At 43.9% G+C, this 72,089-nt stretch overlaps 1 protein-coding gene across 1 annotated transcript; it reads right to left on the reverse strand.

Annotated features, from left to right (window-relative positions):
- Nucleotides 1-5,722: 5,722 nt before the first annotated feature.
- On the reverse strand, nucleotides 5,723-48,223 carry LOC135559958 (zinc finger protein 436-like). The gene is made up of 2 exons (XM_065000859.1): nucleotides 47,585-48,223; nucleotides 5,723-6,549 (listed from the first exon to the last, which is right to left on the reverse strand). The coding sequence occupies exons 1-2, from the start codon at nucleotides 47,973-47,975 to the stop codon at nucleotides 5,987-5,989; spliced, it is 954 nt and encodes a 317-aa protein (XP_064856931.1). The 5' UTR covers nucleotides 47,976-48,223; the 3' UTR covers nucleotides 5,723-5,986.
- Nucleotides 48,224-72,089: the final 23,866 nt, after the last annotated feature.

Here is a 72,089-nt window from a genome sequence, read left to right on the forward strand (position 1 = left end):
CTACTACCAGACCCTACTACAGGTTGTAACACAACCTGTCCAGTAGATGGAGACGTAGTAACACAACCTGTCCAGTAGATGGAGACGTAGTAACACAACCTGTCCAGTAGATGGAGACGTAGTAACACAACCTGTCCAGTAGATGGTAACGTAGTAACACAACCTGTCCAGTAGATGGAGACGTAGTAACACAACCTGTCCAGTAGATGGAGACGTAGTAACACAACCTGTCCAGTAGATGGAGACGTAGTAACACAACCTGTCCAGTAGATGGAGACGTAGTAACACAACCTGTCCAGTAGATGGAGACGTAGTAACACAACCTGTCCAGTAGATGGAGACGTAGTAACACAACCTGTCCAGTAGATGGAGAAGTGGAGGCCAAAGCTCTGAAAATACAGACTCAGTGATCATGATATTGTGGATATAATACTCCTCTATGTCCCTCTATGTCCCTGATCAACACCCAGGTATTAATACTCCTCTACTACCTCTATGTCCCTGAACAACACCCAGGTATTAATACTCCTCTACTACCTCTATGTCCCTGAACAACACCCATTTATTAATACTCCTCTACTACCTCTATGTCCGTGATCACACCCAGGCATTAATACTCCTCTACTACCTCTATGTCCCTGAACAACACCCAGGCATTAATACTCCTCTAGTACCTCTATGTCCCTTATCAACACCCAGGTATTAATACTCCTCTACTACCTCTATGTCCCTGATCAACACCCAGGTATTAATACTCCTCTACTACCTCTATGTCCCTGAACAACAACCAGGCATTAATACTGCTCTACTACCTCTATGTCCCTGATCACACCCAGGTATTAATACTCCTCTACTACCTCTATGTCCCTGAACAACACCCAGGTATTAATACTCCTCTACTACCTCTATGTCCCTGAACAACACCCAGGTATTAATACTCCTCTAGTACCTCTATGTCCCTGAACAACAACCAGGTATTAATACTCCTCTAGTACCTCTGTCCCTGAACAACACCCAGGCATTAATATTCCTCTACTACCTCTATGTCCCTGAACAACACCCAGGTATTAATACTCCTCTAGTACCTCTATGTCCCTGAACAACACCCAGGCATTAATACTCCTCTAGTACCTCTATGTCCCTGAACAACACCCAGGTATTAATACTCCTCTAGTACCTCTATGTCCCTGAACAACACCCAGGTATTAATACTCCTCTACTACCTCTATGTCCGTGATCACACCCAGGCATTAATACTCCTCTACTACCTCTATGTCCCTGAACAACACCCAGGTATTAATACTCCTCTACTACCTCTATGTCCCTGATCAACACCCAGGTATTAATACTCCTCTACTACCTCTATGTCCCTGAACAACAACCAGGCATTAATACTGCTCTACTACCTCTATGTCCCTGATCACACCCAGGTATTAATACTCCTCTACTACCTCTATGTCCCTGAACAACACCCAGGTATTAATACTCCTCTACTACCTATATGTCCCTGATCAACACCCAGGTATTAATACTTCTCTACTACCTCTATGTCCCTGAACAACACCCAGGTATTAATACTCCTCTACTACCTCTATGTCCCTGAACAACACCCAGGTATTAATACTCCTCTACTACCTCTATGTCCCTGAACAACACCCAGGCATTAATACTCCTCTACTACCTCTATGTCCCTGATCACACCCAGGTATTAATACTCCTCTAGTACCTCTATGTCCCTGATCAACACCCAGGTATTAATACTCCTCTACTACCTATATGTCCCTGAACAACACCCAGGTATTAATACTCCTCTATGTCCCTGATCAACACCCAGGCATTAATGCTCCACCACTACCTCTATGTCCCTGAACAACACCCAGGCATTAATGCTCCACCACTACCTCTTTGTCGTGTCTAGATGTGAACAGACTATTCCCTTTAAAGGCTCTATAGGATACAGATGTAAACAATGGAACTAATGCATCACATCCAAATATCACTTGATTATCTGTAGTGCTGGAGGAATGACACAGCCAGATGAACACACACAGAGAAAACACACAGAGACAGAGTTTGAGAGTGTGTTCATTCAGACTGACATACTCTACATTTTAAACAGACATTCTAAATATTAAATTCATGGTTTTAAAATAATTTAGTTAATGTGGCATAAAAAAAACACATAGAAGTCAAATGTCGGAGCAGTGTGTGTGCTGAACTTTAGGTCAATGTGATTTGAAATCTCTTTCCACCTGGGGTACAGTGATAAGGCTTCTTGTCTGCGTGTTCTCTCATGGTCTTTCCCTAACTGGGTAAATATCTTTCCACACTGGGAGCAGTGAGAACATTTGATCAGGTTTGGATTCTTTCATGTTCTCTCAGTCACCTTTACCAGGTAAATATCTTTCCACACAAAGAGCATTGATGAGGCTTCTCTCCAGAATTTAGTTTCTTATGTATTTTCATGCTCCCAACCAGGATAAATCTCTTTCCACATTGAAAGCATTGCTAAGGCTTCTCTCCTGTGTGTGTCCTCTCATGTCTTTTCAGATTCCCTAACTCTGAAAAACTCTTTCTGCACAGAGAGCAGTGGAAAGGCCTCTCTCCTGTGTGTGTCCTCTCATGTCTTTTCAGATGTCTTACCTGGGTAAAAACACTTTCACACTGGGAGCAGTGGTAGGGCTTCTCTCCGGTGTGCAGTCCCCTGTGTTTTTCCAGGCTACCTAACTCTGTAAAACTCTTTCCACAATGGAAGCATTGATGAGGCTTATCTCCTGTGTGTGTCCTCTCGTGTCTTTTCAGGTCACCTAACCAGGTAAAACTCTTTCCACATTGAGAACATTGGTAAATCTTCTCTCTCCGTGTGTATTCTTTCATGCTCCTTTAGGTTCCATAACCACCTAAAACTCTTTCCACACTGGGTGCAGTGGCAAGCCTTCTCCCCTGTGTGCATTCTCTTATGCGTTTTCAGGTTCCATAACCGGGTAAAATTCTTTCCACACTGGGAGCAGTAGAACGGTTTCTCTCCTGTGTGAATTTTTTTGTGCTCATTCAGGCTCCCTAAACGGGTAAAATTCTTGCCACACTGTGAGCAGTGGAAAGGTTTCTCTCCTGTGTGTGTTCTCTCATGTTCTTTCTTGTGTTCTAAACGGGTGAAATTCTTTCCACATTGGGAGCATTGAAAAGCTTTCTCTTCTGTGTGTGTTCTCTCATGTTCTTTCTGGTGTTCTAATCGAGTAAAAGTCTTCCCACACTGGGAGCAGCGATGAGGCTTATCTCCTATGTGTGTTTTTTCATGTCTTTTCAGGTGCCCTAACCGTTTAAAACTCTGTTCGCACAGGGAGCAATGGTAAGGCTTCTCCTCTGTGTGCAATTTATTATGTTCTTTCAGGTTCACTAACTGGCTAAATCGCTTTCCACAGTGGGAGCAGTGATGAGGCTTCTCTCCTGTGTGTGTTTTTTCATGTCGTTTCAGGCTGTCTAACCGGGTGAAACTATTTCCACACAGAGAGCAGTGGAGTCGCCTTGCTGGTTTGGACGTCTCTGGCTCTGGTTCCTCTGAGTCGGGTCTCTCTCCTGCCAAAGACAGATTATTTAGTTTAACAGTGAGATCAGGGTCTGTTCAATAGAAATGAAACAGAAGCAAGTGGTGTGAAACAGGGAGGGTTTTTGTCTTCTGTTTGCAACACCTTTTGCTACAGTGTGGACTAATGAATATGACCCCGAATGAAACTTCCACATGATAAGAGGCAGATTCCACCCCAAGATAATATTTTTGTTATCTCATATTCTCTTTCTGAGACAATCCGGATGAAAGTGGCCATTTTAGGCCCTTTTCAGACCTCTACATGCCTCCTGTCAGACCCCATGACCTCTGTACCCTACATGATACAGACATCATCTAGTCATTACACTGTCAGACCCCATGACCTCTGAACCCTACATGATACAGACATCATCTAGTCGTTATTTAGTCATAATTTGTTCCTAAAAAGACGTATTTGGGTGTTTTTGGAGCCGTTGTCCATGTTAGTTCAGAACCCCCCTACTGCACAACAAGGAGGAGGAAATGAATGGATGGTAGAGGAGGGCATTTGAAATTATTTCCCTATAGGACTAATATCCAGATTTTTTTCACATGGAGCCTCACTTTAAAGCTGCAGTGTGAAGAAGCTAGCGAGGCTAAATGAGGCTATTTTGCTGCCTTACCTGTCCATGTCTACAACAACTCCATTCAGATTAAACAGCAGCCTACTGGTTGGTAATTGTAGCCAACCCTTTAATTGGCTGACAAGAAGAAGCTACACGTATGAAAAGTGTGTCGGCTACATATATTTTACAGAGTCATGTGTCGGCTGTATATTTTACAGGGTCATGAAACTGTCGTGGTCTATCCTTATATCCTTGCATGGAGAAATGTCACAGAGGATTTAAGGTTATTTCATGTAAAGAATATTCAACTAACTGTGTCCATCCCTAATCAATTAATCAATGGTTGGGGTAATTAAACAATGGTTGTGGTAATTAATCAATGGTTGGGGTAATTAATCAATGTAAGGTTATTTCATGTAAAGAATATTAAAATAACTGTGTCCATCCCTAATCAACCAATCAATGGTTGGGGTAATTAATCAATGGTTGGGGTAATTAATCAATGGTTGGGGTAATTAATCAATGGCTGTAATTAATCAATGGGTAAAGAATTAATCATCCCTAATCAACTAATCAATGGTTGGGGTAATTAATCAATGGGGTAATTAATCAATGGTTGGGGTAATTAATCAATGGTTGGGGTAATTAATCAATGGTTGGTTTAATCAATGGTTGGTAATTAATCAATGGTTGGGGTAATTAATCAAGAACAAGTGTCTGGACCCTTCTATAACATGGCATTTACATCAAAAATATACATTTTGTTGTATATTTAAAAAAATGTAAAAGGCACATTTCTCCTTTAATATGGATGTGACCATTTGAAAGCACAATCTCTGGGACACCAATCACACAGTTTAATTAAACGCTGAACACTGTTCTCTCGTACTGAACGCACCCCTGAATAACATATTCAAGTGTAAAACGTCAGTAGAATGACTCTTATTAAAAATCATACATTAGTTGAACAACTGCAGAGTTGGTGCTCCTGTTTTTAAGATAGTACTCACTAGTGTTAATCAGATCTCCAGTCTCCTCTTCGTCTTTCACTCCAAAAGGACCTTTCCTCTTCTTTCACTATGAAATCCTCATCTTCTTCTTTCAATGTGACAGCCTCCTCTTCCTCTCTAAAAGGTTCTTCTTTCACTATAACAGCCTCCCCTTCCTCTCTAAAAGGTTCTTATTTCACTATAACAGCCTCCTCTTCCTCCCTTTTTTCATTATGAATGATTCTTTCTCCTCCTCTACCACTGTGACAGCCTCTGTGATTCTGTGATATTGTGGCATCGGGATCAGAATGATCCGATCAGATTATTTTCTGGAGGGAAAAAGCAGTAGAACCTCTGCTGTCCTTTCTTATGGATCAGCTCTGTGTATCCCCCCACCCCACTGTAGCTAGTAGTCAGGTGTTAATACTCCTCCACCACGTGCAGATGAAACACACAGAGAGACAGAGTTTGAGAGAGTATTCATTCAAACTGAAGGTTTATTCTACATATAAAACAGACACAATATTCAATTCATGTGTATAAAAAAAAGTTTCTATGTTTTATTACATTCTGTATTATTGAGTTAATGTGGCATATATAAAAACTAATTTAATATATAGAATACAAATGTCAGAGCAGTGTGTGTGCTCTTGTGAACTTCAGGTCCATGTGATTTGATATCGCTCTACACCCTGGGAGCAGCGGTAAGGCTTTTTGTCTGTGTGTTCCCTCATGGTCTTTCCCTAACTGGGTAAATCTCTCTCACCTGGAGTACAGTGGTAAGGCTTTCTTGTCTGCGTGTTCCTTCATGCCCGGGTGAATCTCTTTCCACAGTGGGAGCATTGCTAAGGCTTCTCTCCTGTGTGTGTCTTCTTATGTCTTTTCAGATCACCTAACCAGGTAAAACTCTTTCCACATTGAGAACATTTGTATATCTTCTCTCCAGTGTGTATTCTTTCATGCTCCTTTAGGTTCCACAACCGGGCAAAATTCTTTCCACACTGGGAGCAGTGGAAAGGTTTCTCTCCGGTGTGAATTTTCTTATGTTCATTCAGGCTTGCTAACCAGGTAAAATTCTTTCCACACAGGGAACAGTGGAAAGGTTTCTCTCCTGTGTGAATTCTCTTATGCTCATTCAGGCTCCCTAACCGGGTAAAATTATTTCCGCACTGGGAGCAGTGGAAAGGTTTCTCTCCTGTGTGTGTTCTCTCATGTTTTTTCTGGTGTTCTAATCGGGTAAAACTCTTCCCACAATGGGAGCAGTGATGAGGCTTATCTCCTATGTGTGTTCTCTCGTGTCTTTTCAGATTCATTAACTGGCTAAAACTCTTTCCACATAGGGAGCAGTGGTGTGGTCTTGCTGGTTTGGACGTCTCTGGCTCTGGTTCCTCTGTGTCTGGCCTCTCTCCTGTCAAAAACAGATTATTTAGTATAACAAAGAGATCAGGGTCATGTTCAATAGAAATTAAACTGAAGCAAACGGACCGAAACTGGGGGGGACAAAATGGGAAGGGTTGGTGTCTTCTGTTGCAAAACCTTCTGCAACTGTGTGGACTAACGAATATGACCCTGAATGAAACTTCCACACCAGCTAAATACATGATTTACCAATCATTTCTATTGGGCATTAACCTCATAGTCCGACCCAACCCGGATCCGGTATCGTGACTACAGCCTCAAGCTCATTACCATAACGCAACGTTAACAACACTGTCATCAGAGTGTTGATGGCTAGCTTAGCATTTAGCGTAGCATTTAGCACGCAACATATTCACAAAAACCAGCAAAGGAATCAAATAAAATAATTTACCTTTGAAGAACTTCAGATGTTTCAATGAGGAGACTCTCAGTTACATAGCAGATGTCCAGATTTTCCTGAAAGATTTTTTGTGTAGGACAAATCGCTCCGTTTTGTAACTACACATTTGGCTACCGAAACTAACCGAAAATTCAGTTACCAAAACGTCAAACTGTTTTCCGAATTAACTCCATAATATCGACCGAAACATGGCCAACGTTGTTTGAATCAATCCTCAAGGTGTTTTGTCAAATATCTCTTCATTGATATGCCGTTCGTGGAAGCATGGTTTTTCTCAAAAGCCCCATGGAAAAATACCAGCAGCCGAGTTTTGCGCACCAATTTCAACGCAGGACACCGTGCCGACACTTGGCAAATGTAGTCTCTTATGGTCAATCTTCCAATGATATGCCTGCAAATACGTCACAATGCTCCAGACCCCTTGGGGAAACGATAGAAAGGGTAGGCTCATTCCTGTCGCATTCACAGCCATATAAGGAGATAATGCAAAACGTAGCCTCAGAAATCCTGTTCATTTCCTGGGTGCAGAAACATCTTGGTTTTGCCTGAAGCTTTTGTTCTAGGGCACTCACAGTGAAAATCTTTGCAGTTCTGGAAACGTCAGAGTGTTTTCTTTCCAAAGCTATCAATTCCATGCATAGTCGAGCATCTTTTCGTGACAAAATATTGCGCTTAACGGGCACGTCTTTTTATCCAAAAATGAAATACTGCCCCTAGAGTCTTAAGAGGTTAAATAATAACCACCGTCTTTTTTCTAGGCAATAGTATAAGATTGAGATAAGATAAGATCATTTTACCTATATTATTTAATAAAGTACAATTATGATTTATTTTTAAACATTTGTCTAGGATGATGGGAGGTCCTCCATCTTCACCCTGGTGTGTTATTCCTCTTCCCATGTGCATCCTTTCAGTGTGTTTCATTGGTCTGTAATCTGGTCTGTAATCTGGTCTGTAATCTGGTCTGTTGCATGTGCATCCTAAGTGTGTTTCATTGGTCTGTAATCTGGTCTGTTGCATGTGCATCCTTTAAGTGTGTTTCATTGGTCTGTAATCTGGTCTGTAATCTGGTCTGTTGCATGTGCATCCTTTCAGTGTGTTTCATTGGTCTGTAATCTGGTCTGTAATGGACATCCTTTCAGTGTGTTTCATTGGTCTGTAATCTGGTCTGTTGCTTGGACATCCTTTCAGTGTGTTTCATTGGTCTGTAATCTGGTCTGTTGCATGGACAGGTTTTGTTGACTTTTGGTTAATATGTGATGTTCAAGCTATTTACAAAAGGGTCCAGTTTCAGGCAAATTGACACTTGTTTTTTTCATTGTCGTGGATGTTGTTGGTGATGTTGGTCCAGTCCAGGAGGTATTCGAGGTGGTGGATGTTGTTGGTCCAGTCCAGGAGGTAATGGAGGTGATGGATGTTGTTGGTCCAGTCCAGGAGGTATTGGAGGTGATGGATGTTGTTGGTCCAGTCCAGGAGGTATTGGTTGTTGTTGGTGTTGTTGGTCCAGTCCAGGAGGTATTGGTTGTTGTTGGTCCAGTCCAGGAGGTATTGGTTGTTGTTGGTCCAGTCCAGGAGGTATTGGGGTGATGGATGTTGTTGGTCCAGTCCAGGAGGTATTGGGGGTGATGGATGTTGTTGGTCCAGTCCAGGAGGTATTGGAGGTGATGGATGTTGTTGGTCCAGTCCAGGAGGTATTGGAGGTGATGGATGTTGTTGGTCCAGTCCAGGAGGTATTGGAGGTGATGGATGTTGTTGGTCCAGTCCAGGAGGTATTGGAGGTGATGAATGTTGTTGGTTCAGTCCAGGAGGTATTGGTTGTTGTTGGTGTTGTTGGTCCAGTCCAGGAGGTATTGGTTGTTGTTGGTCCAGTCCAGGAGGTATTGGTTGTTGTTGGTGTTGTTGGTCCAGTCCAGGAGGTATTGGGGTGATGGATGTTGTTGGTCCAGTCCAGGAGGTATTGGAGGTGATGGATGTTGTTGGTCCAGTCCAGGAGGTATTGAGGTGATGGTGTTGTTGGTCCAGTCCAGGAGGTATTGGAGGTGATGGATGTTGTTGGTCCAGTCCAGGAGGTATTGGAGGTGATGGATGTTGTTGGTCCAGTCCAGGAGGTGATGGTTGTTGGTGTTGTTGGTCCAGTCCAGGAGGTATTGGGGGTGATGGATGTTGTTGGTCCAGTCCAGGAGGTATTGGGGTGATGGATGTTGTTGGTCCAGTCCAGGAGGTATTGGAGGTGATGGATGTTGTTGGTGATGTTGGTCAGTCCAGGAGGTATTGGTGATGGATGTTGTTGTGATGTTGGTCCAGTCCAGGAGGTATTGGAGGTGATGGATGTTGTTGGTCCAGTCCAGGAGGTATTGGAGGTGATGGATGTTGTTGGTCCAGTCCAGGAGGTATTGGAGGTGATGGATGTTGTTGGTCCAGTCCAGGAGGTATTGGGGGTTGTTGGTGATGTTGGTCCAGTCCAGGAGGTATTGGGGGTGATGGATGTTGTTGGTCCAGTCCAGGAGGTATTGGAGGTGATGATGTTGTTGGTGATGTTGGTCCAGTCCAGGAGGTATTGGAGGTGATGGATGTTGTTGGTCCAGTCCAGGAGGTATTGGAGGTGATGTTGTTGGTCCAGACCAGGAGGTATTGGAGGTGATGGATGATGTTGGTCCAGTCCAGGAGGTATTGGAGGTGATGGATGTTGTTGGTCCAGTGGAGGTATTGGATGTTGTTGGTCCAGTCCAGGAGGTATTGGAGGTGATGGATGTTGTTGGTCCAGTCCAGGAGGTATTGGTTGTTGTTGGTGATGTTGGTCCAGTCCAGGAGGTATTGGAGGTGATGGATGATGTTGGTCCAGTCCAGGAGGTATTGGAGGTGATGAATGTTGTTGGTGTTGTTGGTCCAGTCCAGGAGGTATTGGAGGTGATGGATGTTGTTGGTCCAGTCCAGGAGGTATTGGAGGTGATGGATGTTGTTGGTCCAGTCCAGGAGGTATTGGAGGTGATGGATGTTGTTGGTCCAGTCCAGGAGGTATTGGAGGTGATCCAGGATGTTGTTGGTGTTGTTGGTCCAGTCCAGGAGGTATTGGAGGTGATGGATGTTGTTGGTGTTGTTGGTCCAGTCCAGGAGGTATTGGAGGTGATGGATGTTGTTGGTCCAGTCCAGGAGGTATTGGAGGTGATGGATGTTGTTGGTGATGTTGGTCCAGTCCAGGAGGTATTGGAGGTGATGGATGTTGTTGGTCCAGTCCAGGAGGTATTGGAGGTGATGGATGTTGTTGGTGATGTTGGTCCAGTCCAGGAGGTATTGGAGGTGATGGATGTTGTTGGTGTTGTTGGTCCAGTCCAGGAGGTATTGGAGGTGATGGATGTTGTTGGTCCAGTCCAGGAGGTATTGGAGGTGATGGATGTTGTTGGTGATGTTGGTCCAGTCCAGGAGGTATTGGAGGTGATGGATGTTGTTGGTCCAGTCCAGGAGGTATTGGAGGTGATGGATGTTGTTGGTCCAGTCCAGGAGGTATTGGAGGTGATGGATGTTGTTGGTCCAGTCCAGGAGGTATTGGGGGTGATGGATGTTGTTGGTCCAGTCCAGGAGGTATTGGAGGTGATGGATGTTGTTGGTCCAGTCCAGGAGGTATTGGAGGTGATGGATGTTGTTGGTCCAGTCCAGGAGGTATTGGAGGTGATGGATGTTGTTGGTCCAGTCCAGGAGGTATTGGAGGTGATGGATGTTGTTGGTCCAGTCCAGGAGGTATTGGAGGTGATGGATGTTGTTGGTCCAGACCAGGAGGTATTGGGGGTGATGGATGTTGTTGGTCCAGTCCAGGAGGTATTGGGGGTGATGGATGTTGTTGGTCCAGTCCAGGAGGTATTGGGGGTGATGGATGTTGTTGGTCCAGTCCAGGAGGTATTGGGGGTGATGGATGTTGTTGGTCCAGTCCAGGAGGTATTGGAGGTGATGGATGTTGTTGGTGATGTTGGTCCAGTCCAGGAGGTATTGGAGGGGATGGATGTTGTTGGTCCAGTCCAGGAGGTATTGGAGGGGATGGAGTTGTTGGTCCAGTCCAGGAGGTATTGGAGGTGATGGTGTTGTTGGTCCAGTCCAGGAGGTATTGGTTGTTGTTGGTGATGTTGGTCCAGTCCAGGAGGTATTGGTTGTTGTTGGTGTTGTTGGTCCAGTCCAGGAGGTATTGGGGTGATGGATGTTGTTGGTCCAGTCCAGGAGGTGGTGATGGATGTTGTTGGTCCAGTCCAGGAGGTATTGGAGGTGATGGATGTTGTTGGTGATGTTGGTCCAGTCCAGGAGGTATTGGAGGTGATGGATGTTGTTGGTCCAGTCCAGGAGGTAACCAATGGATGGATGTTGTTGGTCCAGTCCAGGAGGTATTGGAGGTGATGGATGTTGTTGGTTCAGTCCAGGAGGTATTGGAGGTGATGGATGATGTTGGTCCAGTCCAGGAGGTATTGGAGGTGATGGATGTTGTTGGTCCAGTCAGGAGGTATTGGAGGTGATGGATGTTGTTGGTGATGTTGGTCCAGTCCAGGAGGTATTGGAGGTGATGGATGTTGTTGGTCCAGTCCAGGAGGTGTTGGAGGTGAGGATGTTGTTGGTCCAGTCCAGGAGGTATTGGAGGTGATGGATGTTGTTGGTCCAGTCCAGGAGGTATTGGGGGTGATGGATGTTGTTGGTCCAGTCCAGGAGGTATTGGGGGTGATGGATGTTGTTGGTCCAGTCCAGGAGGTATTGGGGGTGATGGATGTTGTTGGTCCAGTCCAGGAGGTATTGGGGGTGATGGATGTTGTTGGTCCAGTCCAGGAGGTATTGGGGTGATGGATGTTGTTGGTCCAGTCCAGGAGGTATTGGAGGTGATGGATGTTGTTGGTGATGTCGGTCCAGTCCAGGAGGTATTGGAGGGGATGGATGTTGTTGGTCCAGTCCAGGAGGTATTGGAGGGGATGGATGTTGTTGGTCCAGTCCAGGAGGTATTGGAGGTGATAGTTGTTGGTCCAGTCCAGGAGGTATTGGTTGTTGTTGGTGATGTTGGTCCAGTCCAGGAGGTATTGGAGGTGATGGATGTTGTTGGTCCAGTCCAGGAGGTATTGGAGGTGATGGATGTTGTTGGTCCAGTCCAGGAGGTATTGGAGGTGATGAATGTTGTTGGTTCAGTCCAGGAGGTATTGGTTGTTGTTGGTGTTGTTGGTCCAGTCCAGGAGGTATTGGTTGTTGTTGGTGTTGTTGGTCCAGTCCAGGAGGTATTGGGGGTGATGGATGATGTTGGTCCAGTCCAGGAGGTATTGGAGGTGATGGATGTTGTTGGTCCAGTCCAGGAGGTGATGAATGTTGTTTGTGTTGTTGGTCCAGTCCAGGAGGTATTGGAGGTGATGGATGTTGTTGGTCCAGTCCAGGAGGTATTGGAGGTGATGGATGTTGTTGGTCCAGTCCAGGAGGTGATGAATGTTGTTGGTGTTGTTGGTCCAGTCCAGGAGGTATTGGGGGTGATGGATGTTGTTGGTCCAGTCCAGGAGGTATTGGGGGTGATGGATGTTGTTGGTCCAGTCCAGGAGGTATTGGAGGTGATGGATGTTGTTGGTGATGTCGGTCCAGTCCAGGAGGTATTGGAGGGGATGGATGTTGTTGGTCCAGTCCAGGAGGTATTGGAGGTGATGGATGTTGTTGGTGATGTTGGTCCAGTCCAGGAGGTATTGGAGGGGATGGATGTTGTTGGTCCAGTCCAGGAGGTATTGGAGGTGATAGATGTTGTTGGTGTTGTTGGTCCAGTCCAGGAGGTATTGGAGGTGATGGATGTTGTTGGTCCAGTCCAGGAGGTATTGGTTGTTGTTGGTGATGTTTGTCCAGTCCAGGAGGTATTGGAGGTGATGGATGTTGTTGGTCCAGTCCAGGAGGTATTGGAGAAAGATGTTGTTGGTGATGTTGGTCCAGTCCAGGAGGTATTGGAGGTGATGGATGTTGTTGGTCCAGTCCAGGAGGTATTGGATGTTGTTGGTCCAGACCAGGAGGTATTGGAGGTGATGGATGATGTTGGTCCAGTCCAGGAGGTATTGGAGGTGATGGATGTTGTTGGTCCAGTCCAGGAGGTATTGGATGTTGTTGGTCCAGACCAGGAGGTAATGGAGGTGATGGATGTTGTTGGTCCAGTCCAGGAGGTATTGGAGGTGATGGATGTTGTTGGTGTTGTTGGTCCAGTCCAGGAGGTATTGGAGGTTATGGATGTTGTTGGTGTTGTTGGTCCAGTCCAGGAGGTATTGGAGGTGATGGATGTTGTTGGTGTTGTTGGTCCAGTCCAGGAGGTATTGGAGGTGATGGATGTTGTTGGTCCAGTCCAGGAGGTATTGGAGGTGATGGATGTTGTTGGTACAGTCCAGGAGGTATTGGAGGTGATGGATGTTGTTGGTTCAGTCCAGGAGGTATTGGTTGTTGTTGGTCCAGTCCAGGAGGTATTGGTTGTTGTTGGTGTTGTTGGTCCAGTCCAGGAGGTATTGGAGGTGATGGATGTTGTTGGTGTTGTTGGTCCAGTCCAGGAGGTATTGGAGGTGATGGATGTTGTTTGTGATGTTGGTCCAGTCCAGGAGGTATTGGAGGTGATGGATGTTGTTGGTCCAGTCCAGGAGGTATTGGAGGTGATGGATGTTGTTGGTGTTGTTGGTCCAGTCCAGGAGGTATTGGAGGTGATGGATGTTGTTGGTGTTGTTGGTCCAGTCCAGGAGGTATTGGAGGGGATGGATGTTGTTGGTCCAGTCCAGGAGGTTTGGAGGTGATGGATGTTGTTGGTGATGTTGGTCCAGTCCAGGAGGTATTGGAGGTGATAGATGTTGTTGGTCCAGTCCAGGAGGTATTGGAGGTGATGGATGTTGTTGGTCCAGTCCAGGAGGTATTGGGGGTGATGGATGTTGTTGGTCCAGTCCAGGAGGTATTGGAGGTGATGGATGTTGTTGGTCCAGTCCAGGAGGTATTGGAGGTGATGGATGTTGTTGGTCCAGTCCAGGAGGTGTTGGAGGTGAGGATGTTGTTGGTCCAGTCCAGGAGGTATTGGAGGTGATGGATGTTGTTGGTCCAGTCCAGGAGGTATTGGGGGTGATGGATGTTGTTGGTCCAGACCAGGAGGTATTGGGGGTGATGGATGTTGTTGGTCCAGTCCAGGAGGTATTGGGGGTGATGGATGTTGTTGGTCCAGACCAGGAGGTATTGGGGGTGATGGATGTTGTTGGTCCAGTCCAGGAGGTATTGGGGGTGATGGATGTTGTTGGTCCAGTCCAGGAGGTATTGGAGGTGATGGATGTTGTTGGTGATGTCGGTCCAGTCCAGGAGGTATTGGAGGGGATGGATGTTGTTGGTCCAGTCCAGGAGGTATTGGAGGGGATGGATGTTGTTGGTCCAGTCCAGGAGGTATTGGAGGTGATAGTTGTTGGTCCAGTCCAGGAGGTATTGGTTGTTGTTGGTGATGTTGGTCCAGTCCAGGAGGTATTGGTTGTTGTTGGTGTTGTTGGTCCAGTCCAGGAGGTATTGGGGGTGATGGATGTTGTTGGTCCAGTCCAGGAGGTATTGGAGGTGATGGATGTTGTTGGTCCAGTCCAGGAGGTATTGGAGAAAGATGTTGTTGGTGATGTTGGTCCAGTCCAGGAGGTATTGGAGGTGATGGATGTTGTTGGTCCAGTCCAGGAGGTATTGGATGTTGTTGGTTCAGTCCAGGAGGTATTGGAGGTGATGGATGTTGTTGGTTCAGTCCAGGAGGTATTGGAGGTGATGGATGATGTTGGTCCAGTCCAGGAGGTATTGGAGGTGATAGATGTTGTTGGTCCAGTCCAGGAGGTATTGGAGGTGATGTATGTTGTTGGTGATGTTGGTCCAGTTCAGGAGGTATTGGAGGTGATGGATGTTGTTGGTCCAGTCCAGGAGGTATTGGAGGTGATGGATGATGTTGGTCCAGTCCAGGAGGTATTGGAGGTGATGGATGTTGTTGGTCCAGTCCAGGAGGTATTGGAGATGATGAATGTTGTTGGTGTTGTTGGTCCAGTACAGGAGGTATTGGTTGTTGTTGGTGTTGTTGGTCCAGTCCAGGAGGTATTGGGGGTGATGGATGTTGTTGGTCCAGTCCAGGAGGTATTGGAGGTGATGGATGTTGTTGGTCCAGTCCAGGAGGTATTGGAGAAAGATGTTGTTGGTGATGTTGGTCCAGTCCAGGAGGTATTGGAGGTGATGGATGTTGTTGGTCCAGTCCAGGAGGTATTGGATGTTGTTGGTTCAGTCCAGGAGGTATTGGAGGTGATGGATGTTGTTGGTTCAGTCCAGGAGGTATTGGAGGTGATGGATGATGTTGGTCCAGTCCAGGAGGTATTGGAGGGGCGGGATGTTGTTGGTCCAGTCCAGGAGGTATTGGAGGTGATAGATGTTGTTGGTCCAGTCCAGGAGGTATTGGAGGTGATGGATGTTGTTGGTCCAGTCCAGGAGGTATTGGGGGTGATGGATGTTGTTGGTCCAGTCCAGGAGGTATTGGAGGTGATGGATGTTGTTGGTCCAGTCCAGGAGGTATTGGAGGTGATGGATGTTGTTGGTCCAGTCCAGGAGGTATTGGAGAAAGATGTTGTTGGTGATGTCGGTCCAGTCCAGGAGGTATTGGAGGGGATGGATGTTGTTGGTCCAGTCCAGGAGGTATTGGAGGGGATGGATGTTGTTGGTCCAGTCCAGGAGGTATTGGTTGTTGTTGGTGATGTTGGTCCAGTCCAGGAGGTATTGGAGGTGATGGATGTTGTTGGTCCAGTCCAGGAGGTATTGGGGGTGATGGATGTTGTTGGTCCAGTCCAGGAGGTATTGGAGGTGATGGATGTTGTTGGTCCAGTCCAGGAGGTATTGGAGGTGATGGATGTTGTTGGTCCAGTCCAGGAGGTGTTGGAGGTGAGGATGTTGTTGGTCCAGTCCAGGAGGTATTGGAGGTGATGGATGTTGTTGGTTCAGTCCAGGAGGTATTGGTTGTCGTTGGTCCAGTCCAGGAGGTATTGGTTGTTGTTGGTGTTGTTGGTCCAGTCCAGGAGGTATTGGTTGTTGTTGGTGTTGTTGGTCCAGTCCAGGAGGTATTGGGGGTGATGGATGTTGTTGGTCCAGTCCAGGAGGTATTGGGGGTGATGGATGTTGTTGGTCCAGTCCAGGAGGTATTGGGGGTGATGGATGTTGTTGGTCCAGTCCAGGAGGTATTGGAGGTGATGGATGTTGTTGGTCCAGTCCAGGAGGTATTGGAGGTGATGGATGTTGTTGGTCCAGTCCAGGAGGTAATGGGGGTGATGAATGTTGTTGGTGTCGTTGGTCCAGTCCAGGAGGTGTTGGAGGTGATGGATGTTGTTGGTCCAGTCCAGGAGGTATTGGAGGTGATGGATGATGTTGGTCCAGTCCAGGAGGTATTGGAGGTGATGGATGATGTTGGTCCAGTCCAGGAGGTATTGGGGGTGATGTATGTTGTTTGTGTTGTTGGTCCAGTCCAGGAGGTATTGGAGGGGATGGATGTTGTTGGTCCAGTCCAGGAGGTATTGGAGGTGATGGATGATGTTGGTCCAGTCCAGGAGGTGATGGATGTTGTTGGTGATGTCGGTCCAGTCCAGGAGGTATTGGAGGGGATGGATGTTGTTGGTACAGTCCAGGAGGTATTGGAGGTGATGGATGTTGTTGGTGATGTTGGTCCAGTCCAGGAGGTATTGGAGGGGATGGATGTTGTTGGTCCAGTCCAGGAGGTATTGGAGGTGATAGATGTTGTTGGTGTTGTTGGTCCAGTCCAGGAGGTATTGGTTGTTGTTGGTGATGTTTGTCCAGTCCAGGAGGTATTGGAGGTGATGGATGTTGTTGGTCCAGTCCAGGAGGTGTTGGTTGTTGTTGGTGATGTTGGTCCAGTCCAGGAGGTATTGGAGGTGATGGATGTTGTTGGTCCAGTCCAGGAGGTATTGGAGGTGATGGATGTTGTTGGTCCAGTCCAGGAGGTATTGGAGGTGATGGATGTTGTTGGTCCAGTCCAGGAGGTATTGGAGATGATGAATGTTGTTGGTGTTGTTGGTCCAGTCCAGGAGGTATTGGTTGTTGTTGGTGTTGTTGGTCCAGTCCAGGAGGTATTGGGGGTGATGGATGTTGTTGGTCCAGTCCAGGAGGTATTGGAGGTGATGGATGTTGTTGGTCCAGTCCAGGAGGTATTGGAGAAAGATGTTGTTGGTGATGTTGGTCCAGTCCAGGAGGTATTGGAGGTAATGGATGTTGTTGGTCCAGTCCAGGAGGTATTGGATGTTGTTGGTTCAGTCCAGGAGGTATTGGAGGTGATGGATGTTGTTGGTTCAGTCCAGGAGGTATTGGAGGTGATGGATGATGTTGGTCCAGTCCAGGAGGTATTGGAAGTGATAGATGTTGTTGGTCCAGTCCAGGAGGTATTGGAGGTGATGTATGTTGTTGGTGATGTTGGTCCAGTTCAGGAGGTATTGGAGGTGATGGATGTTGTTGGTCCAGTCCAGGAGGTATTGGAGGTGATGGATGATGTTGGTCCAGTCCAGGAGGTATTGGAGGTGATGGATGTTGTTGGTCCAGTCCAGGAGGTATTGGAGATGATGAATGTTGTTGGTGTTGTTGGTCCAGTCCAGGAGGTATTGGTTGTTGTTGGTGTTGTTGGTCCAGTCCAGGAGGTATTGGGGGTGATGGATGTTGTTGGTCCAGTCCAGGAGGTATTGGAGGTGATGGATGTTGTTGGTCCAGTCCAGGAGGTATTGGAGAAAGATGTTGTTGGTGATGTTGGTCCAGTCCAGGAGGTATTGGATGTTGTTGGTTCAGTCCAGGAGGTATTGGAGGTGATGGATGTTGTTGGTTCAGTCCAGGAGGTATTGGAGGTGATGGTTGTTGTTGGTGTTGTTGGTCCAGTCCAGGAGGTGATGAATGTTGTTGGTGATGTTGGTCCAGTCCAGGAGGTATTGGGGGTGATGGATGTTGTTGGTCCAGTCCAGGAGGTATTGGGGGTGATGGATGTTGTTGGTCCAGTCCAGGAGGTATTGGGGGTGATGGATGTTGTTGGTCCAGTCCAGGAGGTATTGGGGGTGATGGATGTTGTTGGTCCAGTCCAGGAGGTATTGGGGGTGATGGATGTTGTTGGTCCAGTCCAGGAGGTATTGGAGGTGATGGATGTTGTTGGTGATGTCGGTCCAGTCCAGGAGGTATTGGAGGGGATGGATGTTGTTGGTCCAGTCCAGGAGGTATTGGAGAAAGATGTTGTTGGTGATGTTGGTCCAGTCCAGGAGGTATTGGAGGTGATGGATGTTGTTGGTCCAGTCCAGGAGGTATTGGATGTTGTTGGTTCAGTCCAGGAGGTATTGGAGGTGATGGATGTTGTTGGTTCAGTCCAGGAGGTATTGGAGGTGATGGTTGTTGTTGGTGTTGTTGGTCCAGACCAGGAGGTATTGGGGGTGATGGATGTTGTTGGTCCAGTCCAGGAGGTATTGGGGGTGATGGATGTTGTTGGTCCAGTCCAGGAGGTATTGGGGTGATGGATGTTGTTGGTCCAGTCCAGGAGGTATTGGGGTGATGGATGTTGTTGGTCCAGTCCAGGAGGTATTGGGGGTGATGGATGTTGTTGGTCCAGTCCAGGAGGTATTGGAGGTGATGGATGTTGTTGGTGATGTCGGTCCAGTCCAGGAGGTATTGGAGGTGATGGATGTTGTTGGTCCAGTCCAGGAGGTATTGGGGGTGATGGATGTTGTTGGTCCAGACCAGGAGTTATTGGGGGTGATGGATGTTGTTGGTCCAGTCCAGGAGGTATTGGGGGTGATGGATGTTGTTGGTCCAGTCCAGGAGGTATTGGGGGTGATGGATGTTGTTGGTCCAGACCAGGAGTTATTGGGGGTGATGGATGTTGTTGGTCCAGTCCAGGAGGTATTGGGGGTGATGGATGTTGTTGGTCCAGTCCAGGAGGTATTGGGGTGATGGATGTTGTTGGTCCAGTCCAGGAGGTATTGGGGGTGATGGATGTTGTTGGTACAGACCAGGAGTTATTGGGGGTGATGGATGTTGTTGGTCCAGTCCAGGAGGTATTGGGGGTGATGGATGTTGTTGGTCCAGTCCAGGAGGTATTGGAGGTGATGGATGTTGTTGGTGATGTCGGTCCAGTCCAGGAGGTATTGGAGGGGATGGATGTTGTTGGTCCAGTCCAGGAGGTATTGGAGGATGGATGTTGTTGGTCCAGTCCAGGAGGTATTGGAGGTGATAGTTGTTGGTCCAGTCCAGGAGGTATTGGTTGTTGTTGGTGTTGTTGGTCCAGTCCAGGAGGTATTGGTTGTTGTTGGTGTTGTTGGTCCAGTCCAGGAGGTATTGGTTGTTGTTGGTGTTGTTGGTCCAGTCCAGGAGGTATTGGGGGTGATTGATGTTGTTGGTCCAGTCCAGGAGGTATTGGGGGTGATGGATGTTGTTGGTCCAGTCCAGGAGTTATTGGGGGTGATGGATGTTGTTGGTCCAGTCCAGGAGGTATTGGGGGTGATGGATGTTGTTGGTCCAGTCCAGGAGGTATTGGAGGTGATGGATGTTGTTGGTGATGTCGGTCCAGTCCAGGAGGTATTGGAGGGGATGGATGTTGTTGGTCCAGTCCAGGAGGTATTGGAGGGGATGGATGTTGTTGGTCCAGTCCAGGAGGTATTGGAGGTGATAGTTGTTGGTCCAGTCCAGGAGGTATTGGTTGTTGTTGGTGTTGTTGGTCCAGTCCAGGAGGTATTGGTTGTTGTTGGTCCAGTCCAGGAGGTATTGGGGGTGATGGATGTTGTTGGTCCAGTCCAGGAGGTATTGGGGGTGATGGATGTTGTTGGTCCAGTCCAGGAGGTATTGGGGGTGATGGATGTTGTTGGTCCAGTCCAGGAGGTATTGGAGGTGATGGATGTTGTTGGTCCAGTCCAGGAGGTATTGGGGGTGATGAATGTTGTTGGTGTCGTTGGTCCAGTCCAGGAGGTATTGGAGGTGATGGATGTTGTTGGTCCAGTCCAGGAGGTATTGGAGGTGATGGATGATGTTGGTCCAGTCCAGGAGGTATTGGAGGTGATGGATGTTGTTGGTCCAGTCCAGGAGGTATTGGAGGTGATGGATGTTGTTGGTGATGTTGGTCCAGTCCAGGAGGTATTGGAGGTGATGGATGATGTTGGTCCAGTCCAGGAGGTATTGGAGGTGATGGATGATGTTGGTCCAGTCCAGGAGGTGATGAATGTTGTTTGTGTTGTTGGTCCAGTCCAGGAGGTATTGGAGGGGATGGATGTTGTTGGTCCAGTCCAGGAGGTATTGGAGGTGATAGATGTTGTTGGTCCAGTCCAGGAGGTATTGGAGGTGATGTATGTTGTTGGTTCAGTCCAGGAGGTATTGGAGGTGATGGATGATGTTGGTCCAGTCCAGGAGGTATTGGAGGTGATAGATGTTGTTGGTCCAGTCCAGGAGGTATTGGAGGTGATGTATGTTGTTGGTGATGTTGGTCCAGTTCAGGAGGTATTGGAGATGATGAATGTTGTTGGTGTTGTTGGTCCAGTCCAGGAGGTATTGGTTGTTGTTGGTGTTGTTGGTCCAGTCCAGGAGGTATTGGGGGTGATGGATGTTGTTGGTCCAGTCCAGGAGGTATTGGAGGTGATGGATGTTGTTGGTCCAGTCCAGGAGGTATTGGAGAAAGATGTTGTTGGTGATGTTGGTCCAGTCCAGGAGGTATTGGAGGTGATGGATGTTGTTGGTCCAGTCCAGGAGGTATTGGATGTTGTTGGTTCAGTCCAGGAGGTATTGGAGGTGATGGATGTTGTTGGTTCAGTCCAGGAGGTATTGGAGGTGATGGATGATGTTGGTCCAGTCCAGGAGGTATTGGAGGTGATAGATGTTGTTGGTCCAGTCCAGGAGGTATTGGAGGTGATGTATGTTGTTGGTGATGTTGGTCCAGTTCAGGAGGTATTGGAGGTGATGGATGTTGTTGGTCCAGTCCAGGAGGTATTGGAGGTGATGGATGATGTTGGTCCAGTCCAGGAGGTATTGGAGGTGATGGATGTTGTTGGTCCAGTCCAGGAGGTTATGAATGTTGTTTGTGTTGTTGGTCCAGACCAGGAGGTATTGGGGGTGATGGATGTTGTTGGTCCAGTCCAGGAGGTGTTGGGGGTGATGGATGTTGTTGGTCCAGTCCAGGAGGTATTGGAGGTGATGGATGTTGTTGGTGATGTCGGTCCAGTACAGGAGGTATTGGAGGTGATGGATGTTGTTGGTCCAGTCCAGGAGGTATTGGGGGTGATGGATGTTGTTGGTCCAGACCAGGAGTTATTGGGGGTGATGGATGTTGTTGGTCCAGTCCAGGAGGTATTGGGGGTGATGGATGTTGTTGGTCCAGTCCAGGAGGTATTGGGGGTGATGGATGTTGTTGGTCCAGACCAGGAGTTATTGGGGTGATGGATGTTGTTGGTCCAGTCCAGGAGGTGTTGGGGGTGATGGATGTTGTTGGTCCAGTCCAGGAGGTATTGGGGGTGATGGATGTTGTTGGTCCAGTCCAGGAGGTATTGGGGTGATGGATGTTGTTGGTCCAGACCAGGAGTTATTGGGGGTGATGGATGTTGTTGGTCCAGTCCAGGAGGTATTGGGGGTGATGGATGTTGTTGGTCCAGTCCAGGAGGTATTGGAGGTGATGGATGTTGTTGGTGATGTCGGTCCAGTCCAGGAGGTATTGGAGGGGATGGATGTTGTTGGTCCAGTCCAGGAGGTATTGGAGGGGATGGATGTTGTTGGTCCAGTCCAGGAGGTATTGGAGGTGATAGTTGTTGGTCCAGTCCAGGAGGTATTGGTTGTTGTTGGTGTTGTTGGTCCAGTCCAGGAGGTATTGGTTGTTGTTGGTGTTGTTGGTCCAGTCCAGGAGGTATTGGGGGTGATGGATGTTGTTGGTCCAGTCCAGGAGGTATTGGGGGTGATGGATGTTGTTGGTCCAGTCCAGGAGGTATTGGGGGTGATGGATGTTGTTGGTCCAGTCCAGGAGGTATTGGGGGTGATGGATGTTGTTGGTCCAGTCCAGGAGGTATTGGAGGTGATGGATGTTGTTGGTCCAGTCCAGGAGGTATTGGAGGTGATGGATGTTGTTGGTCCAGTCCAGGAGGTATTGGGGGTGATGAATGTTGTTGGTGTCCCAGTCCAGGAGGTATTGGAGGTGATGGATGTTGTTGGTCCAGTCCAGGAGGTATTGGAGGTGATGGATGATGTTGGTCCAGTCCAGGAGGTATTGGAGGTGATGGATGTTGTTGGTCCAGTCCAGGAGGTATTGGAGGTGATGTATGTTGTTGGTGATGTTGGTCCAGTCCAGGAGGTATTGGAGGTGATGGATGATGTTGGTCCAGTCCAGGAGGTATTGGAGGTGATGGATGATGTTGGTCCAGTCCAGGAGGTGATGAATGTTGTTTGTGTTGTTGGTCCAGTCCAGGAGGTATTGGAGGGGATGGATGTTGTTGGTCCAGTCCAGGAGGTATTGGAGGTGATGGATGATGTTGGTCCAGTCCAGGAGGTGATGGATGTTGTTGGTGATGTCGGTCCAGTCCAGGAGGTATTGGAGGGGATGGATGTTGTTGGTCCAGTCCAGGAGGTATTGGAGGTGATGGATGTTGTTGGTGATGTTGGTCCAGTCCAGGAGGTATTGGAGGGGATGGATGTTGTTGGTCCAGTCCAGGAGGTATTGGAGGTGATGGATGATGTTGGTCCAGTCCAGGAGGTATTGGAGGTGATGGATGTTGTTGGTCCAGTCCAGGAGGTATTGGAGATGATGAATGTTGTTGGTGTTGTTGGTCCAGTCCAGGAGGTATTGGTTGTTGTTGGTGTTGTTGGTCCAGTCCAGGAGGTATTGGGGGTGATGGATGTTGTTGGTCCAGTCCAGGAGGTATTGGAGGTGATGGATGTTGTTGGTCCAGTCCAGGAGGTATTGGAGAAAGATGTTGTTGGTGATGTTGGTCCAGTCCAGGAGGTATTGGAGGTGATGGATGTTGTTGGTCCAGTCCAGGAGGTATTGGATGTTGTTGGTTCAGTCCAGGAGGTATTGGAGGTGATGGATGTTGTTGGTTCAGTCCAGGAGGTATTGGAGGTGATGGATGATGTTGGTCCAGTCCAGGAGGTATTGGAGGTGATAGATGTTGTTGGTCCAGTCCAGGAGGTATTGGAGGTGATGTATGTTGTTGGTGATGTTGGTCCAGTTCAGGAGGTATTGGAGGTGATGGATGTTGTTGGTCCAGTCCAGGAGGTATTGGAGGTGATGGATGTTGTTGGTCCAGTCCAGGAGGTATTGGAGGTGATGGATGTTGTTGGTCCAGTCCAGGAGGTATTGGGGGTGATGAATGTTGTTGGTGTCGTTGGTCCAGTCCAGGAGGTATTGGAGGTGATGGATGTTGTTGGTCCAGTCCAGGAGGTATTGGAGGTGATGGATGATGTTGGTCCAGTCCAGGAGGTATTGGAGGTGATGGATGTTGTTGGTCCAGTCCAGGAGGTATTGGAGGTGATGTATGTTGTTGGTGATGTTGGTCCAGTCCAGGAGGTATTGGAGGTGATGGATGATGTTGGTCCAGTCCAGGAGGTATTGGAGGTGATGGATGATGTTGGTCCAGTCCAGGAGGTGATGAATGTTGTTTGTGTTGTTGGTCCAGTCCAGGAGGTATTGGAGGGGATGGATGTTGTTGGTCCAGTCCAGGAGGTATTGGAGGTGATGGATGATGTTGGTCCAGTCCAGGAGGTGATGGATGTTGTTGGTGATGTCGGTCCAGTCCAGGAGGTATTGGAGGGGATGGATGTTGTTGGTCCAGTCCAGGAGGTATTGGAGGTGATGGATGTTGTTGGTGATGTTGGTCCAGTCCAGGAGGTATTGGAGGGGATGGATGTTGTTGGTCCAGTCCAGGAGGTATTGGAGGTGATGGATGATGTTGGTCCAGTCCAGGAGGTATTGGAGGTGATGGATGTTGTTGGTCCAGTCCAGGAGGTATTGGAGATGATGAATGTTGTTGGTGTTGTTGGTCCAGTCCAGGAGGTATTGGTTGTTGTTGGTGTTGTTGGTCCAGTCCAGGAGGTATTGGGGGTGATGGATGTTGTTGGTCCAGTCCAGGAGGTATTGGAGGTGATGGATGTTGTTGGTCCAGTCCAGGAGGTATTGGAGAAAGATGTTGTTGGTGATGTTGGTCCAGTCCAGGAGGTATTGGAGGTGATGGATGTTGTTGGTCCAGTCCAGGAGGTATTGGATGTTGTTGGTTCAGTCCAGGAGGTATTGAGGTGATGGATGTTGTTGGTTCAGTCCAGGAGGTATTGGAGGTGATGGATGATGTTGGTCCAGTCCAGGAGGTATTGGAGGTGATAGATGTTGTTGGTCCAGTCCAGGAGGTATTGGAGGTGATGTATGTTGTTGGTGATGTTGGTCCAGTTCAGGAGGTATTGGAGGTGATGGATGTTGTTGGTCCAGTCCAGGAGGTATTGGAGGTGATGGATGATGTTGGTCCAGTCCAGGAGGTATTGGAGGTGATGGATGTTGTTGGTCCAGTCAGGAGGTTATGAATGTTGTTTGTGTTGTTGGTCCAGACCAGGAGGTATTGGGGGTGATGGATGTTGTTGGTCCAGTCCAGGAGGTGTTGGGGGTGATGGATGTTGTTGGTCCAGTCCAGGAGGTATTGGAGGTGATGGATGTTGTTGGTGATGTCGGTCCAGTACAGGAGGTATTGGAGGTGATGGATGTTGTTAGTGTTGTTGGTCCAGTCCAGGAGGTATTGGAGGTGATGGATGTTGTTGGTGTTGTTGGTCCAGTCCAGGAGGTATTGGAGGTGATGGATGTTGTTGGTGATGTTGGTCCAGTCCAGGAGGTATTGGAGGTGATGGATGTTGTTGGTGATGTTGGTCCAGTCCAGGAGGTATTGGAGGGGATGGATGTTGTTGGTCCAGTCCAGGAGGTATTGGTTGTTGTTGGTGATGTTGGTCCAGTCCAGGGAGGTAATGGAGGTGATGGATGTTGTTGGTCCAGTCCAGGAGGTATTGGAGGTGATGGATGTTGTTGGTGTTGTTGGTCCAGTCCAGGAGGTATTGGAGGTGATGGATGTTGTTGGTGATGTTGGTCCAGTCCAGGAGGTATTGGAGGATGGATGTTGTTGGTCCAGTCCAGGAGGTATTGGTTGTTGTTGGTGATGTTGGTCCAGTCCAGGAGGTAATGGAGGTGATGGATGTTGTTGGTGTTGTTGGTCCAGTCCAGGAGGTATTGGAGGTGATGGATGTTGTTGGTGTTGTTGGTCCAGTCCAGGAGGTATTGGAGGTGATGGATGTTGTTGGTGTTGTTGGTCCAGTCCAGGAGGTATTGGAGGTGATGGATGTTGTTGGTGATGTTGGTCCAGTCCAGGAGGTATTGGAGGGGATGGATGTTGTTGGTCCAGTCCAGGAGGTATTGGTTGTTGTTGGTGATGTTGGTCCAGTCCAGGAGGTAATGGAGGTGATGGATGTTGTTGGTCCAGTCCAGGAGGTATTGGAGGTGATGGATGTTGTTGGTGTTGTTGGTCCAGTCCAGGAGGTATTGGAGGTGATGGATGTTGTTGGTGTTGTTGGTCCAGTCCAGGAGGTATTGGAGGTGATGGATGTTGTTGGTCCAGTCCAGGAGGTATTGGAGGTGAGGGATGTTGTTGGTCCAGTCCAGGAGGTATTGGTTGTTGTTGGTGATGTTGGTCCAGTCCAGGAGGTATTGGAGGTGATGGATGTTGTTGGTTCAGTCCAGGAGGTATTGGAGGTGATGGATGTTGTTGGTCCAGTCCAGGAGGTATTGGAGGTGATGTATGTTGTTGGTCCAGTCCAGGAGGTATTGGAGGGGATCGTCAGTGTCTCGTTATTGTTTTCATTCTTGAGGCTAGAACGATATTACACAGCAGTTTGTCTGTGTTGAGTGTTTCTGGAGTAATTCCAGGATAAATTGTGTTATTTAGGATGTCCACTTTTTCAAAAAATGTTTTTGAGTTCTGAGTTGATGGCTGCCCAAGAAGGTCGATTTTGGGGGCATGTCCAGATACAGTCAGTGACTGGTTGGCTTCTGATTGGCCAGATACAGTCAGTGACTGGTTGGCTTCTGATTGGCCAGAGTTTCTCCAGCAGTTAATAAAAAATATGGAATATACTTTAGTTGTTGGTTGTAAAAAAAGGGTACAATGTTTCTGGCAGAATTAGATATACTATACTACATATTATTATTATTATTATTATTATCCAGGATGTTGAGGTGGTGGTGGTGTGGATACTTCATATTATTATTATTATCCAGGATGTTGAGGTTGTGGTGGTGTGGATACTACATATTATTATTATTATCCAGGATGTTGAGGTTGTGGTGGTGTGGATACTACATATTATTATTATTATTAACCAGGATGTTGAGGTTGTGGTGGTGTGGATACTACATATTATTATTATTATTATTATTATTATTCAGGATGTTGAGGTTGTGGTGGTGTGGATACTACATATTATTATTATTATTATTATTATTATCCAGGATGTTGAGGTTGTGGTGGTGTGGATACTATTATTATTATTATTATTATTATCATATTATTATTATTATATTATTATCCAGGATGTTGAGGTTGTGGTGGTGTGGATACTACATATTATTATTATACAGGATGTTGAGGTTGTGGTGGTGTGGATACTACATATTATTATTATTATCCAGGATGATGAGGTTGTGGTGGTGTGGATACTACATATTATTATTATTATCCAGGATGTTGAGGTTGTGGTGGTGTGGATACTACATATTATTATTATTATCCAGGATGATGAGGTTGTGGTGGTGTGGATACTACATATTATTATTATTATCAGGATGTTGAGGTTGTGGTGGTGTGGATACTACATATTATTATTATTATCAGGATGTTGAGGTTGTGGTGGTGTGGATACTACATATTATTATTATTATTAACCAGGATGTTGAGGTTGTGGTGGTGTGGATACTACATATTATTATTATTATCCAGGATGTTGAGGTTGTGGTGGTGTGGATACTACATATTATTATTATCCAGGATGTTGAGGTTGTGGTGGTGTGGATACTACATATTATTATTATTATCCAGGATGATGAGGTTGTGGTGGTGTGGATACTACATATTATTATTATTATTATACAGGTTGTGGTGGTGTGGATACTACATATTATTATTATTATTATACAGGATGTTGAGGTTGTGGTGGTGTGGATACTACATATTATTATTATTATCCAGGATGTTGAGGTTGTGGTGGTGTGGATACTACATATTATTATTATACCAGGATGTTGAGGTTGTGGTGGTGTGGATACTACATATTATTATTATTATCCAGGATGATGAGGTTGTGGTGGTGTGGATACTACATATTATTATTATTATTATACAGGTTGTGGTGGTGTGGATACTACATATTATTATTATTATTATACAGGATGTTGAGGTTGTGGTGGTGTGGATACTACATATTATTATTATTATCCAGGATGTTGAGGTTGTGGTGGTGTGGATACTACATATTATTATTATTATCCAGGATGTTGAGGTTGTGGTGGTGTGGATACTACATATTATTATTATTATCCAGGATGTTGAGGTTGTGTGGATACTACATATTATTATTATTATTATTATTATCCAGGATGTTGAGGTGGTGTGGATACTACATATTATTATTATTATCCAGGATGTTGAGGATGTGTGGATACTACATATTATTATTATTATTATTATCCAGGATGTTGAGGTTGTGTGGATACTACATATTATTATTATCCAGGATGTTGAGGTTGTGGTGGTGTGGATACTACATATTATTATTATTATCCAGGATGTTGAGGTTGTGGTGGTGTGGATACTACATATTATTATTATTATCCAGGATGTTGAGGTTGTGGTGGTGTGGATACTACATATTATTATTATTATTATTATTATCCAGGATGTTGAGGTTGTGGTGGTGTGGATACTACATATTATTATTATTATCCAGGATGTTGAGGTTGTGGTGGTGTGGATACTACATATTATTATTATCATCCAGGATGTTGAGGTTGTGTGGATACTACATATTATTATTATCCAGGATGTTGAGGTTGTGGTGGTGTGGATACTACATATTATTATTATTATCCAGGATGTTGAGGTTGTGGTGGTGTGGATACTACATATTATTATTATTATCCAGGATGTTGAGGTTGTGGTGGTGTGGATACTACATATTATTATTATCCAGGATGTTGAGGTTGTGGTGGTGTGGATACTACATATTATTATTATCCAGGATGTTGAGGTTGTGGTGGTGTGGATACTACATATTATTATTATTATCCAGGATGTTGAGGTTGTGGTGGTGTGGATACTACATATTATTATTATTATCCAGGATGTTGAGGTTGTGGTGGTGTGGATACTACATATTATTATTATTATCCAGGATGTTGAGGTTGTGGTGGTGTGGATACTACATATTATTATTATTATCCAGGATGTTGAGGTTGTGGTGGTGTGGATACTACATATTATTATTATTATCCAGGATGTTGAGGTTGTGGTGGTGTGGATACTACATATTATTATTATTATCCAGGATGTTGAGGTTGTGGTGGTGTGGATACTACATATTATTATTATTATCCAGGATGTTGAGGTTGTGGTGGTGTGGATACTACATATTATTATTATTATCCAGGATGTTGAGGTTGTGGTGGTGTGGATACTACATATTATTATTATTATCCAGGATGTTGAGGTTGTGGTGGTGTGGATACTACATATTATTATTATTATCCAGGATGTTGAGGTTGTGGTGGTGTGGATACTACATATTATTATTATTATCCAGATGTTGAGGTTGTGGTGGTGTGGATACTACATATTATTATTATTATCCAGGATGTTGAGGTTGTGGTGGTGTGGATACTACATATTATTATTATTATCCAGGATGTTGAGGTTGTGGTGGTACTGGATATTATTATTATTATCCAGGATGTTGAGGTTGTGGTGGTGTGGATACTACATATTATTATTATCCAGGATGTTGAGGTTGTGGTGGTGTGGATACTACATATTATTATTATTATCCAGGATGTTGAGGTTGTGGTGGTGTGGATACTACATATTATTATTATTATCCAGGATGTTGAGGTTGTGGTGGTGTGGATACTACATATTATTATTATTATCCAGGATGTTGAGGTTGTGGTGGTGTGGATACTACATATTATTATTATTATCCAGGATGTTGAGGTTGTGGTGGTGTGGATACTACATATTATTATTATCCCAGGATGTTGAGGTTGTGGTGGTGTGGATACTACATATTATTATTATTATCCAGGATGTTGAGGTTGTGGTGGTGTGGATACTACATATTATTATTGTTGATTATACTACAGGATTATCCAGGATGTTGAGGTTGTGGTGGTGTGGATACTACATATTATTATTATTATCCAGGATGTTGAGGTTGTGGTGGTGTGGATACTACATATTATTATTATTATCCAGGATGTTGAGGTTGTGGTGGTGTGGATACTACATATTATTATTATTATCCAGGATGTTGAGGTTGTGGTGGTGTGGATACTACATATTATTATTATTATCCAGGATGTTGAGGTTGTGGTGGTGTGGATACTACATATTATTATTATTATCCAGGATGTTGAGGTTGTGGTGGTGTGGATACTACATATTATTATTATTATCCAGGATGTTGAGGTTGTGGTGGTGTGGATACTATTATTATTATTATTATCCAGGATGTTGAGGTTGTGGTGGTGTGGATACTACATATTATTATTATTATCCAGGATGTTGAGGTTGTGGTGGTGTGGATACTACATATTATTATTATTATCCAGGATGTTGAGGTTGTGGTGGTGTGGATACTACATATTATTATTATTATCCAGGATGTTGAGGTTGTGGTGGTGTGGATACTACATATTATTATTATTATCCAGGATGTTGAGGTTGTGGTGGTGTGGATACTACATATTATTATTATTATCCAGGATGTTGAGGTTGTGGTGGTGTGGATACTACATATTATTATTATTATCCAGGATGTTGAGGTTGTGGTGGTGTGGATACTACATATTATTATTATTATCCAGGATGTTGAGGTTGTGGTGGTGTGGATACTACATATTATTATTATTATCCAGGATGTTGAGGTTGTGGTGGTGTGGATACTACATATTATTATTATTATTGTTGATTGTGGTGGTGTGGATACCAGGATGTTGAGGTTGTGGTGGTGTGGATACTACATATTTATTATTATCCAGGATGTTGAGGTTGTGGTGGTGTGGATACTACATATTATTATTATTATCCAGGATGTTGAGGTTGTGGTGGTGTGGATACTACATATTATTATTATTATCCAGGATGTTGAGGTTGTGGTGGTGTGGATACTACATATTATTATTATTATCCAGGATGTTGAGGTTGTGGTGGTGTGGATACTACATATTATTATTATTATCCAGGATGTTGAGGTTGTGGTGGTGTGGATACTACATATTATTATTATTATCCAGGATGTTGAGGTTGTGGTGGTGTGGATACTACATTATTATCCAGGATGTTGAGGTTGTGGTGGTGTGGATACTATTATTATTATCCAGGATGTTGAGGTTGTGGTGGTGTGGATACTACATTATTATTATTATTATCCAGGATGTTGAGGTTGTGGTGGTGTGGATACTACATATTATTATTATTATCCAGGATGTTGAGGTTGTGGTGGTGTGGATACTACATATTATTATTATTATCCAGGATGTTGAGGTTGTGGTGGTGTGGATACTACATATTATTATTATTATCCAGGATGTTGAGGTTGTGGTGGTGTGGATACTACATATTATTATTATTATCCAGGATGTTGAGGTTGTGGGTTGGTGGTGTGATACTACATATTATTATTATTATCCAGGATGTTGAGGTTGTGGTGGTGTGGATACTACATATTATTATTATTATCCAGGATGTTGAGGTTGTGGTGGTGTGGATACTACATATTATTATTATTATCCAGGATGTTGAGGTTGTGGTGGTGTGGATACTACATATTATTATTATTATCCAGGATGTTGAGGTTGTGGTGGTACTACATATTATTATTATTATCCAGGATGTTGAGGTTGTGGTGGTGGATACTACATATTATTATTATCCAGGATGTTGAGGTTGTGGTGGTGTGGATACTACATATTATTATTATCCAGGATGTTGAGGTTGTGGTGGTGTGGATACTACATATTATTATTATCCAGGATGTTGAGGTTGTGGTGGTGTGGATACTACATATTATTATTATCCAGGATGTTGAGGTTGTGGTGGTGTGGATACTACATATTATTATTATCCAGGATGTTGAGGTTGTGGTGGTGTGGATACTACATATTATTATTATTATCCAGGATGTTGAGGTTGTGGTGGTACTACATTATTATTATTATCCAGGATGTTGAGGTTGTGGTGGTGTGGATACTACATATTATTATTATCCAGGATGTTGAGGTTGAGGTGGTGTGGATACTACATATTATTATTATTATCCAGGATGTTGAGGTTGTGGTGGTGTGGATACTACATATTATTATTATTATTATTATTATTATTATTATCCAGGATGTTGAGGTTGTGGTGGTGTGGATACTACATATTATTATTATTATCCAGGATGTTGAGGTTGTGGTGGTGTGGATACTACATATTATTATTATTATCCAGGATGTTGAGGTTGTGGTGGTGTGGATACTACATATTATTATTATTATCCAGGATGTTGAGGTTGTGGTGGTGTGGATACTACATATTATTATTATCCAGGATGTTGAGGTTGTGGTGGTGTGGATACTACATATTATTATTATTATCCAGGATGTTGAGGTTGTGGTGGTGTGGATACTACATATTATTATTATTATCCAGGATGTTGAGGTTGTGGTGGTGTGGATACTACATATTATTATTATCCAGGATGTTGAGGTTGTGGTGGTGTGGATACTACATATTATTATTATTATCCAGGATGTTGAGGTTGTGGTGGTGTGGATACTACATATTATTATTATCCAGGATGTTGAGGTTGTGGTGGTGTGGATACTACATATTATTATTATTATTATTATCCAGGATGTTGAGGTTGTGGTGGTGTGGATACTACATATTATTATTATTATCCAGGATGTTGAGGTTGTGGTGGTGTGGATACTACATATTATTATTATTATCCAGGATGTTGAGGTTGTGGTGGTGTGGATACTACATATTATTATTATTATTATCCAGGATGTTGAGGTTGTGGTGGTGTGGATACTACATATTATTATTATTATCCAGGATATTGAGGTTGTGGTGGTGTGGATACTACATATTATTATTATTATCCAGGATGTTGAGGTTGTGGTGTGATACTACATATTATTATCCAGGATGTTGAGATACTACATATTATTATTATTATCCAGGATGTTGAGGTTGTGGTGGTGTGGATACTACATATTATTATTATTATTATTATCCAGGATGTTGAGGTTGTGGTGGTGTGGATACTACATATTATTATTATTATCCAGGATGTTGAGGTTGTGGTGGTGTGGATACTACATATTATTATTATTATCCAGGATGTTGAGGTTGTGGTGGTGTGGATACTACATATTATTATTATTATCCAGGATGTTGAGGTTGTGGTGGTGTGGATACTACATATTATTATTATCCAGGATGTTGAGGTGTGGTGGTACTACATATTATTATTATTATCCAGGATGTTGAGGTTGTGGTGGTGTGGATACTACATATTATTATTATTATCCAGGATGTTGAGGTGGTGGTGGTGTGGATACTACATATTATTATTATTATCCAGGATGTTGAGGTTGTGGTGGTGTGGATACTACATATTATTATTATCCAGGATGTTGAGGTTGTGGTGGTGTGGATACTACATATTATTATTATTATCCAGGATGTTGAGGTTGTGGTGGTGTGATACTACATATTATTATTATTATCCAGGATGTTGAGGTTGTGGTGGTGTGGATACTACATATTATTATTATCCAGGATGTTGAGGTTGTGGTGGTGTGGATACTACATATTATTATTATTATCCAGGATGTTGAGGTTGTGGTGGTGTGGATACTACATATTATTATTATTATTATCCAGGATGTTGAGGTTGTGGTGGTGTGGATACTACATATTATTATTATTATTATCCAGGATGTTGAGGTTGTGGTGGTGTGGATACTACATATTATTATTATTATCCAGGATGTTGAGGTTGTGGTGGTGTGGATACTACATATTATTATTATTATCCAGGATGTTGAGGTTGTGGTGGTGTGGATACTACATATTATTATTATTATCCAGGATGTTGAGGTTGTGGTGGTGTGGATACTACATATTATTATTATTATCCAGGATGTTGAGGTTGTGGTGGTGTGGATACTACATATTATTATTGTTGATTATCCAGGATGTTGAGGTTGTGGTGGTGTGATACTACATATTTATTATTATTATCCAGGATGTTGAGGTTGTGGTGGTGTGGATACTACATATTATTATTATCCAGGATGTTGAGGTGGTGGTGGTGTGGATACTACATATTATTATTATTATCCAGGATGTTGAGGTTGTGGTGGTGTGGATACTACATATTATTATTATTATTATCCAGGATGTTGAGGTTGTGGTGGTGTGGATACTACATATTATTATTATTATCCAGGATGTTGAGGTTGTGGTGGTGTGGATACTACATATTATTATTATCCAGGATGTTGAGGTTGTGGTGGTGTGGATACTACATATTATTATTATTATCCAGGATGTTGAGGTTGTGGTGGTGTGGATACTACATATTATTATTATTATCCAGGATGTTGAGGTTGTGGTGGTGTGGATACTACATATTATTATTATTATCCAGGATGTTGAGGTTGTGGTGGTGTGGATACTACATATTATTATTATTATCCAGGATGTTGAGGTTGTGGTGGTGTGGATACTACATATTATTATTATTATCCAGGATGTTGAGGTTGTGGTGGTGTGGATACTACATATTATTATTATTATACAGGATGTTGAGGTTGTGGTGGTGTGGATACTACATATTATTATTATACAGGATGTTGAGGTTGTGGTGGTGTGGATACTACATATTATTATCCAGGATGTTGAGGTTGTGGTGGTGTGGATACTACATATTATTATTATTATCCAGGATGTTGAGGTTGTGGTGGTGTGGATACTACATATTATTATTATTATCCAGGATGTTGAGGTTGTGGTGGTGTGGATACTACATATTATTATTATTATCCAGGATGTTGAGGTTGTGGTGTGTACTGGATATTATTATTATCTAGGATGTTGATTATTATTATTATTATCCAGGATGTTGAGGTTGTGGTGGTGTGGATACTACATATTATTATTATTATCCAGGATGTTGAGGTTGTGGTGGTGTGGATACTACATATTATTATTATCCAGGATGTTGAGGTTGTGGTGGTGTGGATACTACATATTATTATTATCCAGGATGTTGAGGTTGTGGTGGTGTGGATACTACATATTATTATTATTATCCAGGATGTTGAGGTTGTGGTGGTGTGGATACTATTATATTATTATCCATTATTATACTATATTATTATTATTATCCAGGATGTTGAGGTTGTGGTGGTGTGGATACTACATATTATTATTATTATCCAGGATGTTGAGGTTGTGGTGGTGTGGATACTACATATTATTATTATTATCCAGGATGTTGAGGTTGTGGTGGTGTGGATACTACATATTATTATTATTATCCAGGATGTTGAGGTTGTGTGGATACTACATATTATTATTATTATTATTATCCAGGATGTTGAGGTTGTGGTGGTGTGGATACTACATATTATTATTATTATCCAGGATGTTGAGGTATACTACATATTATTATTATTATCCAGGATGTTGAGGTGGTGGTGGTGTACTACATATTATTATTATCCAGGATGTTGAGGTTGTGTGGTGGACTACATATTATTATTATTATCCAGGATGTTGAGGTTGTGGTGGTGTGGATACTACATATTATTATTATTATTATTATTATCCAGGATGTTGAGGTTGTGGTGGTGTGGATACTACATATTATTATTATCCAGGATGTTGAGGTTGTGGTGGTGTGGATACTACATATTATTATCCAGGATGTTGAGGTTGTGGTGGTGTGGATACTACATATTATTATTATTATCCAGGATGTTGAGGTTGTGGTGGTGTGGATACTACATATTATTATTATTATCCAGGATGTTGAGGTTGTGGTGGTGTGGATACTACATATTATTATTATCCAGGATGTTGAGGTTGTGGTGGTGTGGATACTATTATATTATTATTATTATCCAGGATGTTGAGGTTGTGGTGGTGTGGATACTACAATTATCCAGGATGTTGATTATTATCCAGGATGTTGAGGTTGTGGTGGTGTGGATACTACATATTATTATTATTATTATTATTATCCAGGATGTTGAGGTTGTGGTGGTGTGGATACTACATATTATTATTATTATCCAGGATGTTGAGGTTGTGGTGGTGTGGATACTACATATTATTATTATTATCCAGGATGTTGAGGTTGTGGTGGTGTGGATACTACATATTATTATTATTATCCAGGATGTTGAGGTTGTGGTGGTGTGGATACTACATATTATTATTATTGTTGATTGTGGTGGTGTGATACCAGGATGTTGAGGTTGTGGTGGTGTGGATACTACATATTATTATTATCCAGGATATACTACATATTATTATCCAGGATGTTGAGGTTGTGGTGGTGGATACTACATATTATTATTATTATCCAGGATGTTGAGGTTGTGGTGGTGTGGATACTACATATTATTATTATTATCCAGGATGTTGAGGTTGTGGTGGTGTGGATACTACATATTATTATTATTATCCAGGATGTTGAGGTTGTGGTGGTGTGGATACTACATATTATTATTATTATCCAGGATGTTGAGGTTGTGGTGGTGTGGATACTACATATTATTATTATTATCCAGGATGTTGAGGTTGTGGTGGTGTGGATACTACATATTATTATTATTATCCAGGATGTTGAGGTTGTGGTGGTGTGGATACTACATATTATTATTATTATCCAGGATGTTGAGGTTGTGGTGGTGTGGATACTACATATTATTATTATTATCCAGGATGTTGAGGTTGTGGTGGTGTGGATACTACATATTATTATTATTATCCAGGATGTTGAGGTTGTGGTGGTGTGGATACTACATATTATTATTATTATCCAGGATGTTGAGGTTGTGGTGGTGTGGATACTACATATTATTATTATCCAGGATGTTGAGGTTATACTATTTATTATTATCCAGGATGTTGAGGTTGTGGTGGTGTGGATACTACATATTATTATTATTATCCAGGATGTTGAGGTTGTGGGTGGTGTGGATACTACATATTATTATTATTGTTGATTATGGTGGTGTGGATACCATATTATTATTATTATCCAGGATGTTGAGGTTGTGGTGGTGTGGATACTACATATTATTATTATCCAGGATGTTGAGGTGTGGTGGTGTGGATACTACATATTATTATTATCCAGGATGTGGAGGTTGTGGTGGTGTGGATACTACATATTATTATTATTATCCAGGATGTTGAGGTTGTGGTGGTGTGGATACTACATATTATTATTATTATCCAGGATGTTGAGGTTGTGGTGGTGTGGATACTACATATTATTATTATTATCCAGGATGTTGAGGTTGTGGTGGTGTGGATACTACATATTATTATTATTATCCAGGATGTTGAGGTTGTGGTGGTGTGGATACTACATATTATTATTATTATCCAGGATGTTGAGGTTGTGGTGGTGTGGATACTACATATTATTATTATTATCCAGGATGTTGAGGTTGTGGTGGTGTGGATACTACATATTATTATTATTATCCAGGATGTTGAGGTTGTGGTGGTGTGGATACTACATATTATTATTATCCAGGATGTTGAGGTTGTGGTGGTGTGGATACTACATATTATTATTATTATTGTGGTGGTGTGGATACTACATATTATTATTATTATCCAGGATGTTGTGGTGGTGGTGTGGATACTACATATTATTATTATTAACCAGGATGTTGAGGTTGTGGTGGTGTGGATACTACATATTATTATTATTATCCAGGATGTTGAGGTTGTGGTGGTGTGGATAGTACATATTATTATTATTATCCAGGATGTTGAGGTTGTGGTGGTGTGGATACTACATATTATTATTATTATCCAGGATGTTGAGGTTGGTGTGGATACTACATATTATTATTATCCAGGATGTTGAGGTTCTGGTGGTGTGGATACTACATATTATTATTATTATCCAGGATGTTGAGGTTGTGGTGGTGTGGATACTACATATTATTATTATTATCCAGGATGTTGAGGTCGGGGCCACAGCTGCCTATGTGCAGGGGGCAGTCTATTATATCTGGCGTAATTCTCCTGTCTTGTCTTTTGTCCTGTGTCAATTTATGTATGCTCCCTCAAATTCTCTCTCTCTCCCTCCCCTCACGGAGAACCTGAGCCCTGGGACCATGCCTCAGGACTACATGGCCTGATGACTCTTGGCTGTCCCCAGTCCACCTGGTCGCGATGCTGCTCCAGTTTCAACTATTCTGCCTGTGGCTAGGGAAACCTGACCTGTTCACAGGACGTGCCACCTTGTCCCGGACCAGCTGTTTTCGACTCTCTCGCTCTACCGCACCTGCTGTCTCGACCTCTGAATGCTCAGCTATGAAAAGCCAACTGACATTTACTCCTGAGGTACTGACCTGTTGCACCCTCGACAACTACTGTGATTATTATTTGACCCTGATGGTCATCTATGAACATCCTGAAGAACAACCTGGCCTTAAAATGGCATTGTACTCTTATAATCACCACCCGCCAGAAGAGAACTGGCCACCCCTTAGAGCCTGATTCCTCTCTAGATTCCTCTCTAGATTTCTGCCGTTTTATGGAGTTTTTCCTAGCCAACATGCTTCTACATCTCCATTGCTTGGTGTTTGGGGTTTTATGCTGGGTTTCGGTTCAGCACTTTGTATTTTGAATTTATTATGGTGCCCATTAGCTGCCAAGGTTGCAACTACTCTTCCTGGGGTCCAGCAAAATTAAGGCAGTTATTTTACATCTGCTGATGTAAAAAGGGCTTATAAATACATTTGATTGATTGATCTTCCTAGAGCTGGCTGCCTGGGCAAACTGAGCAATCGGGGGAGAAGGGCCTTAGTCAGGGACATGACCAAGAAGCCAATGGTCACTGACAGAGATCCTCTGTGGGTATGGAAGAACCTTCCAGAAAGACAATCATCTCTGCAGCACTCCACCAATCAGGCCTTTATGGTAGAGTGGCCAGACGGATGCCACTCGTCAGTAAAAGGCACATGACAGTCCGCTTGGAGTTTGCCAAAAGGCACCTAAAGGACTCTCAGACCATGAGAAACAAGATTCTCTGGTCTGATGAAACCAAGGTTGAAATCTTTAGCCTGAATGCCAAGCATCATGTCTGGAGTAAACCTGGTACGATTTCTACGGTGAAGCATGGTGGCTCCATCCCTACGGTGAAGCATGGTGGTGGCAGCATCATGCTGTGGGGAAGTTTTTCAGTTGCAGAGATTGAGAGACTAGTCAGGATTGAGGGAAAGATGAACGGAGCAAAGTGCAGAGAGATCCTTGATGAAAACCTGCTCCAGACCGCTCAGGACCTCAGACTGGGGTGAAGGTACACCTTCCAACAGGACAACGACCCTAAGCACACAGCCAAGACAATGAAGGAGTGGCTTCAGGACAAGTCTTTGAATGTCCTTGAGTGGCCCTTCAAGAGCCCGGACTTGAACCTGATTGAACATCTCTGGAGAGACCTGAAAATAGCTGTGCAGCGACACTCCCCATCCAACCTGACGGAGCTTGAGAGGATCTGCAGAGAAGAATGGTAGAAGCTACCCAAATACAGGTGTGCCAAGCTTGTGTCATCATACCCAAGAAGGCTTGAGGCTGTAATCACTGCCAAAGGTGCTTCAACAAAGTACTGCGTAAAGGGTATGAATACTTATGTAAATATAGTATTTCAGTTCAAATTCCTAAAAACATGTTTTTGCTTTGTCATTATGGGATATTGTGATGATGGAAAAACATAATTTAATCAATTTTAGAATAAGGCTGTAACGTAACAAAATCTGGATTTCCGAATGCTATCCTCTCCAAATTTAGCTGTATTTTATTGGTTGGAATTGTTTTAAGATGGCCATACTGTGGATTATTTAGCTGTTTGATTTTTTATTCTAGGACCCCTTTAGGTATAAATATATATATATATAGTACCAGTCAAAAGTTTGGACACTTCAAAACCTTATTCCTTTAGGTTATAAACTTGTAGCAGGGCTGGGCGATAAATCAATATCAATAAAATGTAAGTACTTCCCTCAATAACGATATAAAAACATTTAGATAATTATTCTATATCCACATTATGGGAAAATGTAGGTACAGCAGGTCTTTTCACCTCTGTGACGCAGCAGAAACGTGCGGAGAAGTGACAATATGCACATGGAGAAGTATACGCCCAATAAAAAAAACACTTAGCACCGAGTGGAGGAGCCATGGAGAAGTATACGCCCACTAAAAAAACACTTAGCACTGAGTGGAGGAAGAGCCATGGAGAAGTATATACCAATAAAAAAAACACTTAGCACCGAGTGGAGGAGGAGCCATGGAGAAGTATATACCAATAAAAAAACACTTAGCACCGAGTGGAGGAGGAGCCATGGAGAAGTATACGCCCACTAAAAAAACACTTAGCACTGAGTGGAGGAGGAGCCATGGAGAAGTATATACCAATAAAAAAAACACTTAGCACCGAGTGGAGGAGGAGCCATGGAGAAGTATACGCCCACTAAAAAAACACTTAGCACTGAGTGGAGGAGGAGCCATGGAGAAGTATATACCAATAAAAAAAACACTTAGCACCGAGTGGAGGAGGAGCCATGGAGAAGTATACGCCCATTAAAAAAACACTTAGCACCGAGTGGAGGAGGAGCCACTATTAACCACGAATAATTTGTGATGTAGGTGAAAACGGGGGCAGTGGAGAAGGAGCAGCTTCCAACGAAGAAATTATTGATTTAAAAAAAAAAAAACGGTTAAACGGTTTCAATTATTTGGAAGTGGTTTGGCTTTTTGAAGTCCGACAAAGAGCAGTGCATTGTGCCGTAGAAAGGTGGCTACGAAGTCTGGTAGTACGACAAACCTTTTTCACCATCTGAAACAAAATCACTCTTTGGAACATGCAGGGAGTTTGAGTTTGCTCCACGGTGTTAATAAACGCCTCAAGCACCAGCCAATCTAGAGACGTTCGCCCGAAGCAGTCAACACTGACAGCGTTTATGCCCTGCGAGCACCAGACAATCTAGGGACGTTCGCCCGAAGCAGTCAACACTGACAGCGTTTATGCCCTGCGAGCACCAGACAATCTAGGGACGTTCGCCCGAAGCAGTCAACACTGACAGCGTTTATGCCCTGCGAGCACCAGACAATCTAGGACGTTCGCCCGAAGCAGTCAACACTAACAGCGTTTATGCCCTGCGAGCACCAGACAATCTAGGGACGTTGGCGAAGCAGTCAACACTGACAGCGTTTATGCCCTGCAGCACCAGACAATCTAGAGACGTTCGCCCGGGCAGTCAACACTGACAGCGTTTATGCCCTGCGAGCACCAGACAATCTAGGGGCGTTAGCCCAAGCAGTCAACACTGACAGCGTTTATGCCCTGCGTAGCACCAGACAATCTAGAGACGTTCGCCCGAAGCAGTCAACACTGACAGCGTTTATGCCCTGCGAGCACCAGACAATCTAGAGACGTTCGCCCGAAGCAGTCAACACTGACAGCGTTTATGCCCTGCGAGCACCAGACAATCTAGGGACGTTCGCCCGAAGCAGTCAACACTGACAGCGTTTATGCCCTGCGAGCACCAGACAATCTAGGGACGTTCGCCCGAAGCAGTCAACACTGACAGCGTTTATGCCCTGCGAGCACCAGACAATCTAGGGACGTTCGCCCGAAGCAGTCAACACTGACAGCGTTTATGCCCTGCGAGCACCAGACAATCGAGACGTTGGCTCAAGCAGTCAACACTGACAGCGTTTATGCCCTGCGAGCACCAGACAATCTAGGGACGTTCGCCCGAAGCAGTCAACACTGACAGCGTTTATGCCCTGCGAGCACCAGACAATCGAGAGACGGTCGCCTTGAAGCAGTCAACACTGACAGCGTTTATGCCCTGCGAGCACCAGACAATCTAGGGACGTTCGCCCGAAGCAGTCAACACTGACAGCGTTTATGCCCTGCGAGCACCAGACAATCTAGGGGCGTTGGCTCCGAAGCAGTCAACACTGACAGCGTTTATGCCCTGCGAGCACCAGACACCGAGAGACGTTAAGCCCCGAAGCAGTCAACACTGACAGCGTTTATGCCCTGCGAGCACCAGACAATCTAGGGACGTTCGCCCGAAGCAGTCAACACTGACAGCGTTTATGCCCTGCGAGCACCAGACAATCGAGAGACGTTCGCCCGAAGCAGTCAACACTGACAGCGTTTATGCCCTGCGAGCACCAGACAATCTAGGGACGTTCGCCCGAAGCAGTCAACACTGACAGCGTGTTTTTGAGCAAACATCAAAAAGACACAAAAGACATCACACATGCTATTGTGCATTGCATTGCTAAGGACATGCTACCAATTAGCACAGCCGAAAAGGGAGGTTTCAAGAGGCTTACCAATTGAATTGACTCCAGGTACGTGCTCCCCTGGCTGCAAACATTTCTCTCACACCGCACTGCGTAAACTCTACGCCGAGTGTAGGGAAAATGTTGAGGAACTGCTCAAGACAGATTTGACATATTTTTGTTAATAATACCGATCTGTGGTCTAGTCGCACGCCAGAGTCTTATATTAGCCTCACTACCCACTATACTGACAAAGACTGGAATCTACCCACTATACTGACAAAGACTGGAATCTACCCACTATACTGACAAAGACTGGAATCTACCCACTATACTGACAAAGACTGGAATCTACCCACTATACTGACAAAGAGCGGAATCTACCCACTATACTGACAAAGAGCGGAATCTACCCACTATACTGACAAAGAGCGGAATCTACCCACTATACTGACAAAGAGCGGAATCTACCCACTATACTGACAGACTGGAATCTACCCACTATACTGACAGAGCGGAATCTACCCACTATACTGACAAAGACTGGAATCTATCCACTATACTGACAAAGACTGGAATCTACCCACTATACTGACAAAGAGCGGAATCTTCAAAGACTGGAATCTTCTAAATAAATGCCTTCAAACAAACTTTCCCGACGACCACACGGGTGAATCTATAGCAGAGGGGCTCATGCCTCCTGACGCTCTGGCCTCCTGGGGACTCAGTCGAGACAGACAGGTCTGCATTACAACAGATAGGGGTGCGAACGTGGTGAAAGCCACTCAAATCAACAAATGGACCCGACTGCAATGTTTTGGACATCGTCTGCACTTGGCCATTGGTAAAGTAACCTTGTCAATTGTGTATATTGAAGTGATTGGTTAGTTGAAACTAAAATGTGCACCCCCCCAATCAACTGATAAAATGAAATTACATTTGTACATAACTAAAGGGATTATTGTGATTAACTTTTTATTACAATCTCTTGATTTCTCTTAGCGAGAGTGGGGTAGAGACCAAACGGGTGGATCGATGCAATTGAAGTGTGTAAGAAAGTGTCAGCGTAGCCTAGTGGTTAGAGCGTTGGACTAGTAAATGGAAGGTTGCACGTTCAAACCCCTGAGTTGACAAGGTACGGTTATAAACAACTACCCCAACTATGATGTACCATTAGGCTAACAGTTATAAACAACTACCCCAACTGTGATGTATCATTAGGCTAACAGTTATAAACAACTACCCCAACGTACCATTAGGCTAACAGTTATAAACAACTACCCCAACTGTGATGTACCATTAGGCTAACAGTTATAAACAACTACCCCAACTGTGATGTACCATTAGGCTAACAGTTATAAACAACTACCCCAACTGTGACGTACCATTAGGCTAATAGTTATAAACAACTACCCCAACTGTGACGTACCATTAGGCTAATAGTTATAAACAACTACCCCAACTGTGATGTACCATTAGGCTAACAGTTATAAACAACTACCCCAACTGTGATGTACCATTAGGCTAACAGCTATAAACAACTACCCCAACGTACCATTAGGCTAACAGCTATAAACAACTACCCCAACGTACCATTAGGCTAACAGTTATAAACAACTACCCCAACTGTGATGTACCATTAGGCTAACAGTTATAAACAACTACCCCAACTGTGATGTACCATTAGGCTAACAGTTATAAACAACTACCCCAACTGTGACGTACCATTAGGCTAACAGTTATAAACAACTACCCCAACTGTGACGTACCATTAGGCTATAAACAACTACCCCAACTGTGACGTACCATTAGGCTAACAGTTATAAACAACTACCCCAACTGTGACGTACCATTAGGCTAATAGTTATAAACAACTACCCCAACTGTGATGTACCATTAGGCTATAAACAACTACCCCAACTGTGACGTACCATTAGGCTAACAGTTATAAACAACTACCCCGACTGTGATGTACCACTTGGCTAACGGTTATAATGCATATTGACTTGCAAGAAATTAATAAATAAAATAGTGCTCGTGATTTGTAAGGGTTTACAGGTAAAAAAAAAAAAAAGTGGAGTTATAATTTTATTGGTAAGTTCTACTTCTGACAATAAATGAGAAACATTAAAGCCTTTTGGTTTGTTCAGGCATTCTTGAGTGTGAAGCAGATATGCACCTTTTAAACATTATTTGATTAATATCGGGATAATTATCGAATGAAAAAAATATATATATATATATATATATTTACAGTGATGGAAAAAAGTATTTGATCCCCTGCTGATTTTGTACGTTTGCCCACTGACAAAAACATGATCCGTCTATAATTTTAATGGTTTATTGGAACAGCGAGAGACAGAATAACAACAACTAAAAAATCCAGAAAAACACAAACATTTTAGAAATTGATTTGCATTTTAATGAGGGAAATAAGTATTTGTAGTTGGCCACCAGGTTTGCACACATCTCAGGAGGGATTTTGTCCCACTCCTCTTTGCGGATCTTCTCCAAATCATTAAGGTTTCGAGGCTGACTTTTGGCATATTGCCTAGCCTTAGCTTGTAGCGTCATACCCAAGAAGACTTGATGCTGTAATCGCTGCCAAAGGTGCTTCAACAAAGTACTGAGTAAAGGGTCTGAATACTAATGTAAACGATATATTTCAGTTCTTTTTCCCATTATGGGATATTGTGATGTCATTATGGGCTATTGTGATGTCATTATGGGCTATTGTGTTTAGATTGATGAGGGGAAAAACTATTTAATCCATCTTAGAATAAGGCTGTAACATAAGAAAATGTGGAAAAAGTCAAGGGGTTTGAATTCTTTCAGAAAACACTGTGTGTGGCGAGTGCGGGTGTGTTGGAAGATGGGGCGTCCGTGTGTTTGCGTGATTGGAAAAGTGTGATGAGTGAGTAAGGAAAATGTCTGCAATTGCCAGAGCCCATGTGTGTCTGTGAGCAGAAGTAATGACAGAGCGAGAGTCTTCACTTTCGCACAGAGATGCGACATACAAATATAATGTTTGTTTATTTTTTTGTCCTGTTATGAAGGAACGCTGCCAACCCTATATCCTAGACACCCACCTGAGTGACCCACCCACCAAGGAGAAGTCCTTATCCGTTTTACAGGCCTAATGCAAGTAGTCTACGCAGCCAAGACAAAAAAGGTGAACGCTGTCAGAGACCCACTGAAGCAGCACCACCCAGTCAATAGTCGGAGCCTTCCTGGCAGGGTTAGTCCTATAAAAGCCGAAGCCCCCCGGATGGGAGAGCATAATCTACAAGGATTTTCTCAAAGCTGTTAAAGAGAACCTTGACGACCTCGTATCTAGCCGGAGGGGATTCCGGTGGGTATACAGAAGACAGCCCTATTCGGTTCCTAGGCCGTCATTGAAAATAAGAATTTGTTCTTAACTGACTTGCCTAGTAAAATATAGGTAAAAAAATTAAAAAGACCAGCTCAAATAAGCAAAGAGAAACGAAAATTTCAAGAACTTTCAACGTTTCTTCAAGTACAGTTGCAAAAAACATCAAGAGTTATGATTAAACTGGCTCTCATGAGGACCGCCACAGGAAAGGAAGACCCAGAGGAGACTGCATGAATCAGGCCTTGGTGGTCGAATTGCTGCAAAGAAACCACTTCTAAAGGACACCAATGAGAAGAATAAACTTGCTTGGGCCAAGAAACATGAGCCATGGACATTAGACTGGTGGAAATCTGTCCTTTGGTCTGATTTGAGATTTTTGGTTCCAATGGCCGTGTCTTTGTGAGACGCAGAGTAGGTGAACGGATTATCTCCGCATGTGTGGTTCCCACCGTGAAGCAAGGAGGAGGAGGTGTTATGGGGTTGGGGTGCTTTGCTGGTGACACTGTAAGTGATTTATTTAGAATTCAAGGCACACTTAACCAGCATCGCTACCACAGCACTCTGCAGCGATACGTCATCCCATCTGGTTTGCACTTAGTGGGACTATCATTTAGTTTTCAACAGGACAACAGCCCAACACACCTCCAGGCTGTGTAAGGGCTATTTGACCAAGAAGGAGAGTGATGGAGTGCTGCATCAGATGACCTGGCCTCCACAATCACCTGACCTCAACCTAATTGAGATGATTTGGGATGAATTTGGGATGAATTGGACCACAGAGTGGACCACAGAGTGAAGGAAAAGCAGCCATATGTGAGAACTCCTTCAAGACTGTTGAAAAAGTATTCCAGGTGAAGCTGGTTGAGAGAATGCCAAGAGTGTGCAAAGCAGTCATCATGTGGCTAAAATATATTTTTGATTTGTTTAACACTTGTTTTGGTTACTACATGATTCCATATGTGTTATTTGATAGTGTTGATGTCCTCACTATTATTCTACAATGTAGAAAATAGTAAAAAAATAAAAACCCTTGAATAACTTTTGACTGGTACTGTGTGTGTGTGTGTGTGTGTGTGTGTGTGTGTGTGATATACATTTACAAGAAAATAGATGGGGGATTGGAAATGAAGCAGACGATTACATTGATAGAAGCCATAACCTAGAATATTAAAGCTGATCTACCCCACCCAAACATTTATTTTTATTTTTTAACCCAGGGGCGAGTCAGTGCCACATCAATAAGAAACCTTGCAAATCTAGCACCTAACAATAGGATCTAATTATTTACTGGGCAGCGCTCAGTGACGTAAGTAACAACCTTTTAAGTAGAACGGAACTGACAATGAATACTAATTCTAAAGTGGGACAAGGCTACACAGATACAGATTTAAGACGTGAGTTACCTCGAATGCGAATCGTTGTAGAATGTCATTAGACCCGTCATATTAATAAATGAAGTAATTCAAGAAAAGGGGTCTAAGTTTAAACTCTTGAGAATACGTATTTTGTTTTTTTGAAAAGTAATTATTGCTGGTGTAAAAGATACGCTGCTTATGTTTCCTGGACCGTACAGCAACCGTACAGCAAGCGATCGGTGTTAACGTTCAGCCCGAGCATAGTTGCTCGTAACAAAACTCCCTCCGTAAACAAGATACTGTTTTGCCGAGGGCACCAAATGTAGGCTAGTTAGCGTATATGAACGGGCTAAGCCAGGCCTATATATCACTAATTTAACACTTTTAAAAGTGTTATATACAGGTGGGTATAATTTGTGGAACGTTCCAACAGGATTCTGTAACAAACAGCGCATACAAAGTTGTATAGAGGCAGAATAAGATACCGGGTAGAGAGTGGGTTATTTCATGACGTTTTTTCACCACGTTTATCACCTGGTAGCGTTTATCCATTCAGCAGCTAGTAGCCTACGGACAAACATTAATAATAGGTGGTAAGTTGATGCCTATTCAGCAGCTAGTTAGTTAGGTGGTGAGTTGATGCCTATTCAGCAGCTAGTTAGCCAGGTGGTGAGTTGATGCCTATTCAGCAGCTAGTTAGCCAGGTGGTGAGTTGATGCCTATTCAGCAGCTAGTTAGCCAGGTGGTGATTTGATCATGCTACTTGAGTTGATTTGCAGCTAGTTAGCCAGGTGGTGAGTTTGCCTTTCAGTCATCATGCTTGTTTGCATTACGTTTTTTTGGAACAGATTCCTGTTGGAACGTTCCACAGATTATACCCAGCCTGCATATACCAATCCCAGATTACTTATTCAACAATTCCTACAGTACTGAACATATTCCTGTGTAGAACTACAGTAGAAAACCCCGTAAAAACACATTAGTTCAACAAGTCCAGAGTCTATGCCCCTGTGTTTCTTAAAGATAATACTCACTGGTGTTATTCAGATCTTCAGTCTTCTCATATTCAGTCTCCTCATCGTCTGTCTCCTCATCTTCAGTCTCCTCCTCTTTCACTCCCAAAACGTCTTCCTCCTCTTTTATTGCGATAGCCTCCTCTTCCTCTTTCACTCCAAAAGGTTCTTCCTCCTCTTTCACTATATCATCCTCCTTTTCATTCAATGCAATAGCCTCATCTTCCTCCTTAACATTTCTAAACGGTTCAACCTCCCCCTCTTCCTCTTTCACTCCAAAAGGTTCTTCTTCTCCATCCACTGGAATATCATAGTCTTCTTCTTTCACGATAATGTTCAGCCCCAGAGATTCTTTCTCCGTCCAGTAGACCCCCTCTTCTTTAGCAAGGGAGGAGTAGTTTAGTGAGCTCATGGTCGGGGATGTTAGCTAGTTAGCGACTTGAAAAGTGATAGACTCAGTATCAATTTAACAAATTAACAAATGTCATATAACAAGCAAATTGCGTTTGTTAACTAGTAAATACGTAAACAGAATGTTAAAAACACAGATTAATATACACAAGATTGGTCTAAATCGCTTCAATGTTTCGGTTTTATGTTTGCTACCAAGGTGGTTGAATCCATTCCTGTTGTCGCAGTTGAAGCTTCCAGTTCCGTCCACTAGATTATACGTCACGGAAGAAGCATCACCTTTTTTAAATTATTTTTATTTGACCTTTATTTAACTAGGCAAGTCAGTTAGAAAGAAATTCTTATTTTCAATGACGGCCTAGGAACAGTGGGTTAACTGCCTGTTCAGGGGCAGAACGACAGATTTGTACCTTGTCAGCTCGGGGGTTTGAACTTACAACCCTCCGGTTACTAGTCCAACGCTCTAACCACTAGGCTACCCTTCCGCCCCTGAAATAATCATATCGCCATCTGCTGACCGGAGTGGGTAACGCAGATTAAAAATTTTTAATTACATTGTTTATTCATGCAATGTTCTTAGAAGTAATTTAAAACAACCATGTTATGTTCTCTTACTTCTTACAGCCAATACTTTCCTCCAGGGCTGACCTTCCCATTAGGCAGGATTACGTGACAGATTGATGAGGGCGACATTTTTCTGAAAATAAATCAGGTGGCAGGTGGCCTAGTGGTTAAGAGTGTTGGTGGTTCGAATGCCAGAGCCGGATAGGTGACAAATCTACCGATGTGCCCTTGAGCAAGGTACTTATCCCTAATTGCTCCTATGAGTCGCTTTGAATAAGAGCGTCTGCTAATAGACTAATACATTGACTAATACATTAACCAAGACGCACCGGCAACAACACATAGTAAAACTTCATATAGTTCTGCCTAAAAACAATGACAACTTACATCACCCAGTGGCATATGGGCTAGTTAGGTTAGTAGTTTATTGAAAAATAAATGTTGAAATGTTTCAGAAACGGCCCTGTCAGTGGATTATAAAATAAAGTGTTGACATTCAACATTCATTAATGTGGTGAACTGTGACGCGCGCGTTGGCAAACGTCACACTGGGGTTTAATTCCTTTTTAACACAAAGCTTTGAAAATGTGCTGTGGAGTTTATAGCCTAATGCGGCATTCTGTTTGAGCAATTGAGAGTCAATAGATACTGTTGACAAATGGTTTACAGCTTAGAAGGTTGACGTTTTCTAGGAAGGAGACAGGGGGGGGGGGTTCTATATAATAAAGGGTGAAGCCTTGACGACAGGATTAATCATGAAATATTGTCTGCATTCTGTTGTCCTCTTCTTGATGTCAAGCCGCCCTGTTTTCTTCCTTCCTGTTTCCGTTCTGTTTCTCCAACTAAAGTATATGTAAGTATACTTTATAAGTATATAAGTATCTTTCCCAGATGTTTTTAGAATATTTTGCACTTGTTTTGATGTTTCTATGACAACAAATTAAAAAAGTTACTGTGAACAACAGATTGAAATGCATTTTTATATGATTTGATTATTTCTATCAAATGAACACGCTGTTTTATGCCAGTCAAAGGTTGTAAAAGTAGGACAGATGTTTTTTTAATATTTTTTTTTACAATTTTCACTTCAATGCAATAGTTATAGCGAACAAGATATTTAAATGCAATTGTTTATGATTCGTTTTCTTCTATCAAATCAACACTTGACTTCATATGTCCGGTCCCTAACAAAAACATTTGCTCGTGAACGATCCTTCGTAGTAATCAGAGAGGAATGTACATTGTTGTCAACCTTTAAATAGGCTAATGGCGAATGTCTGGTTTTTAAAACCTAGTACCTCATTATAGGAGCCTGGGACCTGAGAAACCTGAAAACTACATCCAAAAAAGGACAGATGGTTACAATAGTAAGAGCCATCTCATCACGGATCTGGTAGGACAAAAAAAGCATGGCCAATTTTATTGTTACCGCCTGGCGTTGTTTGTCAGGTTCAACTGTAGGTGACAGGGCGACGTGTTTTTATTTTTTAGTCAGTTAAGAACAAATTATTATTTATAATGACGGCCTACCCCAGCCAAACCCTCCCTAACCCGGACGACGCTGGGCCAATTGTGCCCCGCCCAATGGGACTCCCGATCACCGCCGGTTGTGATACAGGGCATGCAGATGTTGACAGGGCGACATATTTTGTTAATTACCCAGCTACAGTAATGTTGAGAAACTTCGAGAAATAGTTTGGTCGATAATTTTTTAATCAAATTATCCACCATGCCAATATCAAGTGTTTCTAAACTCATAGCTAACTCGGGAAATATGACGTTATTTCAGAATGAACATTAACCGGTTAGCGCATCATGCTTTGTGACATTACGTTAGCTAGCTAGCCCCAGTTAGATCATGTGTTTTCACTTATTGTTTGTTGTGTTCTGCCTGGTGACACTCGTTCATTCGCGACCTGGCTGTTCGTTCTGAATAGTATTATCTATTTTGTTCAAAACAGTGGCAGCATGTGCAGCAGTTCTCATTCGGTTGTTGGCATGAACATTGTGAAATGGGTGTATTTATGCTGTTGTTCAAATGCACAGATCACTTTATGTAGCTTCAAAACTTGGCATCATATTTCTGTCATGTGATTTGTTGACAACTCCATCTTGCGCCCCTGGTATTCAACCAATCAGCGACCGCTTCTTTCCCTCCTCCAGGTGAAGGGTTTCTTTCCAAAACCCCGTATATCAATTTTCAGAAATTCAACCAATTAGCGACCGCTTCTTTTTGTTGTTTAAAGAAATGTATGAAAGATATGTTGTTTTTTACTATCTAATCGTGGCATGGGGTTGTTCAATGACAGACTTGCATTTGTTTAAATATATCACTTGAGGGTTTCATTTCAGAGGCAAGTAATCATGTTTTTGGGGGCGAAATCAAACCAGCTGTTTGTTCTCCCATGGTAAATGTGGTGCAGGAGGAATAATGGTCTGGGGCTGTTTTCTCCCATGGTCAATGTGGTGCAGGAGGAATAATGGTCTGGGGCTGGTTGTTCTCCCATTGTCAATGTGGTGCAGGAGGAATACTTGTCTGGGGCTGTTTGTTCTCCCATGGTCAATGTGGTGCAGGAGGAATAATGGTCTGGGGCTGTTTGTTCTCCCATGGTCAATGTGGTGCAGGAGGAATAATGGTCTGGGGCTGTTTGTTCTCCCATGGTCAATGTGGTGCAGGAGGAATAATGGTCTGGGGCTGTTTGTTCTCCCATGGTCAATGTGGTGCAGGAGGAATAATGGTCTGGGGCTGTTTGTTCTCCCATGGTCAATGTGGTGCAGGAGGAATAATGGTCTGGGGCTGTTTGTTCTCCCATGGTCAATGTGGTGCAGGAGGAATAATGGTCTGGGGCTGTTTGTTCTCCCATGGTCAATGTGGTGCAGGAGGGATAATGGTCTGGGGCTGTTTGTTCTCCCATGGTCAATGTGGTGCAGGAGGGATAATGGTCTGGGGCTGTTTGTTCTCCCATGGTCAATGTGGTGCAGGAGGAATACTGGTCTGGGGCTGTGTGTTCTCCCATGGTCAATGTGGTGCAGGAGGAATAATGGTCTGGGGCTGTTTGTTCTCCCATGGTCAATGTGGTGCAGGAGGAATAATGGTCTGGGGCTGTTTTCTCCCATGGTCAATGTGGTGCAGGAGGAATAATGGTCTGGGGCTGTTTGTTCTCCCATGGTCTATGTGGTGCAGGAGGAATAATGGTCTGGGGCTGGTTGTTCTCCCATGGTCAATGTGGTGCAGGAGGAATAATGGTCTGGGGCTGGTTGTTCTCCCATGGTCAAGTCTAGGTCCCTTAGTTCCATTGAAGGGAAATCTTAACCCCATCAGCGTACAATGACACTAGACGATTCTGTGCTTCAAACTCTGTGGCAACAGTTTTGGGGAAAAGCTCTTTCCTGTTTCATCATGACAACGCCCCCTGTGCACAAAGCCAGGTCAGAAATGGTTTGTGGAGATCTACTCAATGCTACTAATTTACTACATAGAGTGGTGAGTCAGGACTGGTGATGTTGACTGAGTTCTACTCAATGCTACTGATTCACTAACATAGAGTGGTAAGTCAGGGCTGGTGATGTTGACTGAGTTCCTCATATCAACTGTAACTCAGTCAATGTTCTGAAGTTGTTGTTTTTATATTTTTGATCATGTGTTTATGATAATAATATAAACGTGTCTTTCTATGTAACTAAATGTGAGGTCCCACAGGCTGTGCCAACACATAATGACATGAAAGTGAATTCTGACAGTGTAAAATGGTTGTATTCTATACCCATTTGAAGAGAAACAAGTTATACATGTGTTTGATAAGATTAAGGATCCTCTCAGGGGACCCCACATTTATTAATGTGTTTGATAAGATTAAGGATCCTCTCAGGGGACCCCACATTTATTAATGTGTTTGATAAGGTTAAAGATCCTCTCAGGGGACCCCACATTTATTAATGTGTTTGATAAGGTTAAAGATCCTCTTAGGGGACCCCACATTTGTATTTGTATTTAATATTGGTCCCCATTAGCAGCTACCAAGGTAGCAGCTACTCTTCCTGGGGTTTATTATGGATCCCCATTAGCTGCTACCAAGGTACCAAGGTAGCAGCTACTCTTCCTGGGGTTTATTATGGATCCCCATTAGCAGCTACCAAGGTAGCAGCTACTCTTCCTGGGGTCCAGCAAAATTAATAAGGCAGTTATGAATATATTGTAATGTTTTTTAAAATGTATAACAGATTTCACAACATATTAAGTAAGTGTGTGCCCTCAGGCCCCTACTCCGCTACCATATATCTATTACACAAGATCCATGTGTACGTGTGTGTGTGTATAGTGCGTATGTTATCGTGTGTTTGTATGGATGTGTCTGTGTTTGTGTTGCTGTTGCATAAGGTGTATATTTTTATCTGGTTTTATCTGTTTGTTTTTATTAAATCTTACTGCTGCATGAATTACTTGATGTGGAATAGAAAGAGGAAGTAAACAATGTCCCAACGTTCTAGAAATGACCACTTCTTTTAAAGAAAGTCCAGATAGTGGTTCCCAGTATGTAAGCTTGAGTATGAGCTTGATGCCTTGATAAGCTCCTTTCCTGAGGACGGCTCACCTCTCACAGTTCTGGGCGACTTTAACCTCCCCACGCCTACCTTTGACTCATTCCTCTCTGCCTCCTTCTTTCCACTCCTCTCCTTTGACCTCACCCTCTCACCTTCCCCCTACTCACAAGGCAGGAAATACGCTCGACCTCATCTTTACTAGATGCTGTTCTTCCACTAACCTCGTTGCAACTCCCTCCAAGTCTCCGACCACTACCTTGTATCCTTTTCCCTCTCTCTCATCCAACACTTCCCACACAGCCCCTACTGGGATGGTATCGCGCCGTCCCAACCTTCGCTCTCTCTCCCCCGCTACTCTCTCCTCTTCCATCCTATCATCTCTTCCCTCTGCTCAAACCTTCTCCAACCTATCTCCTGATTCTGCCTCCCCAACCCTCCTCTCCTCCCTTTCTGCATCCTTTGACTCTCTATGTCCCCTATCCTCCAGGCCGGCTCGGTCCTCCCCTCCCGCTCCGTGGCTCGACGACTCATTGCGAGCTCACAGAACAGGGCTCCGGGCAGCCGAGCGGAAATGGAGGAAAACTCCCGCCTCCCTGCGGACCTGACATCCTTTCACTCCTCCTCTCTACATTTTCCTCTTCTCTCTCTGCTGCTAAAGCCACTTTCTACCACTCTAAATTCCAAGCATCTGCCTCTAACCCTAGGAAGCTCTTTGCAACCTTCTCCTCCCTCCTGAATCCCCTCCCCTCTCTGCAGATGACTTCACAACCATTTTGAAAAGAAGGTCGACGACATCCGATCCTCGTTTGCTAAGTCAAACGACACCGCTGGTTCTGCTCACACTGCCCTACCCTGTGCTCTGACCTCTTTCTCCCCTCTCTCTCAGATGAAATCTCGCGTCTTGTGACGGCCGGCCGCCCTACAACCTGCCCGCTTGACCCTATCCCCTCCTCTCTTCTCCAGACCATTTCCGGAGACCTCCCCTTACCTCACCTCGCTCATCAACTCATCCCTGACCGCTGGCTACGTCCCTTCCGTCTTCAAGAGAGCGAGAGTTGCACCCCCTTCTGAAAAACCTACACTCGATCCCTCCGATGTCAACAACTACAGACCAGTATCCCTTCTTTCTTTTCTCTCCAAAACTCTTGAACGTGCCGTCCTTGGCCAGCTCTCCTCTCCGCTATCTCTCTCAGAATGACCTTCTTGATCCAAATCAGTCAGGTTTCAAGACTAGTCATTCAACTGAGACTGCTCTTCTCTCTGTATCACGGAGGCGCTCCGCACTGCTAAAGCTAACTCTCTCTCCTCTGCTCTCATCCTTCTAGACCTATCGGCTGCCTTCGATACTGTGAACCATCAGATCCTCCTCCACCACCCTCTCCGAGTTGGGCATCTCCCGGCGCGGCCCACGCTTGGATTGCGTCCTACCTGACAGGTCGCTCCTACCAGGTGGCGTGGCGAGAATCCGTCTCCCACACCACGTGCTCTCACCACTGGTGTCCCCAGGGCTCTGTTCTAGGCCCTCTCCTATTCTCGCTATACACCAAGTCACTTGGCTCTGTCATAACCTCACATGGTCTCTCCTATCATTGCTATGCAGACGACACACAATTAATCTTCTCCTTTCCCCTTCTGATGACCAGGTGGCGAATCGCATCTCTGCATGTCTGGCAGACATATCAGTGTGGATGACGGATCATCACCTCAAGCTGAACCTCGGCAAGACGGAGCTGCTCTTCCTCCCGGGGAAGGACTGCCCGTTCCATGATCTCGCCATCACGGTTGACAACTCCATTGTGTCCTCGTCCCAGAGCGCTAAGAACCTTGGCGTGATCCTGGACAACACCCTGTCGTTCTCAAATAACATCAAGGCGGTGGCCCGTTCCTGTAGGTTCATGCTCTACAACATCCGCAGAGTACGACCCTGCCTCACACAGGAAGCGGCGCAGGTCCTAATCCAGGCACTTGTCATCTCCCGTCTGGATTACTGCAACTCGCTGTTGGCTGGGCTCCCTGCCTGTGCCATTAAACCCTACAACTCATCCAGAACGCCGCAGCCCGTCTGGTGTTCAACCTTCCCAAGTTCTCTCACGTCACCCCGCTCCTCCGCTCTCCCACTGGCTTCCAGTTGAAGCTCGCATCCGCTACAAGACCATGGTGCTTGCCTACGGAGCTGTGAGGGGAACGGCACCTCAGTACCTCCAGGCTCTGATCAGGCCCTACACCCAAACAAGGGCACTGCGTTCATCCACCTCTGGCCTGCTCGCCTCCCTACCACTGAGGAAGTACAGTTCCCGCTCAGCCCAGTCAAAACTGTTCGCTGCTCTGGCCCCCCAATGGTGGAACAAACTCCCTCACGACGCCAGGACAGCGGAGTCAATCACCACCTTCCGGAGACACCTGAAACCCCACCTCTTTAAGGAATACCTAGGATAGGATAAAGTAATCCCTCTCACCCCCCCTCCCCCTGAAAAGATTTAGATGCACTACTGTTCCACTGGAGGTCATAAGGTGAATGCACCAATTTGTAAGTCGCTCTGGATAAGAGCGTCTGCTAAATGACTTAAATGTAAATGTAAATGATGAAAGCCCCTCAACATAATGAAACACTGACCTTGATGAAAGCCCCTCAACATAAGGAAACACTGACCTTGATGAAAGCCCCTCAACATAATGAAACACTGACCTTGATGAAAGCCCCTCAACATAAGGAAACACTGACCTTGATGAAAGCCCCTCAACATAAGGAAACACTGACCTTGATGAAAGCCCTCAACATAAGGAAACACTGACCTTGATGAAAGCCCTCAACATAATGAAACACTGACCTTGATGAAAGCCCCTCAACATAAGGAAACACTGACCTTGATGAAAGCCCCTCAACATAATGAAACACTGACCTTGATGAAAGCCCCTCAACATAAGGAAACACTGACCTTGATGAAAGCCCCTCAACATAAGGAAACACTGACCTTGATGAAAGCCCCTCAACATAAGGAAACACTGACCTTGATGAAAGCCCCTCAACATAATGAAACACTGACCTTGATGAAAGCCCCTCAACATAAGGAAACACTGACCTTGATGAAAGCCCCTCAACATATTGAAACATTGACCTTGATGAAAGCCCCTCAACATAAGGAAACACTGACCTTGAAGAAGCCCCTCAACATAATGAAACACTGACCTTGATGAAAGCCCCTCAACATATTGAAACACTGATCTTGATGAAAGCCCCTCAACATAAGGAAACACTGACCTTGATGAAAGCCCCTCGACATATTGAAACACTGACCTCTATGAAAGCGCCCCAACATAATGAAACACTGACCTTGATGAAAGCCCCTCAACATAAGGAAACACTGACCTGGATGAAAGCCCCTCAACATAATGAAACCTTGACCTTGATGAAAGCCCCTCAACATAATGAAACACTGACCTTGATGAAAGCCCCTCAACTGAAGGAAACACTGACCTTGATGAAAGCCCCTCAACATAATGAAACACTGACCTTGATGAAAGCCCCTCAACATAATGAAACACTGACCTTGATGAAAGCCCCTCAACATAAGGAAACACTGACCTTGATGAAAGCCCCTCAACATAATGAAACACTGACCTTGATGAAAGCCCCTCAACTAAAGGAAACACTGACCTTGATGAAAGCCCCTCAACATAAGGAAACACTGACCTTGATGAAAGCCCCTCAACATAATGAAACACTGACCTTGATGAAAGCCCCCATCTCAAGGTAAGAGATTTACAGTTGTGCGTAAACGTTTACATACGGGTGGTCCCGGAAATCTACCCCACTATCCTGGTGTTGCAATGCTCTATACCAAGATGCTATAACAAGGTTATAGATACTTTATGAAGCCCCAATTTAATATGATTTATAAAGCCTTATCCCGACCTTTATAATGCCCTGGTTTTGTTATATTTCACATAGTGGGTTATGTCAGATTTGACATTGGTGGTTATGTCACATTTCACATAGTGGGTTATGTCCCATTTGACATAGTGGGTTATGTCACATTTGACATAGTGGGTTATGTCACATTTGACATGTGTGGTTATGTCACACAGTATGCCACATTTATGAACCCTTTATAAAGCATGACATAAGGTTCAAGATCATTTGTGACACATTCACATAGTGTTTATGAAGGCCTTATGAACCCTTTATAAGCTGTAGGTCATTTATCTTTGTTTCATAGTACAGTTTATTCTTCTTCTTTTTTCAGTTTGAGTCACGACTTCAGTAGCCAATCGGCTGTGCAGCCAGACTTATTTGTCATTCCTTTCGCCTCATCCCTCTCAACCATACCATTTTTCAATTCCTCATCAATCGACAAGGTTTGGACAGTATTTTTTACAGTCGTTTTCTTAATGGGGTGCGTGCTTATTAGTAACTGGGATGTGAAACGTCATAAATGTGTCACGGGCAGAGTCTGGTTGCTCCTCATTACACACCACAGACCAGCAGAGTCTGGTTGCTCCTCATTACACACCACATACCAGCAGAGTATGGTTGCTCCTCATTACACACCACAGACCAGCAGAGTCTGGTTGCTCCTCATTACACACCACAGACCAGCAGAGTCTGGTTGCTCCTCATTACACACCACAGACCAGCAGAGTCTGGTTGCTCCTCATCACACACCACAGACCAGCAGAGTCTGGTTGCTCCTCATTACAGACCAACAAATATTATTCACATCTTCAACATAGGAATCACTACAATACCTCTTGTATGACCTCTTATACACTATGTTAGCCCAGCCTCTAGTTTTCCTACATATGGCTCCTATATTGTGATCACTACATCCGATGGATTTGGATACTGCTTTCAAACAAATTTCTGCAGAATTAGTAAAGATGTGATCAATACGTGTGGATGATTTAATTCCTGTGCTGTTTGTAACGACCCTGGTAGGTTGATTCGATAACCTGAACCAGGATACAGGCACCAGTTACAGTTGGAAGAGTATTCCTGAGTGGACAGCTTGATAGAGTATTCCTGAGGGGACAGCTTGATAGAGTATTCCTGAGTGGACAGCTTGATAGAGTATTCCTGAGTGGACAGCTTGATAGAGTATTCCTGAGTGGACAGCTTGATAGAGTATTCCTGAGTGGACAGCTTGATGAAAACCCGTAAATATTTAGTCACCCAGAAAATATACCTCTCTGTTGACATCGCATACATTACCAAGTATTTCACACATGTTTTATCCAGATACTGACTGTTAGCACTTGGTGATCTATAGCAGCTTCCCACCAGAATGGGCTTTAGGTGAGGCAGGTGAACCTGTAGCCATATTACTACAACAGTATTTAACATTATCCAGATACTGACTGTTAGCACTTGGTGATCTATAGCAGCTTCCCACCAGAATGGGCTTTAGGTGAGGCAGGTGAACCTGTAGCCATATTACTTCCACAGCATTACACATTAGATCGTCTCTGAGCTTAACAGGAATATGACTGAGTATAAACAGAGACACCACCCCCATTGGAATTTCTGTCTCTTCCATAGAGGTCGTAACCACGTATTGCTACCCTTGGTACATCAAAAGGTAATCCCTAAGTGAGTTTCAGAGAAAGTATATGAATGTTGTCTGTTACTAGCAACTTACTGATATCATGAACCTTGTTTCTAAGGCTACAACGTGGACTATTTGTAGCGCTTGTCTCAGGTAAAGACAGGTTCCAGTTGGTATGGATGGTAAAGACAGGTTCCAGTTGGTATGGATGGTAAAGACAGGTTCCAGTTGGTATGGATGGTAAAGACAGGTTCCAGTTGGTATGGATGGTAAAGACAGGTTCCAGTTGGTATGGATGGTAAAGACAGGTTCCAGTTGGTATGGATGGTAAAGACAGGTGGTATGGATGGTAAAGACAGTTGGTATGGATGGTAAAGACAGTTGGTATGGATGGTAAAGACAGTTGGTATGGATGGTAAAGACAGGTTCCAGTTGGTATGGATGGTAAAGACAGGTTCCAGTTGGTATGGATGGTAAAGACAGGTTCCAGTTGATATGGATGGTAAAGACAGGTTCCAGTTGATATGGATGGTAAAGACCAGTTGGTATGGATGGTAAAGACAGGTTCCAGTTGGTATGGATGGTAAAGACAGTTGGTATGGATGGTAAAGACAGGTTCCAGTTGATATGGATGGTAAAGACAGGTTCCAGTTGGTATGGATGGTAAAGACAGGTTCCAGTTGGTATGGATGGTAAAGACCGGTTCCAGTTGATATGGATGGTAAAGACAGGTTCCAGTTGATATGGATGGTATAGACAGGTTCCAGTTGGTATGGATGGTATAGACAGGTTCCAGTTGGTATGGATGGTATAGACAGGTTCCAGTTGGTATGGATGGTAAAGACAGGTTCCAGTTGGTATGGATGGTAAAGACAGGTTCCAGTTGGTATGGATGGTAAAGACAGGTTCCAGTTGATATGGATGGTAAAGACAGGTTCCAGTTGATATGGATGGTAAAGACAGGTTCCAGTTGGTATGGATGGTAAAGACAGGTTCCAGTTGGTATGGATGGTTCCAGTTGGTATGGATGGTAAAGACAGGTTCCAGTTGATATGGATGGTAAAGACAGTTGGTATGGATGGTAAAGACAGGTTCCAGTTGATATGGATGGTATAGACAGGTTCCAGTTGGTATGGATGGTATAGACAGGTTCCAGTTGGTATGGATGGTATAGACAGGTTCCAGTTGGTATGGATGGTGTAAAGACAGGTTCCAGTTGGTATGGATGGTAAAGATGGTTCCAGTTGGTATGGATGGTAAAGACAGGTTCCAGTTGATATGGATGGTAAAGACAGGTTCCAGTTGGTATGGATGGTAAAGACCGGTTCCAGTTGGTATGGATGGTAAAGACAGTTGGTATGGATGGTAAAGACAGGTTCCAGTTGGTATGGATGGTAAAGACAGGTTCAGTTGGTATGGATGGTAAAGACAGGTTCAGTTGGTATGGATGGTAAAGACAGGTTCCAGTTGGTGGATGGTAAAGACAGGTTCCAGTTGGTATGGATGGTAAAGACATTGTTCAGTTGATATGGATGGTAAAGACATGTTCCAGTTCATGGATGGTAAAGACAGGTTCCAGTTGGTATGGATGGTAAAGACAGGTTCCAGTTGGTATGGATGGTAAAGACAGTTGGTATGGATGGTAAAGACAGGTTCCAGTTGGTATGGATGGTATAGACAGGTTCCAGTTGGTATGGATGGTAAAGACAGGTTCCAGTTGGTATGGATGGTAAAGACCAGTTCCAGTTGGTATGGATGGTAAAGACAGGTTCCAGTTGCATGGATGGTAAAGACCAGTTCCAGTTGGTATGGATGGTAAAGACAGTTGGTATGGATGGTAAAAGACAGGTTCCAGTTGGTATGGATGGTAAAGACAGGTTCCAGTTGGTATGGATGGTAAAGACAGGTTCCAGTTGATGGATGGTAAAGACAGGTTCCGTTGGTATGGATGGTAAAGACATGTTCCAGTTGATATGGATGGTAAAGACAGTTGGTTCCAGTTGGATATGGATGGTAAAGACAGGTTCCAGTTGGTATGGATGGTAAAGACAGTTGGTATGGGATGTTAAAGACAGGTTCCAGTTGATATGGATGGTAAAAGACAGGTTCCAGTTGGTATGGATGGTAAAGACAGGTTCCAGTTGGTAAAGACAGCGCTGTGGTAAAGACAGGTTCAGTTGGTATGGATGGTAAAGACAGGTTCCAGTTGGTATGGATGGTAAAGACCAGTTCCAGTTGGTATGGATGGTAAAGACAGGTTCCAGTTGGTATGGATGGTAAAGACAGGTTCCAGTTGGTATGGATGGTAAAGACAGGTTCAGTTGGTATGGATGGTAAAGACAGGGTTCAGTTGGTATGGATGGTAAAGACAGGTTCCAGTTGGTATGGATGGTAAAGACATGTTCCAGTTGATATGGATGGTAAAGACAGGTTCCAGTTGATATGGATGGTAAAGACAGGTTCCAGTTGGTATGGATGGTAAAGACCAGTTGGTATGGATGTTAAAGACAGGTTCCAGTTGGTATGGATGGTAAAGACAGGTTCCAGTTGGTATGGATGGTAAAGACAGGTTCCAGTTGGTATGGATGTTAAAGACAGGTTCAGTTGGTATGGATGGTAAAGACAGTTGGTATGGATGGTAAACATTGGTTCCAGTTGGTATGGATGGTAAAGACAGGTTCCAGTTGGTATGGATGGTAAAGACAGGTTCCAGTTGGTATGGATGGTAAATGGTAAAGACAGGTTCCAGTTGGTATGGATGGTAAAGACAGGTTCCAGTTGGTATGGATGGTAAAGACAGTTGGTTGGGATGGATGGTTCCAGTTGGTATGGATGGTAAAGACAGGTTCCAGTTGGTATGGATGGTAAAGACAGGTTCCAGTTGGTATGGATGGTTCCAGTTGGTATGGATGGTAAAGACAGGTTCCAGTTGGTATGGATGGTAAAGACAGGTTCCAGTTGGTATGGATGGTAAAGACATGGATTCCAGTTGGTATGGATGGTAAAGACAGTTCCAGTTGATATGGATGGTAAAGACAGGTTCCAGTTGGTATGGATGGTAAAGACAGGTTCCAGTTGGTATGGATGGTAAAGACAGGTTCCAGTTGGTATGGATGGTAAAGACAGGTTCAGTTGGTATGGATGGTAAAGACAGGTTCCAGTTGGTATGGATGGTAAAGACATGTTCCAGTTGATATGGATGGTAAAGACAGGTTCCAGTTGGTATGGATGGTAAAGACAGGTTCCAGTTGGTATGGATGGTAAAGATAGGTTCCAGTTGTTCCAGTTGGTATGGATGGTAAAAGACAGGTTCCAGTTGGTATGGATGGTAAAGACAGTTCCAGTTGGTATGGATGGTAAAGACAGGTTCCAGTTGGTATGGATGGTAAAAGACAGGTTCAGTTGGTATGGATGGTAAAGACAGGGTTCCAGTTGGTATGGATGGTAAAGAGCAGGTTCCAGTTGGTATGGATGGTAAAGACAGGTTCCAGTTGGTATGGATGGTAAAGACAGGTTCCAGTTGGTATGGATGGTAAAGACAGGTTCCAGTTGGTATGGATGGTAAAGACAGGTTCCAGTTGATATGGATGGTAAAGACAGGTTCCAGTTGGTATGGATGGTAAAGACAGGTTCCAGTTGGTATGGATGGTAAAGACAGGTTCCAGTTGGTATGGATGGTAAAGACAGTTGGTATGGATGGTAAAGACAGTTGGTATGGATGGTAAAGACAGTTGGTATGGATGGTAAAGACAGGTTCCAGTTGGTATGGATGGTAAAGACAGGTTCCAGTTGGTATGGATGGTAAAGACAGGTTCCAGTTGGTATGGATGGTAAAGACATGTTCCAGTTGATATGGATGGTAAAGACAGGTTCCAGTTGATATGGATGGTAAAGACAGGTTCCAGTTGGTATGGATGGTAAAGACAGGTTCCAGTTGGTATGGATGGTAAAGACAGGTTCCAGTTGGTATGGATGGTAAAGACAGGTTCCAGTTGGTATGGATGGTAAAGACAGGTTCCAGTTGGTATGGATGGTAAAGACAGTTGGTATGGATGGTAAAGACAGGTTCCAGTTGGTATGGATGGTAAAGACAGGTTCCAGTTGGTATGGATGGTAAAGACAGGTTCCAGTTGGTGTGGATGGTAAAGACAGGTTCCAGTTGGTATGGATGGTAAAGACAGGTTCCAGTTGGTATGGATGGTAAAGATAGGTTCCAGTTGGTATGGATGGTTCCAGTTGGTATGGATGGTAAAGACAGGTTCCAGTTGGTATGGATGGTAAAGACAGGTTCCAGTTGGTATGGATGGTAAAGACAGGTTCCAGTTGGTATGGATGGTAAAGACAGTTGGTATGGATTAAAGACAGTTAGTATGGATGGTAAAGACAGGTTGGTATGGATGGTAAAGACAGTTTTGGTATGGATGGTAAAGACAGTTGGTATGGATGGTAAAGACAGGTTCCAGTTGTATGGATGGTAAAGACAGGTTCCAGTTGATATGGATGGTAAAGACAGGTTCAGTTAATATGGATGGTAAAGACAGGTTCCAGTTGTATGGATGGTAAAGACAGGTTCAGTTGGTATGGATGGTAAAGACAGGTTCCAGTTGGTATGGATGGTAAAGACAGGTTCCAGTTGGTATGGATGGTAAAGACAGTTGGTATGGATGGTAAAGACAGTTGGTATGGATGGTAAAGACAGGTTCCAGTTGGTATGGATGGTAAAGACAGGTTCCAGTTGGTATGGATGGTAAAGACAGGTTCCAGTTGGTATGGATGGTAAAGACAGGTGGTATGGATGGTAAAGACAGTTGGTATGGATGGTAAAGACAGGTGGTATGGATGGTAAAGACAGGTGGTATGGATGGTAAAGACAGGTGGTATGGATGGTAAAGACAGTTGGTATGGATGGTAAAGACAGGTTCCAGTTAATATGGATGGTAAAGACAGGTTCCAGTTGGTATGGATGGTAAAGACAGGTTCCAGTTGGTATGGATGGTAAAGACAGTTGGTATGGATGGTAAAGACAGGTTCCAGTTGATATGGATGGTAAAGACAGGTTCCAGTTGGTATGGATGGTAAAGACAGTTGGTATGGATGGTAAAGACAGGTTCCAGTTGGTATGGATGGTAAAGACAGGTTCCAGTTGATATGGATGGTAAAGACAGGTTCCAGTTGATATGGATGGTAAAGACAGGTTCCAGTTGGTATGGATGGTAAAGACAGGTTCCAGTTGGTATGGATGGTAAAGACAGGTTCCAGTTGGTATGGATGGTAAAGACAGGTTCCAGTTGGTATGGATGGTAAAGACAGGTTCCAGTTGGTATGGATGGTAAAGACAGGTTCCAGTTGGTATGGATGGTAAAGACAGGTTCCAGTTGGTATGGATGGTAAAGACAGGTTCCAGTTGGTATGGATGGTAAAAGACAGGTTCCAGTTGGTATGGATGGTAAAGACAGGTTCCAGTTGGTATGGATGGTAAAGACAGGTTCCAGTTGGTATGGATGGTAAAGACAGGTTCCAGTTGGTATGGATGGTAAAGACAGTTGGTATGGATGGTAAAGACAGGTTCCAGTTGATATGGATGGTAAGTGGGTTCCAGTTGGTATGGATGGTAAAGACAGGTTCAGTTGGTATGGATGGTAAAGACAGGTTCCAGTTGGTATGGATGGTAAAGACAGGTTGGTATGGATGGTAAAGACTGGTTCCAGTTGGTATGGATGGTAAAGGAAGATATGGATGCAAGTTGGTATGGATGGTAAGACAGGTTCCACTTGGTATGGATGGTAAAGACAGGTTCCAGTTGGTATGGATGGTAAAGACAGGTTCCAGTTGGTATGGATGGTAAAGACAGGTTCCAGTTGGTATGGATGGTAAAGACAGGTTCCAGTTGGTATGGATGGTAAAGACAGGTTCCAGTTGGTATGGAAGGTAAAGACAGGTTCCAGTTGGTATGGAAGGTAAACACAGGTTCCAGTTGGTATGGAAGGTAAAGACAGGTTCCAGTTGATATGGATGGTTCCAGTTGGTATGGATGGTAAAGACAGTTGGTATGGATGGTAAAGACAGGTTCCAGTTGGTATGGATGGTAAAGACAGGTTCCAGTTGATATGGATGGTAAAGACAGGTTCCCGTTGGTATGGATGGTAAAGACAGGTTCCAGTTGGTATGGATGGTAAAGACAGTTGATATGGATGGTAAAGACAGGTTCCAGTTGGTATGGATGGTCCCAGTTGGTATGGATGGTAAAGACAGGTTCCAGTTGGTATGGATGGTTCCAGTTGGTATGGATGGTAAAGACAGGTTCCAGTTGGTATGGATGGTAAAGACAGGTTCCAGTTGGTATGGATGGTAAAGACAGGTTCCAGTTGGTATGGATGGTAAAGACAGGTTCCAGTTGGTATGGATGGTAAAGACAGGTTCCAGTTGGTATGGATGGTAAAGACAGGTTCCAGTTGGTATGGATGGTAAAGACATGGATGGTAAAGACAGTTGGTATGGATGGTAAAGACAGGTTCCAGTATGGATGGTAAAGACATGGATTCCAGTTGGTATGGATGGTAAAGACAGTTGGTTGGTAAAGACCAGTTGGTATGGATGGTAAAGACAGGTTCCAGTTGGTATGGATGGTAAAGACAGGTTCAGTTGGTATGGATGGTAAAGACAGGTTCCAGTTGGTATGGATGGTAAAGACAGGTTCCAGTTGGTATGGATGGTAAAGACAGTTGATGGTAAGACAGGTTCCAGTTGGTATGGATGGTAAAGACAGGTTCCAGTTGGTATGGATGGTAAAGACAGTTGGTATGGATGGTAAAGACAGGTTCCAGTTGATATGGATGGTAAAGACAGGTTCCAGTTGGTATGGATGGTAAAGACAGGTTCCAGTTGGTATGGATGGTAAAGACAGGTTCCAGTTGGTGCTGGATGGTAAAGACAGGTTCCAGTTGGTATGGATGGTAAGACAGGTTCCAGTTGGTATGGATGGTAAAGACAGGTTCCAGTTGGTATGGATGGTAAAGACAGGTTCCAGTTGGTATGGATGGTAAAGACAGGTTCCAGTTGGTATGGATGGTAAAGACAGGTTCCAGTTGGTATGGATGGTAAAACAAGTTCCAGTTGGTATGGATGGTAAAGACAGTTGGTATGGATGGTAAAGACAGTTGGTATGGATGGTAAAGACAGGTTCCAGTTGGTATGGATGGTAAAGACAGGTTCCAGTTGGTATGGATGGTAAAGACAGGTTCAGTTGGTATGGATGGTAAAGACAGGTTCCAGTTGGTATGGATGGTAAAGACAGGTTCCAGTTGGTATGGATGGTAAAGACAGGTTCCAGTTGGTATGGGATGGTAAAGACAGGTTCCAGTTGGTATGGATGGTAAAGACAGGTTCCAGTTGGTATGGATGGTAAAGACAGGTTCCAGTTGGTATGGATGGTAAAGACAGGTTCCAGTTGGTATGGAAGGTAAAGACAGGTTCCAGTTGGTATGGATGGTAAAGACAGGTTCCAGTTGGTATGGAAGGTAAAGACAGGTTCCAGTTGGTATGGAAGGTAAACACAGGTTCCAGTTGGTATGGATGGTAAACACAGGTTCCAGTTGATATGGATGGTTCCAGTTGGAATGGATGGTAAAGACAGTTGGTATGGATGGTAAAGACAGTTGGTATGGATGGTAAAGGTTCAGTTGGTATGATGGTAAAGACAGTTCCAGGTATGGATGGTAAAGACAGTTGGTATGGATGGTAAAGACAGTTGGTATGGATGGTAAAGACAGTTCCAGTTGGTATGGATGGTAAAGACAGTTCCAGTTGATATGGATGGTAAAGACAGGTTCCAGTTGATATGGATGGTCCCAAAAGGTAAAGACAGGTTCCAGTTGGATATGGATGGTAAAGACAGGTTCCAGTTGGTATGGATGGTAAAGACAGGTTCCAGTTGGTATGGATGGTAAAGACAGGTTCCAGTTGGTATGGATGGTAAAGACAGTTCCAGTTGGTATGGATGGTAAAGACAGTTGTTGATATGGATGGTAAAGACAGGTTCCAGTTGGTATGGATGGTAAAGACAGGTTCCAGTTGGTATGGATGGTAAAGACAGGTTCCAGTTGGTATGGATGGTAAAGACAGGGAATTGGTAAAGACAGTTGGTATGGATGGTAAAGACAGGATTCCAGTTTGTATGGATGGTAGACAGGTTGTTGGTATGGATGGTAAAGACATGGATGGTAAAGACAGTTGGTATGGATGGTAAAGACAGGTTCCAGTTGGTATGGATGGTAAAGACAGTTGATATGGATGGTAAAGACAGGTTCAGTTGGTATGGATGGTAAAGACAGGTTCCAAAGCAGGTATGGATGGTAAAGACAGTTGATGGATGGTTCCAGTTGGTAAGACAGGTTCCAGTTGGTATGGATGGTAAAGACAGGTTCCAGTTGGTATGGATGGTAAAGACAGGTTCCAGTTGGTATGGATGGTAAAGACAGGTTCTAGGTATGGATGGTAAAGACAGGTTCTAGTTGATATGGATGGTAAAGACAGGTTCCAGTTGATATGGATGGTAAAGACAGGTTCTAGTTGATATGGATGGTAAAGACAGGTTCCAGTTGTTATGGATGGTAAAGACAGGTTCCAGTTGATATGGATGGTAAAGACAGTTGATATGGATGGTATAGACAGGTTCCAGTTGGTATGGATGGTAAAGACAGGTTCCAGTTGATATGGATGGTAAAGACAGGTTCCAGTTGATATGGATGGTAAAGACAGGTTCCAGTTGGTATGGATGGTAAAGACAGGTTCCAGTTGGTATGGATGGTAAAGACAGGTTCCAGTTGATATGGATGGTTCCAGTTGATATGGATGGTTCCAGTTGATATGGATGGTTCCAGTTGGTATAGACAGGTTCCAGTTGGTATGGATGGTAAAGACAGGTTCCAGTTGGTATGGATGGTAAAGACAGGTTCCAGTTGGTATGGATGGTAAAGACAGGTTCCAGTTGGTATGGATGGTAAAGACAGGTTCCAGTTGGTATGGATGGTAAAGACAGGTTCCAGTTGGTATGGATGGTAAAGACAAGTTCCAGTTGAATGGATGGTAAAGACAGGTTCCAGTTGGTATGGATGGTAAAGACAGGTTCCAGTTGGTATGGATGGTAAAGACAGGTTCCAGTTGGTGGATGGTAAAGACAGGTTCCAGTTGGTATGGATGGTAAAGACAGTTGGTATGGATGGTAAAGACCAGTTGGTATGGATGGTAAAGACAGGTTGCAGTTGGTATGGATGGTAAAGACAGGTTCCAGTTGGTATGGATGGTAAAGACAGTTGGTATGGATGGTAAAGACAGGTTGGATGGTTCAGTTGGTATGGATTGTAAAGACAGGTTCCAGTTGGTATGGATGGTAAAGACAGTGATATGATGGTAAAGACAGCCCAGTTGGTATGGATGGTAAAGACAGGTTCCAGTTGGTATGGATGGTAAAGACAGTTGGTATAAATGGTAAAGACAGGTTCCAGTTGGTATGGATGGTAAAGACATGTTCCAGTTGGTATGGATGGTAAAGACAGTTGGTATGGATGGTAAGAGACAGTTGGTATGGATGGTAAAGACAGGTTCCAGTTGGTATGGATGGTAAAGACAGGTTCCAGTTGGTATGGATGGTAAAGACAGGTTCCAGTTGGTATGGATGGTAAAGACCAGTTGGTATGGATGGTAAAGACAGGTTCCAGTTGGTATGGATGGTAAAGACAGGTTGGCGGGGTATGGATGGTAAAGACAGGTTTCCAGTTGGTATGGATGGTAAAGACAGGTTCCAGGGTATGGATGGTAAAGACAGGTTCCAGTTGGTATGGATGGTAAAGACAGGTTCCAGTTGGTATGGATGGTAAAGACAGGTTGGTATGGATGGTGTAAAAGACAGGTTCCAGTTGGTATGATGGTAAAGCTGGTTCCAGTTGGTATGGATGGTAAACACAGGTTCCAGTTGGTATGGATGGTAAAGCCAGTTGGTATGGATGGTAAAAAAGACAGGTTCCAGTTGATATGGATGGTTCCAGTTGGTATGGATGGTAAAAGACAGTTCCAGTTGTATGGATGGTAAAGACAGTTGGTATGGATGGTAAAGACAGGTTCCAGTTGGTATGGATGGTTTCCAGTTGGTATGGATGGTAAAGACAGGTTCCAGTTGGTATGGATGGTAAGACAGGTTCCAGTTGGTAAAGACAGGTTCCCGTTGGTATGGATGGTAAAGACAGTTGGTATGGATGAGTAGGAGCGGTTGGTATGGATGGTAAAGACAGGTTCCAGTTGGTATGGATGGTAAAGACAGTTGATATGGATGGTAAAGACAGGTTCCAGTTGGTAGGATGGTAAAGACAGGTTCCAGTTGGTATGGAAGGTAAAGACAGGTTCCAGTTGGTATGGATGGTAAAGACAGTTCCAGTTGGTATGGAAGGTAAAGACATGGTTCCAGTTGGTATGGATGGTAAAGACAGGTTCCAGTTGGTATGGATGGTTCCAGATGGATGGTAAAGACAGGTTCCAGTTGGTATGGATGGTAAAGACAGGTTCCAGTTGGTGGTAAAGACAGTTGGTATGGATGGTAAAGACAGGTTCCAGTTGGTATGGATGGTAAAGACAGTTGATATGGATGGTGTAAAGACAGGTTCCAGTTGGTATGGATGGTAAAGACAGGTTCCAGTTGGTATGGGATGGTACAGGTTCCAGTTGGTATGGATGGTAAAGACAGGTTCCAGTTGGTATGGATGGTAAAGACAGGTTCCAGTTGGTATGGATGGTAAACACAGGTTCCAGTTGGTATGGATGGTAAAGACAGGTTGATATGGATGGTAAAGACAGGTTCCAGTTGGTATGGATGGTGCAAAGACAGTTGGTATGGATGGTAAAGACAGTTGATTCCAGTTGGTATGGATGAGGTGGTAATGGTAGACAGGTTCCAGTTGGTATGGATGGTAAAGCCAGTTGGTATGGATGGTAAAGACAGGGTTCCAGCTTGATATGGATGGTAAAGACAGGTTCAGTTGGTATAAATGGTAAAAGACAGGTTCCAGTTGGTATGGATAAAGACAGTTGGTATGGATGGTAAAGACAGTTGCGGATGGTATGGACAGGTTCCAGTTGGTATGGATGGTAAAGACAGGTTCCAGTTGGTATGGATGGTAAAGACAGGTTCCAGTTGGTATGGATGGTAAAGACAGTTGTTGGTATGGATGGTAAAAGACAGGTTCCAGTTGGTATGGATGGTAAAGACAGGTTCCAGTTGGTATGGATGGTAAAGACAGTTCCAGTTGGTATGGATGGTAAAGACAGTTCCAGTATGGATGGTAAAGACAGGTTCCAGTTGGTATGGATGGTAAAGACAGGTTCAGTTGGTATGGATGGTAAAGACGGTGGTGGATAAAGACAGGTTCCAGTTGATATGGATGGTAAAGACAGGTTCCAGTTGGTATGGATGGTAAGACAGTTGTTGGATGGTAAAGACAGTTGGGTATGGATGGTAAAGACAGTTCCAGTTGGTATGGATGGTAAAGACAGTTGATATGGATGGTAAAGACAGGTTCCAGTTGGTATGGATGGATGGTAAAGACAGGTTCCAGTTGGTATGGATGGTAAAGCCAGTTGGTATGGAGATGGTAAAGAACAGGTTCCAGTTGGTATCCAGTTGGTATAAATGGTAAAGACAGGTTCCAGTTGGTATGGATGGTAAAGACATGTTCCAGGGTATGGATGGTAAAGACAGTTCCAGGTATGGATGGTAAAGACAGGTTCCAGTTGGTATGGATGGTAAAGACGGGTTCAGTTGGTATGGATGGTAAAGACAGGTTCCAGTTGGTATGGATGGTAAAGACAGGTTCCAGTTGGTATGGATGGTAAAGACAGTTGGTATGGATGGTAAAGACAGGTTCCAGTTGATATGGATGGTAAAGACAGGTTCCAGTTGGTATGGATGGTAAAGACAGTTGGTATGGATGGTAAAGACATGGTTAAAGACAGGTTCCAGTTGGTATGGATGGTAAAGACAGGTTCCAGTTGGTATGATGGTAAAGATGGAGACAGTTGGTATGGATGGTAAAGACAGGTTCCATTGTTGGTATGGATGGTAAAGACAGGTTCCAGTTGGTATGGATGGTAAAGACAGGTTCAGTTGGTATGGATGGAAAGACAGGTATGGATGGTAAGACAGTTGGTATGGATGGTAACAGACAGTTGGTATGGATAAAGACAGGTTCAGTTGGTATGGATGGTTCCAGTTGGTTGGATGGTAAAGACGGGTTCCAGTTGGTATGGATGGTAAAAGACATGGTTCCAGTTGGTATGGATGGTAAAGACAGTTGATATGGATGGTAAAGACAGGTTCCAGTTGGTATGGATGGTAAAGACAGGTTCCAGTTGGTATGGATGGTAAAGACAGTTGGTATGGATGGTAAAGACAGGTTCCAGTTGGTATGGATGGTAAAGACAGGTTCAGTTGGTATGGATGGTAAAGACAGGTTCCAGTTGGTATGGATGGTAAAGACAGGTTCCAGTTGGTATGGATGGTTCCATGGTATGGAAGACAGGTTCCAGTTGATATGGATGGTAAAGACAGTTGGTATGGAGGGTAAAGACAGTTGGTTGGTATGGATGGTAAAGACAGGTTCCAGTTGGTATGGATGGTAAAGACAGGTTGATGTTAAAGACAGGTTCCAGTTGGTATGGATGGTTCAGTTGGTATGGATGGTAAAGACAGGTTCCAGTTGGTATGGATGGTAAAGAGTTCAGTTGGTATGGAGGGTAAAGACAGGTTCCAGTTGGTATGGATGGTAAAGACAGGTTCCAGTTGATATGGATGGTAAAGACAGGTTCCAGTTGGTATGGATGGTAAAGACAGTTGGTATGGTGGTAAAAGACACAGTTGGTATGGATGGTAAAGACAGGTTCCAGTTGGTATGGATGGTGTAAAGACAGGTTCCAGTTGGTATGGATGGTTCCAGTTGGTATGGATGGTGAAGGTTCAGTTGGTATGGATGGTAAAGACAGTTGGTATGGATGGTAAAGACAGGTTCCAGTTGGTATGGATGGTAAAGACAGGTTCCAGTTGGTATAAATGGTAAAGACAGGTTCAGTTGGTATGGATGGTAAAGACAGGTTCCAGTTGGTATGGATGGTAAAGACAGGTTCAGTTGGTATGGATGGTAAAGACAGGTTCCAGTTGGTATGGATGGTAAAGACAGGTTCCAGTTGGTATGGATGGTAGAAGGTTCAGTTGGTATGGATGGTAAAGACAGGTTCCAGTTGGTATGGATGGTAAAGACAGGTTCCAGTTGGTATGGATGGTAAAGACAGGTTCAGTTGGTATGGATGGTAAAGACAGGTTCCAGTTGGTATGGATGGTAAAGACAGGTTCCAGTTGGTATGGATGGTAAAGACAGGTTCAGTTGGTATGGATGGTAAAGACCAGTTGGTATGGATGGTAAAGA

Source organism: Oncorhynchus nerka, linkage group LG15, assembly GCF_034236695.1.
Source record: "Oncorhynchus nerka isolate Pitt River linkage group LG15, Oner_Uvic_2.0, whole genome shotgun sequence".
Lineage (NCBI taxonomy): Eukaryota > Metazoa > Chordata > Actinopteri > Salmoniformes > Salmonidae > Oncorhynchus > Oncorhynchus nerka.

Excerpts from the sequence above, each read along its gene's own strand:
- LOC135559958 (XM_065000859.1), bottom strand. The coding sequence starts at position 47,975 with ATGAGCTCACTAAACTACTCCTCCCTTGCTAAAGAAGAGGGGGTCTAC. Across the intron at positions 6,550-47,584 it reads TGAAGATCTGAATAACACCA|GAGAGAGGCCAGACACAGAG; the intron begins GTGAGTATTATC and ends TGTTTTTGACAG.